This window comes from Atractosteus spatula, chromosome 10, assembly GCF_055471065.1.
Source record: "Atractosteus spatula isolate fAtrSpa1 chromosome 10, fAtrSpa1.hap1, whole genome shotgun sequence".
NCBI lineage: Eukaryota > Metazoa > Chordata > Actinopteri > Semionotiformes > Lepisosteidae > Atractosteus > Atractosteus spatula.
The window spans coordinates 13,774,186-13,846,274 of record NC_142715.1 but is presented as its reverse complement, the minus strand read 5'-3'; the positions used below and the strand labels follow the sequence as shown (position 1 = coordinate 13,846,274).

The 72,089-nt window shown below is 40.3% G+C and overlaps 1 protein-coding gene and 5 non-coding genes across 6 annotated transcripts; 1 reads left to right on the top strand and 5 right to left on the bottom strand.

The window, feature by feature from the left end:
• Positions 1 to 5,531: 5,531 nt before the first annotated feature.
• Positions 5,532 to 7,465, bottom strand: LOC148825318 (zona pellucida sperm-binding protein 3-like). The gene is made up of 7 exons (XM_088926457.1): positions 6,908 to 7,465; positions 6,691 to 6,806; positions 6,508 to 6,614; positions 6,256 to 6,430; positions 6,061 to 6,178; positions 5,751 to 5,851; positions 5,532 to 5,673 (listed from the first exon to the last, which is right to left on the bottom strand). Exons 1-7 carry the CDS (start codon positions 7,463 to 7,465, stop codon positions 5,532 to 5,534), a joined length of 1,317 nt encoding a protein of 438 aa, XP_088782583.1.
• A 17,269-nt stretch (positions 7,466 to 24,734) lies between these two features.
• Positions 24,735 to 24,816, bottom strand: trnas-gcu (transfer RNA serine (anticodon GCU)). The gene has a single exon. It is a non-coding gene; the product is annotated as a tRNA-Ser (tRNA).
• Positions 24,817 to 37,161: 12,345 nt separating this feature from the next.
• Positions 37,162 to 37,233, bottom strand: trnat-cgu (transfer RNA threonine (anticodon CGU)). The gene has a single exon. It is a non-coding gene; the product is annotated as a tRNA-Thr (tRNA).
• A 5,618-nt stretch (positions 37,234 to 42,851) lies between these two features.
• trnas-gcu (transfer RNA serine (anticodon GCU)) lies at positions 42,852 to 42,933 on the bottom strand. Its single transcript has one exon. It is a non-coding gene; the product is annotated as a tRNA-Ser (tRNA).
• Positions 42,934 to 48,612: 5,679 nt separating this feature from the next.
• trnar-ucg (transfer RNA arginine (anticodon UCG)) lies at positions 48,613 to 48,685 on the top strand. The gene has a single exon. It is a non-coding gene; the product is annotated as a tRNA-Arg (tRNA).
• Positions 48,686 to 71,665: 22,980 nt separating this feature from the next.
• On the bottom strand, positions 71,666 to 71,737 carry trnat-cgu (transfer RNA threonine (anticodon CGU)). Its single transcript has one exon. It is a non-coding gene; the product is annotated as a tRNA-Thr (tRNA).
• Positions 71,738 to 72,089: the final 352 nt, after the last annotated feature.

Here is a 72,089-nt window from a genome sequence, read left to right as displayed (position 1 = left end):
CACCAGACGATGCCTATCTCCATGCCTCCTGCACCAGCACAACGGCTCACAACCCATTTCTTTCACTTACATACAGATTACATACAGATGATCCGTCTGAGGGAATCCAGTCCAGGGCCAGTGTCTGCAAGAAAGCTTGTTTCAAAACATCAAAAACGGTTTCTGCTGCAGGGGTCAAGGCAATTTTGTCTTTAGACTGCACTACCCCCCTTAAACCAATATGTCACTAGACAAGCTCGTTCTGAGAAGGCATTCACCCTGGCTTTATCATGTAGTTGGTTTTATACTCCTTTTTTTTCAAGATCCAGTACTTGGAGTAGCCCTTATGGATTCCCTCATTAGGTAAAACAATCACAATATCACATAACTCTATTGAGTTAGTTTACATAAATGCTATTTCATGCAGTAATTCCTTATAAAATGCTGCAGTCTGGGCCTAAAATAGGTCTGGGGTGTCCCCCACCCACATCAGTAGTTGAAACTGTACATATTTTCCCAAGCAGACTGTGACAGCTTTTATTTGCTTTAAACACAACCCTTGCACCCCTTCTCCTGTAGCCTCCTGTTACCCGTTAGAAAACTTTATATCACATTTTTATGCTGTTTTAGTCTAAAAACAGGACAGCTGTGCTCCTGTTTCCCCCAGTTACTGCACACTGTAAGATTATTTCACTTTTATTTCAATCCTGAGATAAATTTAGGAAGGCTACAGAGGGGTTTACTATAAAAAACTGTTAGTTCACGCACGGCTCTCGTTTCAGCTTCTGACATGTTCTTTAATTGTGAAATCAAGCCTCTTTCTTCCAATTTCTCCAAAAAACACCTTTTTTTTAGTAACTGCACACCAGTTTATTAGTAGTTTTGTCTTTGGGGTTTTATATCTCGGTATAACATTAAAGTCGCACAATAATTTCGACAAACTGGCGGCTCCCTTTTCTCCTCCTTGGGAGTCTTTTTACCTCCCATTTGCAGCGCTCGCACTTCTGCATGCATGCTTCGCGAGTTATTAAATCAAATCTGTCTCCGCTCTCCGTAATATCAGGAAAGCATAGTTGTACATTCTTGGCAACATCAGGTTTTAACACATTCAAGTAAATTTGTTTTATTACTGTGGAAGTATCTTCATTCACTTCCTTTTCATCGGCTAACCCCGAGTATACTATCCATAAAGCTATAAACCTTTCTGTAAAATCTGAAAACATCCTCACTTCCTTCTGCTGACATGCTGTTACTTTTCTCTAACCAGTTTTCGGTGGGTAATGCTCTTTCAAAAATCTCCACACTAATTCCCACCCTTCTCCCAGATTCTCTCTCAAGGCGTTCTATTTCTTCTTTTGCTTTTTCTTTTTCTACATATACAACTTCGTTTCGTTCAGCCATTGCTTTTAGCTTTTCCATCAGGGATTTTTCCGTCTCATCTATGATATTCTGTTGAATTCTCAAATATTCCTCTAAATATTTTTATCCAAAGGTTCATACACTTTTCTACATTCCTGTTCAGCCTAAATTCCGTCCGACAGTCAATATTTCTTTTAAGTTTCACTTTGGATTAATCAAACTTTTTTTCCTTCACACCAAACCATTTTCACGTCTCCCACGCGCCCCGCGGAATCCCCCAGTCGAGACAAACTGACGAACTATCACACATCGGGAACACGGACCAGGTTCCAAATCCTGGCTTTAAACACACAGTTGAATCGAGTTACCATTTTCGGCTCTTCTGTGAGTACAGTTCTAGTTACTACCTTCAGCCGTACTGCAGTCGTGTACCAGGATGCAACACCTGGATTTTTTCGCACGGGCAGGGCGAGACGCTATTCCTTCAGCAATCCCTCTTTTTCTACCCCACCTTCACAAAACAGGCATCTAAAACACATACATCATTAACTCATTTTTTCTGTTGTACTTGCTTCAGCTTCAGGAAAACCCTGAACCCACCACAGCAACATGGAGAGGACAAGGGACTTTTTAGAAAAGAGGAGTCCTTACCTCTTTTTAGAAGCGGCCGCCTAACTTTTCCTCTCCATGTCCGTGTGGTTTAATTTAGATGGACACTTCTTCATCATTTGGGTCATGTATCCGCCAATCTGCCTCCTCCTTTTTAGAGGACGTTGTAAACCTTTAGGAACAATATGATCTAGCAACAAGGTTATGTCACTGTAATTAGGCTTAAGACAATCAAGAACAAGGCGCTTGCCTTTCTTCTAAATTCTTTACGATCATCAGGCAATTTAGGAAAAGACTTAACTAATGCAAATAATTCACTAGGAGACCAATGTCAATGTACATATGCTGGAGTTCCTTCTGGACCTGGAAAAGTGCACATTGGCATTTCACAAACAAGTGAAAAGGCTTTGGCTCCGGACCGCTTTCTAATTTCGGTGGAGACTTTTTCTTTTTAGTACGCATGGCCATGACTTTAGCTGCAGCTTGCTGTTCTTTAGTTTCAGGACTAGTCTTTTTTGAAGCTTCCCATTATTTCTGTGATTCCTCTTTCCATTACATAAGTTTTCCAATTCAATTTCTTTCCTTTCTTCTCTTTCTCTTCTAAGTTTCCCCTTCTTCAGGAAACTTCTTTTTCCTAATTCAACTTTCCTCTGTCCATTCTGATTCACTTACAAAGAGCCTTCATAGTTATGGGCCCCTAATTATCATATATAAATTATGTGCAAGTTCCCTTACACCTATTACCCTAGCTTTACAGTTAATGAACATAAATTTCTTTTTTTACTCTAACCCAGGCTATAATTGTTTCTCTGAATTTGTCGTACATGTACTTTTGCTGGACTGCTCGGTCCCATTTTCGTCTCTGAATTTTAATTTCCCATTTTTACCGATCGGTGCCTTACTTAGAACCTTATCACATTAACTACTCCGCAGAGCAAAAACCACACGTCTGTGTTAAGATAAGTTCTTTATATGAGTCCTGGACTCATCAAACCCGCGTGAGAACACCCCTGTGGCTCGCTTCTCAAACTATTAATTTTAAAGGATCACTTACTGACGTCAGACAGCTGCCAATTCTCCAGACGCGTCTCTGGAAGGATAAACAGTTTATCCTCTGAGGTTCGTCCAATTTGCTAAAATTGTCCGGGTCCGGATGGAGTTTCAGCAGCCGTTCGCGTTCAGGTTTGTGATCCCGGACGAGCCCCCAAATTGTCATGGAAATATAACTATCAAGGAAGCCACAAGAGAGAGTTCTCACCTGAGTAAGGTCTTTATTTCAGTATTGGGAGCCCTGCTGCCACTTCGCAAAGTGCAACCAGAGACTCAATTTGTTACAAGCAGTACAGGGTTTTTATAAGACGTTGCGCTGTAAAAAAGTTCAGCACTTGGTCCCTTCTAAAACTTCCCCTTTCTCTAAGAGAAAACAGATTACATCATAGAGCGAGAGAAGAAAAACTAGATTTGTTATTCAAAGCTTATCAGTTACTTTCAGCTAATTCTAATGACCCAGACAGCATATATTGTTTTGGTACATTGTCTTCTAAACTAACCTAAACCGTGTACTTTGTTGACGAACTGTTTTCTAAAATTCCGCACGTACTGTAGCACAGCAGTTACATCCTTGAAATATATTATCTAAAAGTACCAATATATTTTTTTCAAAGCTCTCTACATTTTTAAGAATCAATTTACTTTTTAGATTTCCACTTCACTGATAAAACCCAAATGAACCAAACCTGTATAAATTAGTGGTGGAAAGGAGTCTTTTTACATAGCAAAAGGTCTCTGATCCTTTGGTAAGAACGATGGGGTATATAACCCATTGTCCTCAATATTAGAAATGAATCCTCGAGCACTGGCGTTGTACCACCGTTCCATAAAAGCCTAACATTACCCTTTCTTGCATAAATTGTAGAACATGCCGTCACATTTCAGTTGCACCTCAGTAGCAGTTTGATCTATTATCACCCTATTCCCCACCTCATAACCTTCGCTCTTCTAATTCTGGTCTCCTAACTGTCCCCCAAGCCCGTCTACACTGTATGGGTGACAGGGCCTTCTCCTGTTATGCCCCCAAGCTCTGGAACCCTCTGCCCAAGGATACCAGGGTCACCTTCCCTAAAATCCTTCAAAAAGAGCCTTTACTGAACTGGTTCTATTCTTTACCCCTCTGCTTCTACTTTTCTGAGTACTGCCATCCATGGTCTCCTCGCTCTATTGGAATTTTTTTATCCTGTGTATTCTTATTGTAATTCTGTCAAGTGCTTTGAGAAGCCACCTTCGGAAGCACTATATAAAATAGTTTATTCTAAATCCTTGAAACTTTAATAGGGCACTGCAGTAGGGCTAAAAATTGACAGTGTTAGTGGACCATCATGATTTGTGCAAATTATAGGTAGTCACAAAGGAAGACTAGGATTCACTTGTTATTCATAACTGGGACACTGAAACAGTGGAGAGGCTTTGTGTAGTAAGCGTTCAGTCTCAATCTACACACTCTGTGCCGCTGGTAGAGGTGGTTGTGAACACCTGTCTTCCGGATCAAGTGCTGGGATCTCCAGTCTCAATCCTAATACTTCTCATGACTGTCCACTACCACTGCTGTGAAACCAACACCAGTAAGATAAGACCTCTGTGATTCTACCTGTACCATTATTCATTGATGTTTGCACACCAGTATTGTTCCTCTGCTAAGGAAGGGAAGGCCTACTTCACATCAAGCCCCTGTTGACAATTTCTTCCTTGTGTTTCTTTTAGTCAGTTTGTGCAGCCTGGAATAGGGCACCAGATCTCACTCTTACTGGGCACTACAGTAGTAACTCACACTCCATAAGCACTACCCATCTCGGAAATGGGAGGATTTCCGGTATATTGAACACCTCCGTCTCTCCCACAGTAAAAAAAGTCACACTGCCCTGCCCAAAGAATAGTGCGACCATCTTCCCTCAGTACAATGCTTTATTACTCCAGCCATTTTCAGTCCTCATTGGCAGCAGTACAGGAAGCATTCTTGAAAGTGGAACCCCCACAAATACAGTACTTCAATTTATTAATGGGTCTCACTTCCCTTGCATTCCTCCACCCCATTCAAACCTATAAACCATAAAGAAACAAGGGCAGACAGAAGGGTCTTTCACAGCTTTATTGAGATGTTGCCATTAGAAGGCAAGGGGAGGCAGGAGAGTCACAAGGGGCAGGCTGGAGCCTTCATTCAAGCACCTGGGGAGGAAGAAGGAGAACAATCCAGCTAAACTGCAGGACACCCACCCTTCCAGGAGCTCCTCCTGCCAGACCCTACCTGTCCACTGGCCAACATCTCCAAAGTCCTCTGCTCCCTCCACATCCTCACTGGTGCTCTCAGCATCTTCACTGGAGCTCTGAGGGTCTCCCTCCTCATCCTCAGTCCAGTCAGCTCCCACATCCAGAGGAGCTTCTACTGGTGCCACAGCCACCCGACTGCTGGTCACCAGGCTCCTGGTACCTGTGGACAAGCGGCACCCAGGAGTGAGGGATCTGCTATACCTAGAGACCCACAGTGATGCTACTCATCTAAACAGCCCCTTTGTCCAGCATGGGATCATTCCTCAGTTGTCCAAGCATGGTTGTCTCTTGGGCAGAGATGCATCCACAAGGGATAGAGAACCAGACCCACCTTCATTCCGGCTGCCAGCACACCTGGACTCACAGCAGGCACAGACCTCATGGTCACCATACAGCTCCTCCCACCTGGAGGAGAGGAGGACAGGTGAGGCCTCCACCTGGCATGTCCCAGAGCACCCTCAGCAGGCTCCTTGCAGAAGTACCTCTTAGCCTCCCTGTTGTAGGTACAGGACTTGGTCCCTGGTGTTGCTTTAGCAGGAGCCACAGCCATGACACAGTGCATGTACAGCTCAGTCACTTCATGCTGCAAGAGGGAAGGTCACAGCATTAAGGGATCAAGGCCAATAGAGGGACAGAGAAGGACCTTCTGCCATCAGTGAAGTCAAGCTGGCAGCTCTAGGCACTACAGCTGCCACAGTCTAGTTCACATCTAGATCATATCTAGATCATGGATGTGAAAGCAGACCATGGATCAGTAGAGCAAGAAGGCTGAGCAGCCTTTGAGAGCAGTACCTTCCTGGACAGCTTCTTCTGGAAGAGGAAGGCATCAATTGTGAAGCGGAGCACATCCTTCTGCTTGGAGGGGACAAACCTGGACAGGCAGCCATCTGCCTTGCTGTCCACCATGCATCTGGGGACAAGGACAAAGATGAACCCCTGCAGGCTCTCGGGGCTCCTGCCCACCTCCTCTCCCAGAAGGGGCCGTACCCCAAGTTGTCGATCACGGGGAAACGGGGCTGTGAGTGCTGGTCTGGTTTCTCCGTTACGTAACACGAGTGGATGTACAGCCTCTGCTCCACTGTGGCAAAGTAGGCAGTGGCCTGGAAGTACATGGGCTGACCCAGGAAGTACTCATCCTTAGGCGAGAGCCGGACCCAGCGGGCTGGAGAGAGAGGCAGCATTACACCTGCACACAGCGCCCCCTGCAGGCAGGAGGAGCCACTCGCTCAAGGAGCTTACAGTTGGTGGTGAGCAGCACAAAGCTGTGCTTGTTCTTCAGGTCCTTGAAGAAGGTCCTTCTCCTGGCCCACGTGGGGACATAGCCAACCTTGTAGGAGTAGTGGAACCTGCAGGACAGAGGGGATGAGGGGCTTCTGGACACTTTCCCCAGCAGCTTCTCAGCAGCAGCAGAGCCCTGCCTACCTGTTGTAGGAGCACTTGACCGGCACAGAGAAGGGAATGAAGCGATGCACAGGCGCACTGGAGGAGGGCGGGGCATAGCGGAGAGTGTTGGAGTACACCAGGTGGCCCTGGACAACCTGCAGGGTTACAGAGGAAGGGATATTCCCAGGAAAGGCAACCCCGACACTAGCCCTACAGCTCACATCGATACACTGCCTGTAGATGAAGACCCGCTTACCGATCGCTCGGTGCCGCACTCGTGAAGCCCGTAGATGAAGTAGAAGTAACGGCGTGTGGTTCGGCTGACGCTGCAGTTGCCCAAGGTCACCTCCGATGGCCGACAGCTGAAGCCGAACAGGAGCCGACTGACCCTCACGTACATCCTGCTGGAGTCGCACCACACAGCCACTCCTCGGGTGCCCCCGATAGCCGGGCGAGCCGGCTGCCGCCCTCGCTGGGGAGGAAACAGGACGCTCTTGATGTAGGCGGGTAAGGGCCGGCTGCCGGCTTCGGGCTTCATCTTCTCCTTGTCGAAGTAGGGCGAGTACGCGTCTCTGGACACGGGAAGACGGCGGAAGTCGGGAGCCAAGGGCTGCGAGTCGTTCTCGCTTGCAGACAGGTCTTCGGAGGGCGCATCTGCCAGGTTCAAGTCCTCCGACTGGGCTGCGTCTTCGAGAGCCGGGAAGTCGGCCTGGAGCGCTAATGCCCGAGAGTCCCAGCCAGCTGGCCCGGCGGAGATCAGTGCGGGGAGCCCGGCCGCTGCGCACAGGCACAGCATAAAGAGAAACGAGCGCATCGCCAAATTAACGTCCCACTAAACTGCTACAGAAGTAAGATAAGTAAACCACCAAACTATGTTGAAGCAAAAGAGCATAAAGTGTGAACGCTGTGACTAGGTTTTTATACTGGCAGGACCTGCTACCACACACCTGGTCACACTACCGCTCAATCAACACAATCAGTTACACACAGAGACCCGGATTGTTTCAGCGTCTAATTAGAACCTGCTTCCAGTCTGAGGCGGGACTCCGTGAAGCCGCCTGCACACTTTCCCGTGTGTATCTGACCTCAGCGGAGGAGTTCCACGCAATTTCGACAGAATTAAATCACCCACACGTATAAATTTGCTCAGATTAATTTATTGTTCAATTAGTTTCTAATTTCCGAGGACAGTGTGTTAAACTCGCTGTCAGACAGAGTACGGAACACGCGACACGTCCGTCCACACTTTCCTTTATCGAGGGGGCTGTTCTATCAACATGTACGGCAATGAAAATAATTTTACCATTTTTCATGTGTAATTGCATGTCATATTAAAATGTGTAATATAAGCATTTCTTTGCTTCCCAGTAAAGAAATACTGATCAGCTTTTGACATGATCTGATAATAATTTGTCTGATTTTCCAGAGATTGCTTTTGCTTCGCAGCACTGAGAACCAATGGAAGCCCGTTTCCGCCAGGGAGTAAAAAAAAACGCGCTATGGTATCTCAGAATTGACTTAGAATCTCAGAATTGCGACCTAAAAACTCAGAATTGCGACTTAAAAACTCAGAATTCCGGCTTTATATCTCGTAATTGCGACTTTATCTCTCACATTTGCGTCTTCGAAATAGCCCATATTTCATTGTCTGTCCTTTTGTTATTGTAACGGATTCGGGTTCCAGGGCTTGTGCCCCTCGCCGCTCCCACCCTACTTCGTGTCTCACTGTATTGGCTCGAGCCCAGGCCTTGCTAGCTGAGCTAAAGAAGACCTTCTTTTTTAAGTAAAAAAGGACATACAATGAAAATATGTAAAAAGTATAAGTTTCAGATTTTTTAATTGTGAATTCCTCTGGATGTGAAGTGTCTATTTGTCTATCTTATATCATATTCTGTCTCCGCTTTTGTATTTCTGGTGTTTCAATATTTTTTTTTAAAAAAGCCCACCGTCCACTATTCCATCCGGGTACTATGGAAGCCTCACTGGCGGAAATGGGATTCCATAAAAAAATAATGTAATTAATTTGATTTTTATCGGCTGAAACGTGTTTTCTTTCTTCCTTTTTTCAGCATGGAATAAACCTATTACTTGTTCATCTGCGACATACAATTTGTACAATCTGGTTGCAGTGTGGTGACGGCACCGCCCTCCCCTGCGCATAACAGGGATGCTGGCCGCCGGGGCTAAAGAAAGTGTTCTTTAGCTCAGCTGGCAAGACGTGGGTTCGAGCCAATGCAGTGAGGCACGAACTAGAGTGGGAGTAGCGAGGGTACAAGCCCTAGAACCCGAATCTGGCATAATAACAAAATGACACCCAATTAAATATGGGTTATTTCGAAGTTGCAAATGTGAGATATAAAGTCGGAGTTCTCAGTTACTAAGTTAAAATTCTGAGTTACTTAGTCGGAATTCTGCAATACCATAGCGCGTTTTTTAACTCCCTGCTTTCATACATTTCAATTAGTCTGATCAGTGTAGGACAAGTTAATGTAGAATCATTACTATGTCTGTCTGTCTCTTGTTTGTATAGTAATGAATGTCTTTGACCACTTAATGTTAGTTTTTAATTTAGTTTTACGATGTAGGTCATGCGTTAACATATGCACGAGCATACGAAATGTCTCACTCCTGATTCAGCTCATGCTCCATAGGAGAGAAGAAATTTCTCCTGCTTCTCGTACAATCATATCAGAACAGAAGCCCGTGTCACCCAGCTCTGATTCAAGAGCGACTCGCATCTTCAGCCCTTTTTTTATTCGTGATCCTAATTTTCTTTAGTTATGATCAATATTGAACTTTTTCTAAATAAAACGACAATAACCAAACAGTTAAAAAAAAAGTTTTAGGAGCTGACAGGGTGCCCCTTTGGAATAGTTGTCAGAAAATGTGAGAAAAGGAAAGGTACGTAAGCTCTCACACACAGCATTAGAGATTGGGATCTGATTGAAAAAAAAAACTACCTGTCTCCCCAGCATTTAACGGTGCTGTTGTTTTGATTTTACGTATTGTTAGCATTTTAATGAATTTTTAAAAGATTGATACACAAATCGCTAAATAAGAAAACGTAAAAACCCTAGCTGTAAGCAATTGGCCATTCATATTCCTGAATTTTAAATCCCTGTGTTTATCTGTATCCGAATGCCTGGTGCAGCTATTTTGAAAGCATAGTCTATGATTTACTGTATTGCAGAAGCGTATTGTTGCCACCAAAGAAAAAAAATCCTGAGTTTACAGGAGAGAAAGAGGAAACAAATGCGAACACCGTTTAGAAAAAACACACGTCTCAGGCCTTAACCGTGACAAGGATGGGATTTGAACCTAGACGAGCAGAGCACAATGGATTAGCAATCCAAAAAGTGACTCCTGTTTAATTTTCTTTTTGCTTGCTCGATTTGTAGTACGCTCCTCAATCCTTACAAACGATAAACAAAACGGCTTCATGTGCCACAGCACTCTGCTGCAGGTACGGTTTGCACCGTGTATTAGGCGAACCCGAATTAAATATTTCAAATATGTGAAGAATTTCATGAAACCTGAAAAAAGATCACAGCCAATGTCAGCAATTCGGAGCCTGTAGGCAGCTTCAACAGAACAAAACGATCTGAAGCCGCAATACTTTCATAGAGTGTATTGTGACACTCTAACCACGTTGTTGCTATTACTGCTACTTCTGCTGCCGTTGCTTTAACCTCTACTCAGCGGGCAAGTAAAGTTGTACAAGGAATCTTGAAGACACGCCCTTGAAGAGCAGCTTGTAGAGCTTGTAGAGCAGCCTGTGATGATTTGTACTACAAAAGACCAAGTGCTCAGTGACGTCTGCGTTTACCGTTGAAACTTTTCTTCTCAGGTGCATAAGCAGTTGCCTTAAACATAGCTGAGTGGCACAGCGGAAGCGTGCTAAGCCTATAACCCAGAGGTCGATGGATCAGAGCCATCCTCTGCTATACACATTTTATGCACGATTGATAAGCAAACCATCAGTTTAATGAAGTGCATTGAAACTGATTTCTTCTCTCGTGTGTGCAAACTTCACACTTACGGCGCTCTTTAATCTTTACAAATACGCAGATGCCCAAATGTTTCTTTGGTTGTTCTGAGATCCTTTATAGATTCCTCAAATCCTTCAAATGAACATCCATATCAGCACAATTATGTTTATATATTTTAAAATTAAGGTACATACAACAAAAATATCAATGTACATTTGTACAATGCTCATTTAATAATGATTGTCAAGGATTGTCAAGTTCCCCAACAACTCTGTGTTATAATTTTAAAATATTTTTGCTAAGGATACACAACGGGTGTATAAGGCATTCTCCCTACAGCCAGCTGAAGATAAAATTCCACACGTGAAAATGGTTTAAAACACGCTCATTTCCTGCAAAGTTCAAGAGGGTTTTTAGCGGAGATTATGTTGACATTGAAACAATCCGAAGCGCGTCCCTGAGTGGGCTTGAACCACCAGCCTTTTGTTTAATAGCTATACAGAGACACACTCCCGTTGCTTTTCAATATTCACACGTTTGTAGTTAAAGAAAATAAAATGCTGACATTTTCCTGCCAGCCGGCAGTATTTCTTCGGCACTGACCAAGAATAACCAAGAACTTTATTTCATCTTTCGCAGGCTGTAATTTCCAAAAAAGGAAGTGAATACTTGTATTAAACTAAATCAAGCCGACGGAGATGCACTGCCGTTGTTTTGCTCCACTTTTCATTAAAAGGAGAAAAATTACCTGCTTTTTCTTGCAGTATTTCTTCTGTCCTGATAAGCAAGATTTGTATTTTATCTTTCAGAAGTTGTATGAATTTCTTGAAGTTCAGAAACAACTTGTTCCAGAAAAGAAATGAACACTTGCTTCAAAGTAAATCAAGAAGTATGTCTCTCTCGCTGTGTGTGCTCTTATCTGTCCATCTCTCTCTCCTCTTCTCTCACTCTGGCAGTCTGTGCAGAGTATCTGAAGGGGATGTAACACCACTTGGCAAAGAAGAAGAATTCTCAGAGGCAGAATAAAAAATCATTATTCTCTTCTCAGTCAGATTCACAGCTTAGACTCACACTCAGACTGACACTTAGCTCCATACTGGTCTCCATCCTGACAGTCCAGAACCAGAAGATTTTCAGACAATCAGTGCTGCTACATGAATAATATCAGACAGAACAGCCTGGACTCGGGTCACATCTCCCCCTTTTCTCCTTCCTCACAGCCGCTTAGAGACAGAGAAGAGCTCCTGGTTCTCCTCTCTGTGAACTGGGCTCAGGGGTCACTGATCTGGCAGCTGTGGGCTCTGTTCCAGGGCAGAAGCAAGAAGCTTCTATTAACCCTTTCCAGGACTTCCAACCCTTTAGTATTACTTTCTTTACTGTATATCAGCCTCCAGACATGTTCTATAAATGTTTTATAACACACGTGAGTGTGGAATTATCTTAGTATTTATGTAATTAACACCAGTAGTGACACTCTGATCAGTATATTGAGTATTAGTAGCCAATGGTCTGATGGTTGTGTCTCCAATAGTGACTAGTTGACCAGTCTGTAGCTCTGAGCAGTGGTACTCAGATCACACAGAAGAAGACCTGTCTGTGTGTGATTCCACACCAGCCCTGGGATTCAGCGTCTCCCACACATCTCTCGCAGACAGTCTTATAAATTTACAATTAAATGAAGTCTTGTAACAGTTATACAGTTAATTTCAATCATCAGACTACCTATGAAACTGAGAGCTGGCTGGAAATAAAGCCAGGATACACATTTTAACCTCCAGGATCAGGAGTCTGTTCCTCCTGGCTCCTATACTCTGATGATTCGTTTAAAACATTTAAAAGCGCTTATTACAGGGACTTGTGCTCGTTCTCTACTGCTCCACACGGGTATGCTTTGTAACACATTAATCTGCGAAGTAAACTATTTTTTTTTCCTGTTTAATGATTTTCATTCCTCGGTTTGTCGCTCTCCTTCTCCAGCTGTTATAAATCGCTTCTCTTCACAGCCCGGTGTGTTCTTTTTGGAGATGTTATATCTGTAAGAAAAGCCCCCCGGGCTCCGGACAGGAGTCTCGTCCAGCGGAGACGCGCTCTGCTCTGTCAGAAAGAGCGCTGTGACGTCACAGACACCAGCCAGAGCGCTGGGATCAGAGAACGAGACCGCGGGAGGAGCGCGGAGCGCACGGAGGAGAGTTATTGATCACTTATCTGTCGACAAACAATTAATTCACCTGAAGAACTGTAGAATAATCGATTAAATTCACCGATTGGTGACTACTGATTCTTTTCCCGTTCTTGACCCTGTTTTAAATATCTAGAAAACAGTCAATAAAGATTGTATCGATCAATTACCATAGTTCGTTTAATGTTAATAATGTTCAATCTGAAATTAAACAATGATTATTCATATTATTATTTAGGTAACTGTATCCTAGAGCTAGAAAATTATTTTCCAAGTTGATAAATGTATGTAAGTAACAGTTTACATGCATACCAAGTATGGTAACCACAGCAACAGACGTCAGGTCACTGTGCGCGTCTAGGTGTCTCGCGTTCGTCACAAAGAGTGATGTGACGTCATGGGTAGCAACTAATACTAATACTAGTGTATTCATGTTAATATTAATGAGAGTACAACTGGTAGTTTTAATGCTAGTGTTCATGTGAGTATTAATGATGATAGCGCTACTGATAGTTTTAGTTTTAATGTTCGAATTCATGTTAATATTAATTATAATTATAGTGTTACTGTTAGAGTATTAACAGTAGTAGTAGTGTTAGTTTTAATGATAGCATTACTGTTATTATTTGTAGTTTGTGTCAGTGTTAGTGATAATGATAGTGTATGTCTTAGTGATAGTGTTTCTGTTGTAATATGAGGAGTATTTGTTTTAGTGTTAGTTATTGTGTATCTGTAGATACGTGTGTATGTGGTGTCTGTGCATGTGTCTGTTAAGTGTGTGATATCTGTCTGTTTGTGGGTGTGTGTCTGTGAGTGTGTAGATGTGTGTCTGTGAGCTTGTTGTGTCTGTTAGGGTGTGAATGTGTGGGGTCTCTGAGTGTGTGGTTTCTATAAATGTGTGTCTGTGAGTATGCGTAGTGTCTCTTTGTTTCTGTAAATGCATGCCTGTGAATATGTGTGTTGGTGTGTGTCTGTGAGTGTGTGGTGTCTGTCAGTGTGTAGTTGTTTATTTGTAAGTGTATGTGTGGGTATGTCTGTCAGTGTGTGTAGTGTCTATTTGAGTATTAATGATGATAGTGTTACTGATAGTTTTAGTATTAATGCTAGTATTCATGTTAATATTAGTGATAATTATACTGTTAGAGTCAGAGTAGTCATCATGTTAGTTTTCATGACAGTATTACTGTTATTATAAGTATTATTAGTCTAGTAGTAGTTTGTGTCAGTGTTAGTAACCATGATAGTGTATGTTTTGGTGATAGTGTTACTGTTGCAATATTAGCAGTATCTGCATTAGTGTTAGTTGTAGTGTATCTATACCTAAGAGTGTATGCGGTGTCTATGTGTGTATATAGTGTCTACGTGTGTGTCTGTGAATGTTTGTGAGTGTATATCTTTGAGTGTGTGAGTGTCTGATTGTGTGTATAAATGTGTGTTGTGTCTGTGAGTGTGTGTAGTGTCTGTGAGTATAAATGTGTGTGAGTGTGTAGGTGTATATCTGTCAGTGTGTGTGAATGTGTGTGTAGGTGGGCTTGGGCTCCACTGGTGTGTCTGACAGAAGTGACCCATCAACAGGTGTTGAGGTCCAGAGCCGCTTGCGAATAGAAACACTTTCTAGAGTCCAGACCAACATCCAGAGAGCTGTGAGTGCTCTGTTTTTATCACAATTAGTAGTAATGACAGTAGTAATTCCCACACGAATCATTATTAACCGAAATAATCATCAGAAAATATTGCCTTTGCAATGATGTCATTCCTCTTGACATTGAATTCTTCATGAATTTTCTTTACTGACAGGACATATCTGTGTCTGAGTGCCTGCTGCGATAAGTACGACAAGCCATTGATCTCCAATATTTTCTGGTGTGGTTATTTATTGCATACGAAACATTATTCTCATTAAGAATATTTTACCTGCAAAGTCACAGTGAAACTGCTACGGCAAATGAACTTTTTATGGGTGGAAAACGTTCAAAAGACTTAATGGCTACAGGGGAGGCTTGAACACACAACCTCAGTATAACTCCACTGTGCACAACTGTATATGTACCACACACTGACCAATTGCACCACTTGACCTCTGTAAGCCAGGCTCCTACACAGATTGTAAAATTTCCACAAACGTAGGGTGAAACAGGGTTTTTTGGCTGTGGATACATCTCCACATGGGGGAAAGGGACAGTAAAATAGTAAGAAAAAAACAAGAGAAGAAACTGAAAGATATGTGCTCACTGTAATGTGGGAAGAGGTGGTCAGACAAGCAAAACAGCTTTGCGGATAATGTGAAGTGACATTGTTTTGTGTCAATCAGCTCACGGATTCAGCTTCATGTGTATGGTTGTTGAGCGAGATTGGTTTCTTCACAAGCCCAGTCAATTGCCAGTGGAGAGCTTTCCGACGCACACCTTCATGAATACTCTCGTTAAGATGATCACACCTTTCATTGTCAAGTCACCTCCTTTATATACAATAGTTGCACCAACACTAAGAGAAATGGCTTTTATCAAGCGATTGCAGTGTTTGTTGAGGATCCTTTTTTGCTGAACTGGCCTCTGGAGAAGTGTTGTAGAGGTGCAGTAAAAGAGAATGTTTGTGTCACTCAAGACTGTAATAGAACACTACAATTACAATACTTTTATAAGAGTAAATATTACTGGTGCATCACAGTTCTTATAATGGTGAAAACAGGAGCACCTTCTCAACATTTTTGACTGATGTTCTACTCTGATGAAACAGTGTATAGAATTAGGTGACAATATCGGAATTCATTCAAACGCACAAGATTAATTTTCAGCAACAAAATGCGCTCGAAAATATTTTACAAGAAAGAAACCTTACATTCACCTAAATAAACATTCACCCTCTATGTTAGCAGAGAACAGTAGGACAGATAGTTAGTGTCACTGGACACTGCATCACAGAGGCCAATCTCTTCTCCCTCATTATGCCGGCTTACTCTCTCATAATAAACTGTCCTCCAACGATAGTCAGCTGCCATCACCGACTCAGACATGACGTTCATGTACATATTATACCTTAATATGGCACTGCATTACAATAATTTGATCAAAACAACTGGTGAAAAAATAATAATCAAATATTTCTTTTCTTCTTTTAGTAGATAAAGACTTTGTCCAAAAAAGAAGCATTTATTCCTTTCGTCTCCTACCAGCCTTTACAAGTCACCTAGTTTTCTGTGAGCCAGTGTGAGGTATGAGGCAGTCGAGGCTAATGCAGCCGAGCGCTCTAAAGAGGTGGATTAAAGCTCCAGTCTCTTTGGGGGTGTGAGTTGGAATCCCACTGCTGCCAAATATCTCCAACTATCTCTGTGTTAAGAAGCACTTCTTTTTTTGTTGTTATTTCCCTGCAGTTTAAACCAATTTCAGACCAATTAATTTAAACAACCACGCTGTTCTTATGGCATGGCATTGTCTGGCAAAAAAATAACATGACACTTCCTTTAAAACACACATTTTCTGTGGAGGGAACAGGAGAACTTGTGCCATTCAACCGTATAGCATGATGTCATTTTCTCATGCTCATTTTTAGATGCTTGTCATCGAATCTATGATCCTTATGAGTACAGTCACCCTCCATTCAGGTAGCACAGATATAATGTGCCACGTTTTCAGAGAATCGCATCAAATACAGGTCAGAAGAAGACGACAAAATGTCCACTAGGCAGTTTCCCAGTTGATTTTTTTTTCTTGTTTTGTAAGACAAGGAGACCGGCTGTTCAAAAAGTTACCTCACACTGGAGCCACTCTTTTCTTTCCAAAGGCTCAGAGAGAGATAATACCGCAGGTAACACCAAGTGAGAAACATCATGAGCATTTGTAAAAGCTCTCTACCTGCCCACTCCCCACACTGACATGTGTCAGAGCAGAGCATTTCTAAAACAGGAATTACACATTTCGGAATGTGCCCTCCTTTATACATTAAATAAAAGGTCTGAAGCCTGCTCCAAAGAAGAACTATATTCAGAGCTGCCAAAGAAGTAGAGATTTCACCAAGTGACAGGAAGCATCTCAGAAAACGATGGTACAGTCGTTTCCACACGTCGGACAAGAAGAGCTGAAGCCACCCGGCGTTCTCCGACCAAGTAATGTGAGGATGGAGGGTCTCATCAATGGTAGTGTGGCTGAGTGGTGCGTTTTAGGCTCCAGTCTCTTCAGAGGTGTGGGTTTGAATCCTACCACTACCAGGTCTTTCTGTGTTAAAGCCTTGCTCACTGAGCTAGGTTTTTCACGATTGTCTTTGTAAGCTTAATGTCAAGGCAGAAAAAAGCTTTAGTTTTCTTCTCAACAGAAATGCTCATTGGATTGCTCATTATGCAGGGAACAACTTTTGAGTCCGTGCGAATCGTAGTGTGCCGTCAATTCCATTTAATAGTGCTTTTGTGTGGCTTTTCTGTGGTAGCGTTTTTGTCAGTGAAACTTGAACGCTCTGCTTTTTCACGCTCAATTGTCGGTAGGAGTACAGTTTATTTAATCTTTGCGCACAGTGCTCCATCAGAAATACTTTGTCCAAATTTAGAAGAGATTGGGATTTAGTGCATGTGTTTACAACGCATACCTCAAACAACAACACCATTTAATGGGAAATTGATTCGCTTCTTGCTGTTGTTCCTGTGGTTGCGGTAGTTAGAAAGTTGAACGCTCTTTGATGTTCTGCTATACTACTCACTGGGTCGGCTTTATCAATTGGCTCAGAAAGGTCAACTGTGATTTGGCTCTGTAAAAATCATTAGCAGTGTCGTTATTTTTTTCTGTGTGTATGGGTGTACTTTTAAAGCATGTGAAAACACGAGGTTGTGGATTTCTCCAAATAGCAACGGCAAGTTTTAAACCTGTGATAAACATTCTTCCAGTTGAATAGTTTTACTCCAAGGAAAAGGCAGCGCAAAATAGAGAGTCGATATTCAAAGACTTCAGTGTCTGTACTGGACTGCTTGTATGCGGACATCACTCAAAATCCCTAATATGTTTCTTCCGAATTCAGTTTTGCAGTGCTTTAGTGCTTTACTGTTTTCAGAGGGTCTTTTACTGATGCTGCTGTAGTAGAGAAGTGACAATCTTCTGTCCATTGCAGTTGAGAACGGATTTAATACGGAGCTGCGGAGAAATGTCTGCGGCAAATATCGCTGCAGAACTTGCCTGTGCACAACACCGAAGAGAAAAAGAAATACCACAGGGTTGCCCATAAGAGTGAAAAATAGACATCCATTGTTCAAAGAATTACAACACTCTTCCTCTTACAGTGGTCTCATGTTATTTTTCTTGCAATAAGAACAGTGGGATTGTTCGACTGTGTTGTTCCCCAACTGGTTGAATAATAATAACAATAATAATAGTGGTGGTAGCTGATCATTCTTGTCCGTGGCCGAGTGACCTGTGCAAGTATGTAGGTTGAATTCTAACCATTCGGTGCTTATTTCAACTAATGCCACGTTCCTTTTTCTAGGTCTTCAAATAATTCACAATGTAGAGGTATCTTTAGTAATAAGAAAAAAGGTGCACCTCGGAGATCCATCTCACAAAAGCAAAGACTTCTTAAAGTGCACTTCTGAGCTTTAGAACCCGAAGGAGTTATCTCTCCTAGTTATTAAATGTGCAGATAATGAAATCTGTAATTTCGATTTCCAGCACAGTTCTCTCCAAGGTTCTGCAACCTTCCAGTAAGCGCGGTACTTATACAGCAGTACACGGCGGAGTAATGCCGAGCTTGTGAGTTCAAGACTCACATGGAGCAGTTTTGCCTGTGTTTTCAGCTGCAGAAACTTAACATCCATTGCCCTAAGATTGTCAAAAAGCAATTCCTTCTCTTTCATTTGAAGTCAGATGAAGAGGAGTCCCAACAAAAGCAGCTAGCAGCAGTGGGATTTGAACTCACACCCCAAAACAGACTTATGCCTCGACCCAGTGTCTTAGACCACTCAGCCATGCTACCTGTCATAGTAGGCCTCTTTGTCTCATTACTTGCTCGGAGAAAGCCGGGTGGCTTTTGCTCTTGTCACCCGACTTAGTGGCATTATGACCGTGGAAACGACTGCACCTGCTTTTTTCTGAGATGCTTCCCCTCTCATGGGGAGATCTTGACTTCTTTAACACTTCTGGATAAAGTTCTTCTGTGGAGCAGGCTTCAGACCTCTGCGTACAGCACCTTTGATGCCATTTTATTTTTACAGCAGCCACATCTGAAAAGTTATGTTTTTTAATTTTTATTTGAACAACAAAATTAAATTCAATACAAACAAGAACACATATAACATATTAAGAAAATCGTCAGGGGCACATGCTATAATACAATTACACTTTATGAAAAACGATTACACAAGGTAAATAAAGATAAGGTACGCACAGCTTGTTCTTACATTTCAAAAGAGTCCGTAAATACTCCTTTACGTCTATTTTGAACTGTTCAAACGTAGGACTCTTCCCAGACCATTTCACTTTATACCACATTCCTAAACGAGGATACATCTCCTGTTTTAGAACTATTTTGGGCGATATGGCTTATACAACACACCCACAGTATTCTAATGGTGGACTGCAGATCTGTGCTATAGTTCAGTCGAATTCGAAGGATCCAGCAATCGTACTGGATTTGACTGGGATTCTGAAATGTCTCTTGCAAAGGTATTCGGGTTTGCTTGAACCTTTAATAAAATAGTGATCTGAAACTACCCAGCTTACAATCTCTGAGGTTCTTGTGGCAAAGCACAGTCATACCTGACCTGTCTGGAATGACTACTGAGAGTCTTTATCCAGAAGCGACGGCACCACTCCCAGTAGAATGAGAGAGAAATACAGCATGACATGGGGAGTCATGGGGCTCCCACAGTTTGTTTTTCCTCATGTTACTGATTTTTTCACTAACATTTTGATCTTTTCACAATCAGACCTTTTTTCACATTTAATAAAATCTTTTAACCAGCAAACCGGTTTTATCGGTTTGTGAGGTTTGTGAATGCGTGCAGTAAGTCCTTATTGAACTAGGACAAAATATTCCTGATGGAGTGCTGTGCGCAAACATTGAATAAACTCGACCTTTGCAGATGATTCGGCATGAAGAAGCAGAAGATTAATTTTTCACAGACAAGCAGCACACCAGTACAACCAATATTAAAATTTAATTGACAGCTCACAAACATTTGCACTGACACAAAGGTGATCTCAACTAAATGGAGAGAGGATTCTGTGTTAATTGTGCTTCTCCTGGGAGAGGTCAAGTTGAGAAGTTCATGATAAAAGGGTGGTAAATATCCTGTCCAGGAATATCGGGGCTGTAGGGGGTCAGATCTATAGATGTAGTAAACACATTAGTGGAGACGGTGTGTCTGGTCTCTGTGAGAGAGCCGGGCGGGAAGAATAATCTGTGGTCTGGGAAGAAGAGACCCTCGGAGGCGCTCCACACAGGAGAGAATGAAAAAAATATATATTTTTCAGGGACGCTGATTTTTCTCTTTGAGGGAATTAAAAGCATGTATAGCGAGTGACTTCGTGGCGCAACGATAGTGCGTCTGACTCCAGCTCAGAAGATTGCGTGTTCAAATCACGTCAAGGTCAGCTGATGGGTTTGCAGGTGCTGCTGGTGCCCAACCCGGAAATTACACCACGCTGTTCAGTTTTATCTGTACACCACATAGGTAATCTGAACGAAATAACAGAACAGTACAGAACACGCAGTCAGGAGCTTATGCAGCGTTTCATCTTGAACACGACAAGAGAAAAGGCACACTGCACGTCTGCGAAACATCACGTCTGACTTTAGAGAAAGTGACATCAGAGAATGGAAGTTTCAGACCGCTTTTTTGTTACAGGTTCAAGCAAACCTGAAAGTTAGGGAGTGTTTGGTCACTTTTGTATGAAAAAGTGTCTGAAGCCTGTAATTATAATTTGCCCTTTTTTAATTGTGGTTGAAATCCACTCCCATGTACCAAGACCTTACAGTATATTCATGTTTACTTAAATGACTAACTATTGGACATTAGTTGGTGTTTTTTTTGTAACGATTTGCTATTTCATGCAGGAAAGAAAGGAACCCAGACCCAACGTTTGCTTTCAGGTGCGGTTCATTTACATAACGGACATATATTTCTGAGGAGCCTGATTTAAATCACACAACCCCGGTAGAAGTCGAATCGACAATCTTATAAACCGAAATCAGACGCGTTATCCATTAAACCACTAGCCCGTCACGTAACTCAATTGCACCATGGTGAGTTCAGCGCCGCTACTAGTAATACCCCACCCCCATCTTAAATTTCTACGTGAGAAACGTGTTTTCTACATTTTTATCAGTTTTAAAAAATCATCACTTTTAAGCAGACAAAGCCTTTATGTGTCGCTCTGAATTTCTAATTGATTTAGAATTCCAAGAAAAAAGAGTTTTGTTCCACAACGGCGTGAAATGATCACGTCTTTCACTCTATTTCTCTCTAGTAGTAAAGCAGATCTTGCTAGGTGAGCATTTGCTCCGGTAAATTAGGTCACTTTTCATGTTAACTCACTTCTTCTAAACACAACATTTCCTGGTGCATGTTTTCTCCATGAAAAAATACATTTTCCCTTACATGATTTCTCGTTTTGTTTCATCAAAGAGTACAGAAAGAAGAAAGAAAGAAAGGAAAAGTGTCGTAAATGAACTCTGTCGCCCTTGGGAGATGTCAAGCGCATTGGACATGAAAAGTGCACAATAAAAGCCATTTCTCTTCGTGTCGGGACTCCTATTGAATGTAAAGGAGGGAACGTGCTCAGCCAGCCGACTCAGCGCTTACTGAACGCAGGTGTCTCAGAGCGGTGTGTCCAAGTGGCAGTAAAAGAGGAGAATTCTGACGGCGCCGTGGCTTAGTTGGTTAAAGTACCTGTCTAGCTAACGGGAAATCCTGGCTCCAAATCCTAGCAGTCCATCGCCTGTGTTGCACTGGACACCCTGTAGATCATCAAAAGCATATTGAGCTCCTTGGTAATGAAATTGCCGGATAAAAGCCATTTCACATCCTTTCTCAACATGCTCAGCGAGAAGGCTCACCGCACACCGAACGAAGATGTGACAGAGCAGTGTGTGCAATTGGCTGTAAAAGGGTACTGCTTCGCCCTCGTTGTGGCTTAGTTGGTTAAAGCTCCTGTCTAATAAACAGGAAATCCTGGGTTCAAATCCCAGCGGTGCCTTTCTTCCTGTCTTCTCGCACCGTTTATTGATATAGACAACATGCTTCTGCATTATGTTTAAAAGAAGTGTTCATTTCCTTTTTGGCACAGCTTATTTTTCAAGAAATCCACACATTGCGAAAGATAAAGTGCTCATCTTTCTTATCAATGCAAAAGAATTACTGCCAGCTGGCAAGAAAATGACAACGATTTGTTTTTACTTTAGCCAAAAATCTGTGAATGTAGAAAAAATACGACATGTGTTAGTTTCTATGCCACACTCAGGGTGTCCTTCAGTTAAACACAACGTTGGTAGATCAAAGGCACGCAGAGACACACTTCGAATTAATCCGATCTAAACATTACCTTCTCTAAATGTGATTGAGTTTCTTTCCACGTCCTTAGCCATCTTGATGTTTGCAGAGATTTTCAACTTTTGACACGAGTCAAACTACGAGTAAATAGTTGAGTACCTAAGTCAATATCACCGGGAATGTGAAAATAAATGTAAACATCAATATTTCTGCTGTCTCCTGAGAAACACAAGTATAGAGTCAAAACACAATAAATAATGCTAAAAAAATATTCAGTTACATCCCCTTTAAATATGTATTTCCTTAATATCAGTTCTCTTCCCTCCCCAGGACACTTGCAAATTCACTATAGCATATTAAAAGCTGTGTGTAAGTCTTACATGTGTTCTGTCACATCTGGGTGTTAAATTAATAGATGTGTTGTGTTATTTAATATGATTTGACTCCACGCTTGTGTTTCTCGGGAGACAGCAGAAATATTGGGGATTTGCGGCTACAGAAAATAATGTGAACTTTACAGGCTAAAGTAAGGTTACGTTAAAGAAACAAAAACTTATTGTCACCCTTTTTAACGTGATTTTTTAAGACATTTGTTCGGAATAGTATATCTTCTCGTGTCTTTGGCTGTTATCCTACAATAACGGTGGTGAAATAGCAGGAATGTGCGGAAAGAATCGGAGATTGAACAGAAGACTCATCCAGTCGATAGTAAGGTTGTGTAGGACCGCACACACTACGATGTCAGTGTTGAGTAGCGTGGTTTAAAAGCTTCTTCACGAACCAGGAAGGAGTAGAAACCTAAAGTCTTCTGATCCGTAATCAGACACGTTATCCAGTGTGCCATTGGCGTTTGCATCGCGTTCCCATACAGCACCACATTCAGTTCAGAGCCGCTACTATTCATGTGTTTTGTACGTGTGTCTAGTTACTACGTCTTTCATTATGTCTGGTTTAAAATAATGTATCTTTAAAACAGACAAAGAGTTTATGAGTCTCCCTGAAATTCACACACGAAGAATAAAAGATATCGCGTTTAAAAAGAATACAGAGATGCCGGCGATAGAAAACGGAGCGTCTTAAGTGCGCGCTATCACTGAACTAAACTCCCGATCGGTAAGTTTGTCGGCGGCTTTTTAATTGTGTTAGGAAGAGCAAACAGTCCACAGTGTACATTTTAAAGGTCTAAGCAAAACAGTCAGACGTGAGGATTATTCAGAACAGGAGCCTCTACTTCTTTGTATACTGAGCTTTCGGGTGAACATCAAAGTGAAAGACAAATTCGCAATTTTCACTTTTTGATTAAGGAACAAGAAAACACCATCCTTCGAGCTGGATTCAAACCAGGGACATAAGAAATGCCCACTGTTTTTGTTTACAGTCTTAAGATCTAGTAACTGAGCTATCGAGAGGTCGAACAGCAAATGCTTTGTCACACGTGTAGCCCAATGTAGTTTAGTGTTCCTCTTTATTTAAATCCCAGTTCGACATCAAAATACTCACTCCCATAGTCTCGTTCAGAAGAAGAAATGGACCAGGCTTCCACTGTATAAACGTCCAGAGTTCTTAACGTAAAACGTTTGAAGGGACATCAGTGCTGGCGGAAATTGACCCTTTTTCTAGTGGGATCAGGATCATATAAAACCATTCTTTTGGCTTGAGAAGAGGATCATGGAGACACTCAAAACATCCCTGTCTTTGCTTCTTTCAAGGACGAATGGAGTATTGAGCTGCAAGCATCGGTTCAAATCAAAACTCTCTGCTACTGCAGTTGCTTGTCTGAGAGTTTCTTCAAATCTTTCAACTGAACGTTGATATCAAGGGATATTGACGGTAATATCATACGGATTTTGGTTTTCTTTTGATCGAAAATTGTATTAAAATACAAGCCTCTTTCACATTTGTATAATACTTTCCCTTGCATCCTCAGATAAAAATTCTAAATACCACAAAGTTACAATATATGGAATAGCATTTATTTTAAAATGTATTTTAAAATTTGCATTTAATTAGAGCTATATTTAGAGCTTAGTAAAGATAACATTGCTAATATTGATGGAGTAGAAATGTAAGATGAATTGATAGCTTTTTCTGAGCTAAAAAGTCCTACAACGCCTCCTGTAACAGGTAAGGACTCATAGCAAGACATTGCTATTGCATTGCGCATTTTGCAGATACGACCAGTTTCTGCTTCTGGTGAGTGCATTTTTTCCAAACTGAAATTAACAAGAACATGTTCAAGATGCGCCATGTCCCTAAATCGTTCATCAGGACTACTATTAATATCAGGTGAAAGCAGTACAAAGCATAAATTTAACCTATTAAGAGACTATATCTGTCAGCTACTGCTGTAAGCCATGTTCAGCCAACGCTAGAAATATTACTGCTCTACTACAGTAGCTAAAGAAAGCAAGTCAGACTTAGAAACGGATCACAAGTCGAAGACCTAAACCGACGAGAATGGGATTCGAACCCACGCGTGCAGAGCACAATGGATTAGCAGTCCATCGCCTTAACCACTCGGCCACCTCGTCACGAAAGCTATCTACCCTTGGGCATGATTTTGGTCGGCGACCAGGCTCAGCGCACATCGACCTCAGATGTCTCAGAGCGGTGTGTCCAAGCGGCTGTATAAGAATAGGTAATAGGTTTATTCCATGCTGGAAAAAAGAAGAAAGAGACAACAACGTTTCGGCCGTGGAGCCTTCTTCAGGTGTGAGAGAGACAGGGCAGTAGGCAAAGGTAAAGTAGCGGGAGAACAAAGGTTTGAGGGTGGGTACCCACCTGTATAAGAATAGTGTTCTGCCGGCGCTGTGGTAAAGCTGGTGAAAGCACTTATTTCATAAAGAGGAGATCCTGGATCCGAATTCCAGCGGTACCTTTTTTCCTGTCTTGTTTTACAGAACATGTAATTTGGGACACTCAAAGAGGTCTTGATTTGGTTTAATGCGTTTATTCATTTCCTTTGCAGAACAACTTGCTTTTTTTAAAATCATATAGCTTGCGAAAGATGAAATGCGAGAGAATTTTTTTGTTCACCAAAAGTATGTAAATGAAAAAAAGCAAGGTGTAAGCATTTCTGTGGTGCAACCTGTTAGCGTGTTTGGCTATTAACTCCAAGGTGGGTTTTTTGATCCCACCCAGGGACGCACTTCTTCCTATAGTAAACATCATCGCCGCAAAAATTTAATTGTTCCGCAAAACCTGAACTATTTTGATATTTGCAGTAGTAAACAATTGAGTACCAGAGTCAACATTACCGGGAATTTCCAATAATTACGGACATTGGCAATTTCCAAGCAGTTAGTATTCACCCATGGAATTATAGGTTCCAGTGGGTGGCGGGAGAATTCACTTATGCTCCCGTTGCATCTTCAGCTAAAGTAATTTAAAATACATAGCAAAATTGTTTGAGAACTTGACAAGCAAAAACGACAGATCGCCGAAGTTGTATTTTAATATTTTCGTATATTTACTTTAATTTGAATATAAATGTTAACATAAACGCTGTTCAATATAATGTAATTTTGTTGTACTTTTAAAATATTTTAGCTGAGGATGCGAGGGGGGCTATTACACCTTGCCAAATATCTAAATAACTGTAAAATAGGCTGGCATTTTAATAAAACAGGCGATCAAAAGAAAGCTACAAATAGTACGGTATTATGCTCAATATCCCTCGATATTGAAGGTCAGATGAAGAACTTGAAGAAACTCTCAAAGAATCAACGGCAATAGCAGAGGATGTTGATTTTGAACCAACGTTTGCACCTCAATTATCCAGCAGTCTTTGCTTGACAGACTTCCTCAAGATATTCGGTGTTCTATACAGAAAATCGAAAATTAAAAGTGCTAATGTGCCAAGAGGGGTGGCCCGAGGCAAAGACTGCGGTAGAGCAAGAATAAGCTCCGCACGATAACGCGTGTCTAATACTCGGCCTCTGAAAGGCATCATATTCGTTGAACTGCCTCCCAGCTGTGACTCTTACACGAATTTCGCGGTACGTGTGTACGAGCTTATAATTCAGGAATATCAATGGTCAGACGTTTATGGTGGGTTTGTGTTTTGTATTATTTAGTGAATGGAAAAAAACATTTTCAAAAAAAGCTCGAATGAAATAATAAAAAAAGTTTATTTGCCTGTTTGTTGTAACAGCTGTGCCAAAAATATTCATCTACATCAGAATAGTACCTGAACGTGACTGGACCTTGTTGGATTTTAGGAAATTTATTTTTGCACATCTTCGCCTACGATCAGGAATACCTTCCTGTTTTCAGCGTATTTATTGTTTCTACCTGTGATCTCGGAAAGGAAGACCCACTACCTGTGAAATAGGTAAAACCGAAATATTCTGGGAATTTGCTGTGGTTTGAGAGGAGTGTATGAAGGTATTAAAGGAGAGAAGAGACGCGCATTCCGCAGGGGGAGCACAAAACCATGAACCCCGCCTGTGTCTTTTCTTATATAACCGCTGAGCCCGGACACAGCGTCTCCAGCCAGTGAAATACAGGATAAACCGCAAGGAAAACAATGTTTCTTTTAATAAGTCTTCTTCTGGTTTTCTATTTCGGTCTTTCACATTTGAATGCATACTTTGCAGTTAATCTTTCCTCGATTACAGGCAGCCCAAACAGTTCTTAAGGCAGACATCGAAGCCTATTTGACTTTCTGCTAATCACATAAGTGTTCAAGAAGTACTTCCCTGACCATCATGTGCCCCCAAGCCGGTTTCTCCGTTTTCCTCTTCCTGTCGTTGTCAGCAAGCACAAGAAGACAGGAAAAACGCAAGGCAGGGAAAAGACGGTAGCTGTCAGAAGTGGGATTTGAACCCACGCCTCTATTCAGAGACCAAAACACCCAAGCAATGGAAAAACATGAGCCCTTAAAACTGGCGCATCAGACCACTCGGCCATCCAGACAAGCTACAGAAGTTGGTGTGCTGGAAGCACAAGTCATTCACAAAACTGAGAAATGGTTTGCTGGAGAAGCGCCAAGTTGCCTGTTGTAGCCTAAACGGATCGAGGAAATCAAATTTTCGGATCGATTCAGAGTGTGCTTTACAGCCATTGTGTTATATTTTGATCTGCTAGGGTGCAGTCGTCTTCACAATCTGGATTATCTCATAAAGAGCGACGTCAGTGTAAAACAGCTATCATTTTTAAGAACAGACGTTGTATTGCATATTAATAATTGATTTATTTTCCTGATTACAATACAGTATACTTTCCTGATTGCAATGTATTGTGAAGCATAAAAGCCAGCTGCATCAATCTCTATTACGCGTCATTTATGAAGGCGTTTCAAATAGCAGCCAGTGCAGTACTTTTGGAGCATGTATTACATTGTAAATAGTCTTATTTAAATTCACACACTGTTATTTAGACAGCGCAAACCAGTCTGACCTCCTTCAACTTTCTGTGCTCGCTGAGTAGATCTTAAAGCAGCTGCAGCCAGAGTAGCCGTAATGGCAACACAGTGCTTGAAGTTCGGCTACTCTTATTTCTTCTGCAGAACCACCGGCATCGGAATATACTGATCCGCATAAGAAGCGCTTTCGGTTTCTGATCGTTTTTATTGAGCGCTGCTCTAAACTTGCTCGTACTTGTTTTTCCCATGAAAAAAGACATTTTTCTCATTACATGATTTCACTTTTTTTCTTTTCAACAAGTAGAAAGAAATAAAATATAATTCCGTATAAGAGACACAGGTTGGATGGTTGGTGGTCTAAGGCGTTGCGTTTAGGTTGCAGCTTTTCCTGGAGACTTTTGTTTAAACCCCACTTCTGACAACGTAGAAACGATAAAACCCCTAGGTAGAAAGCATCTCGCATTTCACGTGTTCAATGTTAATTGTCTCAGTGGTTGCCTCAGTGAATGATGGACCTTCTCTCTTGCAGGGTGACGGAAACTTCTTCAGAGAGGGAGTCTCTGGAGTTTACAGCCAGTGCAGTTTCTCCTGGAGACGTATGTTCAAATCACACTTCTGATGAAAAGCTTTTCTCGTTAGAGTAGAAACGATAGAAGCCTTAAGTGGGAAAAAAAATCACGGCACGGCTTTTCTTCATCAAGAGCCGAGACAACAGAAACAGACTTCAAACTGACATGAATTACTTCATGAGCGTTTATGACCGTCTTTAAAAAGCTGAGAGCAGGCGAAAACGTCATTGGAAATGAGGAAATGTCTGCTGACTGTAAACAGAGCTCACGCTCAGCTGCGAATAAGCGCTCCTCTTTAGTACAGTGCTGAGTGCCTACGTTTGCTGCGGGGGAGACCGGGGTACTTTTCTGTGACAGGGCGCTGGTTTAATTTTTTAACAACCTGACTCCACTTAAAAGTGTGTACTGTGTACTAACTTTCGAACTACTTAGTGCGGTAGAATATGGAGATCATCTCTAGCTCTGAGCTCAACTGCAACAAGAAGTCGTGCTGAACAAAGTCAGAGTCCAGCTGAACGTGTGCTCAGTGTGGTGCTCAGGACACGGGAGCATTGTTGTGGTTCTAATTAGCACGAACTGCAGGGGCTCTGAATCAGAACGTTTCAATTTATCTGTTCAGTAAATTAAAATGCAGGACACGTTAAAATCGGATTATGACTATATAACCGAATGTCCCTCACAGTTTAAAAGATACCAGTAAGGACACACAATTACTAATGCGATACTTATTGGAAATAGTCCCAAAACAAGCACGTATCGCAGCTGGTAGACCCCTGTAATAATTTTGCAGTGACAGAACACTTTGAAGATTTGCAATCTATTTAAATATGAATTTTCTAAATTTCAGTTCTCTTCACTCCCTGGCATAACTGAACTCTCACCTTCACATACTAAAGGCATTACATGCATTAGCTGTGATAATGCTTCTAAGAAGCACAGAATGACATTTAGTTTTGTTCCTCATTTCCCCCAAGAAAAAAAAAGGAGTCAATTTCCGCCTGGAATGATTGATGCCCCATCAAACATGTTTTAATATCCCCGGAAGTTTATACGGTAGAATCCTGGTTTGTGGCTTAAATTCAAGGTAAAAAAGACTAAGGAAACGAGTTGGAAACAATGTCGATCTGGGATTTTACTCATCTGGAACATTTCACTACATTGGGCAGTATGTGTCAGAGTGCAGCTCCTGGTATCCCTTCGATAGCTCAGTTGGTAGAGTAGGGAACTGTAATGGAAACACTTGGGAATCCTTAGGTCGTTGGTTTGACTCCAGCTTGAAGGAAGGTGCCTTTTGTGTATTTTAATCAAAGAGTTAAAATAGTGAATCTGTTTAATTCAGTCGTTGATCAAAAGCTCAATAAACGACGAAGCAGAGGCTCCTGTTCCAAATTCAGCTCCCATCTGATTGTCTTGTTTTGGCCAAGATCTGATCTATGAATTAAGGGACTTCTCTGTCTGCTTTGTAATTCAAAAATACATTTTGTAATGCAAATGTCAAGTTTTTTGTAGATATAAAGGTGTTCTCTGTTTTCAAAGGATAGCTACTTAATTGGCTTTATGATTTGGTATTGATTTTGTATCATTGTATTATTAACTTTGTGCTTTCTGTGTTTTTATCATTCTCACTCCCTGTGCTGAAAACAGAATTATCTCTTCCCCGAACATCGTCTACAGATCACTTGTGTGCTTTTAACCTTCTCCCAGCTACAGGCGAGACTGAAGCTGGAGATGTGAAGGCACCCGCTGGTGCATCTTCTCCAAATTTCACAATTGCAACAGACTTCTCTTTTTTTTTAAAAAGTAGATATAGCCCTGAAAAAAGCATTAGCTTTATCAGTTTTTACATTAATCGATTTTGAAACAAATATTCTATTTTTATTGCAATTTACATAATAATAATTATTATTATTATTATCGCTTAAACTTATATAGCGCTTTTCTGGACACTCCACTCAAAGCGCTTTACAGGTAATGGGGAATCCCACTACCCCCACCAATGTGCAGCCCCACCTGGATGATGCAACAGCAGCCATACTGTGCCAAAATGCTCACCACACATCAACAATCAGTGGGGAGGAGAGCAGAGTAATGAAGCCAGTTCATAGATGGGGATTATTAGGAGGTCATGACTGGTAAGGGCCAATGGAAAATTGGGCCAGGATGCCGGGGTTACACCCCTACTCTTTCAAGAGACGACCTGGGATTTTTAAAGGCCAGAGAGAGTCAGGACCTCAGTTTTACTTCTCAGCCAATGGACGGCACCTGTTTACAGTTTAGTGTCCCCGTCATTATACTGGGGCATGAGGACCCACATGGACCGCAGGGTGAGCGCCCAGCGACAGAAACCAGATGGTACCGTGTGTCGGGCTCGGCTGCGAGCAGGACAATGACGTCACGGGGACAAAGTAGAAAAAATCAAAACAGTTCTGTAAAAGACCTGTGTCAGCTGTCGGTTAGCAGTCTGGACTCTAAATCCATCGATCTGATTTCAAATCTCTCTAACACCTGAGCTGCGGCTTCTTTTGAGTAGTTATTCAGGAGAACACTATGTTGATTGTATAGATGAAACGTTTAATATATTCAGGTGGGTAGCTACTTCAGCATGCATATCTGCAAAGAAACAAGTAATGTTTGTATATAAATGAATGTCTCTGACAACTTAATGTTAGTTTTTAATTTAGTTTTAGTTTTACGATGTAGGTCAGGCGTTGACATATGCACAAACACACGAAATGTCTCACTCCTGATTCAGCTCATGCTTCATACGAGTGAAGTGATTCCTCCTGCTTCTCGTACAACCATATCAGAACAGAAGCCCGTGTCACCCAGCTCTGATTCAAGAGCGACTCACATCTTGACAGGGTGCCCCTTTGGTCAGAAAAAATAGTTGTCAGAAAATGTGAGAAAAGGAAAGTTATGTACAGTAAGCTTTCACACACAGCTCTCACACACAGCATTAGAGATTGGAATCTGATTGTAAAAAAAAAAACTGCCCGTCTCCCCGGCATTTAACGGTGCTGTTGCTTTTATTTTACATATTGTTAGCATTTTAATGAATTTTTAAAAGATTTATACACAAATCGCTAAATACGAAACGTAAAAAAACCAACTGTAAGCAATTGACCATTCATATTCCTGAATTTTAAATCCCTGTGTTTATCTGTGTCCAAGTGCCTGGTGCAGCTATTTTGAAAGCATACCTCAAGGAGGGCTTTACACGCAGTCTGGGGTATTTTCTCCTTTTACATTTTTGTGATTTTATATCGAACCTGGTATACTCCCAAAAGTGCACAGTAGCTTGTACTGTGTGCCCTGTTTGCCTTTGTAAGCGTTTGTTTAAAAAATAACTTCACAATACGATAAAAACAGAGAAAGCACAAACTTAATAATATAACGATTCAAAATCAAAACCAAATCATAAAGTCAATTAAGTACCTAACTTTTGAAAACAGACAACACATTATCTATAAAAAACTTGACATTTGTATCTATTTTTGAATTACAAAGCAGACAGAGCAGTCCCTGAACTTAAAGACCAGATTTGTTAAAATCCCTTGTACCAATTTAGATTGATCTTGATCAGAACACGACCATCAGACGTGAGGGGAATTCGGAACAGGAGCCTCTGCTTCGTCATTTATTGAGCTTCTGATCAACGTCTGAGTGAAAGTTATTTATTGTCTTTGATTAAAGTACGCAAAAGGCACCTGCGTACACCTTTTAGCTCATAAATTCATCGTACATTTATATCCCATCAATATAAACAATGTTATCTTTACCTAGCACTAAATGTAGCTCTAAATAAATGCAAATTTTAAAAAACATTTAAAAATAATTGCTATTCCATATATTGTAACTTTGTGGTATTTAGAATTTTTATCTGAGGATGCAGGGGAAAGTATTATACAACTGTGAAAGAGGCTCGAATTTTAATACAATTTCGATCAAAAGAAAACCAAAATCCGTAAGATTTTACCGTCAATATCCCTCGATATTGACGTTCAGTTGAAAGATTTGAAGAAACTCTCAAAGAAGCAACTGCAGTTGGAGAGATTGGATTTGAACCGATGTTCGCAGCTCAATAATCCATTCGTCCTCGAAAGAAGCAAAGGTTAGTATGTTTTGAGTGTCACCATGATCCTCTTCTCAATCCAAACGAAAGGTTTTATGTGATCCTGATCCCACTAGAAAAAGAGTTAATTTCCTGCTGCACTGATATCCCTTCAAATGTTTTATAAGAACTCTGGAAGTTTATACAGTAGAAGCCTGGTCCATTTCTTCTACTAAACGAGACTATGGGAGTGAGTATTTTGATGTCGAACTGGGATTTAAATAAAGAGGAACACTACACTACACTACACTTGGGCTACGCGTGTGACAAAACGTTTATTTTCTGACCCCTCGATAGCTCAGTTGCTAGCTCTTAAGACTGTAGAAAAAGCAGCGAGTATTTCTTATGTCCCAGGTCTGAATCCAGTTTGAAGGATGGTGTTTTCTTGTTCCTTATTCAAAAAGGGAAAATTGCGAATTTGTCTTTCACTTTGACATTCACCCGAAAACTCAGTATACAAAGAAGTAGAGGCTCCTGTTCTGAATAATCCTCACGTCTGATTGTTTTGCTTAGACCTTTAAAATGTACACTGTGGACTGTTTGCTCTTCCTAACACAATTAAAAAGCCGCCGACAAACTTACCGATCGGGAGTTTAGTTCAGTGATAGCGCGCACTTAAGACGCTCCGTTTTCTATCGCCGGCATCTCTGTATTCTTTTTAAACGCGATATCTTTTATTCTTCGTGTGTGAATTTCAGGGAGACTCATAAACCCTTTGTCTGTTTTAAAGATACATTATTTTAAACCAGACGTAATGAAAGACGTAGTAATAAGATACACGTACAAAACACATGAATAGTAGCGGCTCTGAACTGAATGTGGTGCTGTATGGGAACGCGATGCAAACGCCAATGGCACAATGGATAACGTGTCTGATTACAGATCAGAAGACTTTAGGTTTCTACTCCTTTCTGGTTCGTGAAGAAGATTTAAACCACACTACTCAACACTGACATCGACGTGTGTGAGGTCCTACACAACCTTACTATCGACTAGATGAGTCTTCTGTTCTATCTCCGATTCTTTCTGCACATTCCTGCTATTTCACCACCGTTATTGTAGGACAACAGCCACAGACACGAGAAGATATACTATTCCGAACAAATGTCTTAAATAATCAAGTTGAAAAGGGTGACAATAAGTTTTTGTTTCTTTAACGTAACCTTACTTTTGCCTGTAAAGTTCACATTATTTTCTGTAGCCGCAAATCCTCAATATTTCTGCTGTCTCCCGAGAAACACAAGCGTGGAGTCAGATCATATTACAGTACACAGCTGATAGTAATTTAAGTAGGGAGCTGCGTCACATAAAATTGCAGTAAAGCGCTTTAAATATGACTCTGAAGTACTGGGAAAGATGATTATTTTGAGCGTGCCTCCCAGGGTCTGCTACGAGGCTGAAGTTGGCTTCTTATTCGCCAGCTTCTTCGCGTTTTTCGTTCCACCTTAAATGCTGCTGCTGTGATGTTATGTCGCCTTTCGCCTGTAGATGGCTCTCTTCGATCAGTACTAATACGGCTGGAATACTGCAGACATCCTCAGTGAAAGGAAATATCCAAATAAATAGCGACTGTTCAAATCATATTTTTGTATGCAATATATTTCAGAAAATCGCAAACCAATTTTGAAAACTCACCATAACACGGACTTACACTGGGAAAAGGTGATTGTACTTTCTGCTTATTGCTACGGCCTTCCCCCCCAATTATGAAAATGTCTCACAGTTCTGACACCGACGTGTGAAAGACAATGTAACAGACTATCAAAATCCTGAAGTACAAAACATTTTAATGCACCAGTTTTTTTAAATATGACCCTCTGATCTTGGCATGTCAGAATACATTGGGAAAAAGTATGGCACGAATTGCACGAATTGCAATGGCACACATTGTTGAGAATATCACTGACCTTGCCGATATTTGCAGGGGATACGAATATTTTGTACATGTTGAACTACAACACGTAAAAATTGAGCTCCTTAGTCAATATCACCGGGAATGTCCAATAATGACGAACGTCAGTAGCTCCAAGGAAACTTAGAATCGCACATGGAGTTTTATCTTTGAATGGAGGGTGGGAGAATTCATTTATACTCTCGTTGCTCATTAGCTAAATTATTTTAAAAATATGAAACAGATTTGTTCGAGAAACTTGTAATCGCCTTAAAGAGAATCTTCTTGAAGATGTGCACCAGCTAGCTCTCCACTGTCAATTGACAGGACTTTAGAAGAAACTGTTCTCATACAACCAACATACAAATTACACATCTTAAGTCACATGAAGAGAAATCCTTGTACTAAATAACATAAAACTGTCGCTGTAAATTATCACCAAGCTGTTTTATGTGTCTGACCACCTCTTTCCTACTTTGCAGAGAGCACAATTCTTTCTGTTTCTTCATCGCTATTTTACTGTCTCTTTCCCCCACGTGGAGATGGATCCACAGCAGAAACTTTTGGTCCGTTCCTGTTACTCTGTCCGATTGAAAGAGCTGTATTAAAGGCACTCCCATCTCTGCAGGAAAGTTATTGCTGCTCTCAACACAATATACTGCAGCCAAATGTGATAGCGATACTGTCACTGCCTGTGGGCCACGTGTTACTGTTGTCAGCCTATTATGTCATGTCCATCCACACCCAGAAACATTACTGCTGTAGCACAAGAGTTATACAGGCGCAGTCAATAGAGCATGAATCTCTTAATCTCAGAACTGTGGGTTCAGCCCCCACATTGGGTCCCTCTGTGTCAATTTGATCCCCCCAATCCTCCTAGCAGGACCTGATGGCGTAACAGTGATACCCAGTGCCTTATATGACCTTTACGTAATTCAGCTTTCTTTCCACTTGATTCAGATTTTGATCTGAAATCATCGGCCAAACAAGAGTTTGTCTAAATCGAGGGAGATCTGCTCACAAGCAAGTATTAAACACTTCAGCATTTACTGTTCGAATACCACATTTTGTCAAAACACTGCCGCTTCTTTAGCTAATAAGTAATGGTTTTTGAGCACGCATTGTATTGTTAATGCTTATATTAAAAAAGCATAAATTCACATAATGGAATTTGGACTGAACAAAGTAGTCCAGCCCCTTTACAACATTACATACCCACTGATTAAAGCTTAAAACTACAGCAGCAGGAGTAACAATAATGGCAACAACATGTTTGGAGTTCGGCATTTCATTTATTCTGCGGAAACATCGTATCGGAATGAACTGCCCGAGATAAAAGAGTAATTGCGGCTTCAGATCGTTTTTACAGAGCATTGCGTTGTTCTGTTCATGCTGACTACACGCTTTAAATTTGTCGTTTACTGCAAGAGTTGTTTTTTCTGAAATTCCTCGCATTTGAGCCAGCACTAAAATATTTCATTCCCGTCGCTGAATACATCGTGGAAACGGTATTTGCAACAGAATGCTGTCACACATGAAACCTTTTTGTTATTCGGTTCTGAAGTTTGAAAATGAAAATAAAACGGGGATCACTTCATAGACTTGAAAGAAGTCCAAGCAGCATAAAAACCCGCGAATTCTCACAAAGGCTGCACCTTTCTTCTGCTGCTTTTATAAATCAGCCTTAAACATTTGAATGCATACCTTACTGCTGCTAATCACATTCACGTGTTTACGAAGCTTTTTTCTGTCCGTTATGTTTTTTCTAAGTAGTTTCTCCGTTTTCCTCGTACTGTGATTGTCAGCGAGCACAACAAGACTGAAACAGTGTAAAGGCAGGTAAAAAAGACAGGGTAAAACGCCTGACTGTCGGGAGTGGGATTTGAACCCGTGCCTCTATTTGGAGAGCGAAACACAAAGCTTAAAAGACACGAATCTGTGAATTTGCTGTTTTAAAACGCTCGACTATCCTGAAGAAATGGGTGCTGATTGCACCAGTTGCATCCGATTTTCCGTAACTTTAGGACGATTGATACGACTGGACGAACAAAATTTGTGGCGTTTAGCATGACATGGAAAACGGTACCGGAGCATTCGGGTCCGGACTACCAGACTCAGAAACAGTTTTTACCCCCGCACTATCAAACTATTAAACTCCTAGCCTCTCTCACTCTCACCTATGATCTGAACCTCACAGTGCCTTCTTTCTTACCAAAAACCCAAACACACATTGAAAATCTACCTCTACCATACATGTCAAAAGCTCACTCCCCATAATTTCTATCCCTTTATTTCATTCTTTTGATGCATGTTTTTGCACATAACCTGTTACCTTTTTGTTGTTTTGCACACTGCCTGTTGTTGTTTTTTGCACATCGGCTGTTGTCTCTGTCTTTCTTTTGTAATACAATTGTATTGTTGTTGTGTTGTTGTGTTTTTTTCTTTGTACTACTTATGTCCGAGAGCTAGCTAAATAGCATTTCGTTATACCATATACCTGTGTATAAGTATAATGACAATAAACTTGAACTTGAACTTGACATAGTCTTGCAGGCAGTATATACGCATGCTGACGCAGCTACCCACCTGAACTATTATTTTATCGTTTACTCGTTTAAAAAAACACGGTCTTCTCGTTCCTAAGTCAGATTTTTAGTGCTTTCGAACGTTACTTCCAACCTGGACTGACAGCTCACCCGATCTGTTTGTGATCAGACCATGGAGTGGGGGGCTGTACCAAGCGCACGTTCCTTCCCAATGCTGAGGTGATCATTCGGAAGATGGGTGTGAAGAGAAACAAGCTTTGTCGACTAAAAAACAAGGCAGGATATGCAAGAATACTAATCACTGGCGACAGTTACGCTCTCTTACTATTCAGACTCCTACATTGCGAGTTTTTTGAAGACTTTGAAACTAAAGGAAAGCAGTGACAAATGAAACAGGCACAGGTGGGGTTTGAACCCACGATTTTCGGTTTACGAGACCGACGCCTTACCACTTGGCCACCGCGCCTTCAAACAACATAGGAATAATGTTGTTCAAATTATTTTTTTTCTGAATCTGGTTTACATCGCCTGGAGGCAGCAACAACAATAAAAGGGATACTTAACAAGGAGATACGCTGTAGCAGTGCGACTCCAACAGATGCTCCTGAAGAGACTGGAGGTTTAAGCCAGCTCCTTAGAGCGCTTGGCCGCGTTACTCTCAACAGCGGCTCTTCAGCTCTTGTTGTTTGACCTAGTGGTTTTATAACGCGTGGAAACGACCGCAACTTCTTTTTCTGAGATGCTTTCTCTCACGTGGTGAAATCTCGACCTCTTTGGCATCTCTGGCTATAGTTCTTCAGTAGAGCAGGCTTTCACACCTCTGCTTATAGTACCCTTGAAGTCATTTTATTTTTACAGGAAGACGCATTCCCTAACGATCTCTCCTGTTTTAGAAATGCTTCATAAGGCGTGTTTGATTCAACGGACAAACAGTATACTAATTGTACAATGCAGATCTATGGGGCATTCGTACTGGATTTGACTGGGATTCTGAAATACTTCTTGCAAAGGTATTCAGACTTTCTTGAACCTAGAATAAAAACACAGACCTGAAACTCCTTAGCTTCCAATCTCTGATGTTGCTCTCCTTAAACTCGGACGTGATGTTCTGCAGACGTGTGCATAATGTCCTGTTTTCTTACAGTGTAGACATTTTGCTGTTCACGCTCCGCATTCATCTGCTTTGTGCGTTGTCAACATGTAATGTCAGCCGTCCCCTGTTCTTCTATATCTCTAGCATGACTGCGTCCTGCTGCTCGGCTTTTGTTTGTAAAGTTTGAGCGAGCACCCCGTTCAGTGTCACTTTGTCACTGTGGTCAGAAAGCATTCTTGATTCTGCTTGAGCTGCTTCATGAATTCTAGCGACTTTAAGAGCTCTTTCTAAAGTCAGCCCTTCCTCCTGCAGCTCCGAGGTTCAGTAGAAGCGGTGGAAAAAGATGGGCATAAGCAAAGCTTCTCGGCGCGGCTGCCATACCCAGTGGGCATTGATTCGTCGAATATACGTATATTTACGGCGAAAATACGGCTATACGTATATATACGTCGCCTCGACGTATAATCAACGTCGAATTGCAACCGTAAAATCGACGACATGAATAAACGCATATATAACGTCGAAAACACATCTAACACAGTGCCTGAGGCTTTTTACTGTATGTATCGTGTGTGCCGCAACTAAGAGTATACGGCACTCTGCACAGTGTACGAAGTAAATTATTTTCGCAGTAATTAATTTATTATATTTACTATATTTATTATACACGTGTAAATTAATTACTGCGACACGATACATACAGTAAAAAGCCTCAGGCACTGTGTTAGATGTGTTTTCGACGTTATATATGCGTTTATTCATGTCGTCGATTTTACAGTTGCAATTCGACGTTGATTATACGTCGAGGCGACGTATATATACGTATAGCCGTATTTTCGCCGTAAATATACGTATATTCGACGAATCAATGCCCACAGCTTGGCATACAAGGGTTTTGCTGAGGGGGTCTTGCCACCTGCCCGAAAAAAAACAGTAAAATGTTTGAGTGCCTATAGAGTTTCTATTTTTATTTTCTTGAGAAAAGTTGATACCATTTCCTGGACACCCCGTCCCCCATCAGTGCGCGGTGCCCGGGGAAAAATCTGTAGGGGGGCGTCTGAAATTCTGAGGGGGGGTGATATTTCGGTTGAAACGGAGCTGTACGGTGCAGCTACCCAAATGAAATCTCGTAGCTATGCCATTGGTTAGTGCTTCATGATAGAAGATAACGACTAGCAATCTGGTATTTGCGATGAAGTTCAGTTTCACATTTTTCGTCACTCTCACGGTTTGTATTGCCTGGAGCGAAAAGTACCATAAGCGTTCATTTTTGCAGCTACATGGACGTTCTGAATCGTTAAGAAAAAAATGTTGTAAAACCAACAGAAAGCACAGACTGCTATAACTAGTCCTAGTTATATAACGATTTTAAGTATAATGATAAACTACTGCAAGGAATCGGTCCACATGAGCAAACAGGATCGTAATGTTGACACTCAATAACAACACTGATATGTGCAGTTCCTGGACGGATAGCCCTCCTGCCCATCAAACAGACTGAGTGACTGTTCGTGTCATTTAGTGTCGTCTGACCATTGACAAAGTACAACTATTTTTTTAGGACGCAAATTAAGTTAGGTAAATCTTTTTGCCCAAAACTGAAGGGGCGACATTCCTCCCTCCCCCCGTGACGCCAGGCCTGTCCCAATCCTATTCCATAATGTCATTATATATAATACCATACAACAGTGACCGATCCTTACTAACTGCATGCGTTAAAATTGCACATCAGCTCATAGCAGGGGGCACATAGCCGCGATGTATTATCAATGTTAAATTTCAACCATAATATCGACAACATTAATAAACGCATACGTTGAGAAAATATCGAACCCAGCATATTTTCCGGTTATATACCACAATGCTTTGCTAATATTCGTTGGTCACCATTTTGGACACGTTTTTCAAACGTAGAAGTATATCCGCAAATATCTCAGCAATCCTCTTTTGACGAGTAAGTATGAACAATAATAATAGTATCTGAATACATACAGATCTTTCTTAATATTATTTTGATTAAAATAGTACGTGAATAAGCAAAAAATGGCACATAAAAATAGTGTGAATGGGGAAGATGACACAAAATCGTTTTGCCGTTTCTCTATTCTTATTCTATGTTGTACTTTCAAACTTTGGGTACTCTTTAATTAGGACAGACTTTATTGCTCAACTGCTATGATGCAAGCCAAATTTTATACATTTATTTCAGCTTTGAGCTTAGTAAACCGTTCATTTTTTAGATTATACTAAAGAAGATATTAATCATCATTTATTTGGGAAGTAATATTATAGAATTTTCTCCTAGCTGCGGTGCTGAAGTCCCACCCTACATCGACAGAAAAAGAAATAAAGGAGCACGCAATGTGTTACTTGAAAAATGCATATGCAAGGCAGGGGGCCAGGAGATCTGGACACTGAAAATAATAGGTTTTTGGTTCTAACTGTTAGGACAATTAGACAGGGTTTGCAAATACATTGCAAATATTTGTAATATTTGCATTGCATTGTAATATTTTTTTTCTTGGAAATATAGAAGTTGTACATTTTAAAATGTATATTTGAATCAAAATGTGGTTTTGAGTTAGTGTGTTAATGTAATTAGTTTGTGTTTGTCATTACTATACTGTATATTGCCATGTTACCAGAATTTGTAGCTGAAGTTTAAGACTAGTTGTGTTTTTTATGATTATTGCCCATATGTTGATTGTTGATTGATTGTATACAATGTATAATTTGAAATACATATGTTTCAGGTGTGAATGTGTATTTTCAGAATACATTTCTAAACCTAATCATTGGCTTGGTTTACTAGTTTCTACACCTATAAAACCTATCTTTGATGTATAATAGACCTCTACCTATATACGTATAATAGACCTCTAATGTTATCCGTATAATAGACCTCTTACCATATACGTATAATAGACGTCTAAAGTTATCCGTATAATAGACCTCTAACCATATACGTATAATAGACGTCTAAAGTTATCCGTATAATAGACCTCTAACCATATACGTATAATAGTCCTCTAAAGTTATCCGGAACTCCAACCATATATGTATAATAGTCCTCTAAATTTATCCGTATAATAGAACTCCAACCATTTATGTATAATGAACGTCTAAACATAGACGTATAATTGACGTATAACTTTAGACGTATATTAGAATTTCATTCTAGACGAATTGCAGACCACATTTAGACGTCTAAGGTATGCGTTTAATAGACGTATATTATACGTCTTTTGCCCACTGGGAAGGTTGTGTAGGACCGCACACACTACGATGTCAGTGTTGAATAGCGTGGTTTAAAAGCTTTTTCACTAACCAGTAAGGAGTAGAAACCTAAAGTCTTCTGATCCGTAATCAGACACGTTATCCATTGTGCCATTGGCGTTTGTATTGCATTCCCATCCAGCACCACATTGAGTTCAGAGCCGCTACTATTCATGTGTTTTGTACATGTGTCTAGTTACTACGTCTTTCATTATGTCTGGTTTAAAATAATGTATCTTTAAAACAGACAAAGGGTTTATGAGTCTCCCTGAAATTCACACACGAAGAATAAAAGATATCGCGATGAAAGAGAATACAAAAATGCCGGCGATAGAAAACGGAGCGTCTTAAGTGCGCGCTATCACTGAACTAAGCTCCCGATCGGTAAGTTTGTCGGCGGGTTTTTAATTGTGTTAGGAAGCGCAAACAGTCAACAGTGTACATTTTAAAGGTCTAAGCAAAACAATCAGACTTGAGGATTATTCAGAACAGGAGCCTCTACTTCTTTGTATACTGAGCTTTCGGGTGAACATCAAAGTGAAAGAGAAATTCGCAATTTTCCCTTTTTGATTAAGGAACAAGAAAACACCATCCTTTGAATTGGATTCAAACCAGGGACATAAGAAATACTCGCTGCTTTTTCAACAATCTTAAGAGCTAGCAACTGAGCTATCGAGAGGTCAGAAAATAAACGTTTTGTCACACGCGTTGCCCAATGTAGTGTAGTGTTCCTCTTTATTTAAATCCCAGTTCGACATCAAAATACCCACTCCCATAGTCTCGTTTAGTAGAAGAAATGGACCAGGCTTCTACTCTATAAACGTCCAGAGTTCTTATAAAACATTTAAAGGGATATCAGTGCTGGCGGAAATTGACTCTTTTTCTAGTGGGATCAGGATCACATAAAACCTTTCGTTTGGATTGAGAAGAGGATCATGTTGACACTCAAAACATACTAACCTTTGCTTCTTTCGAGGACGAATGGATTATTGAGCTGCGAACATCAGTTCAAATCAAATCTCTCCAACTGCAGTTGCTTCTTTGAGAGTTTCTTCAAATCTTTCAACTGAACGTCAATATCGAGGGATATTGATGGTAATATCATACGGATTTTGGTTTTCTTTTGATCGAAAATTGTATTAAAATACAAGCCTCTTTCACATTTGTATAATACTTTCCGTTGCATCCTCAGATAAAAATTCTAAATACCACAAAGTTACAATATATGGAATAGCATTTATTTTAAAATGTATTTTAAAATTTGCATTTATTTAGAGCTATATTTAGAGCTTAGTAAAGATAACATTGCTAATATTGATGGAGTAGAAATGTAAGATGAATTGATAGCTTTTTCTGAGCTAAAAAAGTCCTACAACGCCTCCTGTAACAGGTAAGGACTCATAGCAAGACAGTGCTATTGCATTGCGCATTTTGCAGATACGACCAGTTTCTGCTTCTGGTGAGTGCATTTTTTCCAAACTGAAATTAACAAGAACATTTTCAAGATGCGCCATGTCCCTAAATCGTTCATCAGGACTACTATTAATGTCAGGTGAAAGCAGTACAAAGCATAAATTTAACCTATTAAGAGACTATATCTGTCAGCTACTGCTGTAAGCCATATTCAGCCAACGCTAGAAATATTACTACTCTACTACAGTAGATAAAGATAGCAAGTCCAACTTAGAAACGGATCACAAGTCGAAGACATAAACCGACGAGGGTGGGATTTGAACCCACGCGTGCAAAGCACAATGGATTAGCAGTCCATCGCCTTAACCACTCGGCCACCTCGTCTCGCATACCACTTCCCCTTGGGCATGATTTTGCTCGGCGACCAGGCTCAGCGCACATCGACCTCAGATGTCTCAGAGCGGTGTGTCCAAGCGGCTGTATAAGAATAGGTAATAGGTTTATTCCATGCTGAAAAAAAGAAGAAAGAGAACACAATGTTTCGGCCGTGGAGTCTTCTTCATGTGTGAGAGAGACAGGACAGTAGGCAAAGGTAAAGTAGCGGGAGAACAAAGGTTTGAGGGTGGGTACCCACCTGTATAAGAATAGTGTTCTGCCGGTGCTGTGGTAAAGCTGGTTAAAACACCTGTTTCATAAAGAGGAGATCCTGGATCCGAATGCCAGCGGTACCTTTTTTCCTGTCTTGTTTTACAGAACATGTAATTTGGGACACTCAAAGAGGTCTTGATTTGGTTTTATGCGTTTATTAATTTCCTTTGCAGAACAACTTGTTTTTTTTAAATCATATAGCTTGCGAAAGATGAAATGCAAGCAAATTTTTTTGTTCACCAAAAGTATGTACAAGTATGTTGATTGTTGATTGATTGTATACAATGTATAATTTGAAATACATATTTTTCAGGTGTGAATGTGTATTTTCAGAATAAATTTCTAAACCAAATCATTGGGTTGATTTACTAGTTTCTACACCTGTAAAACCTATCTTTGATGTATAATAGACCTCTAAAGTTATCCGTATAATAGACCTCTAAAGTTATCCGGAACTCCTACCATATATGTATAATTGTCTTCTAAATTTATCCGTATAATAGAACTCTAACCATTTACGTATAATGAACATCTAATCATAGACGTATAATTGACGTATAACAATAGACGTATATTAGAATTTCATTCTAGACGAATTGCGGACCACATTTAGACGTTTAAGGTATGCGTTTAATAGACGTATATTATACGTCTTTTGCCCACTGGGTACAACGAAAAAAACACAACAACAATACAATTGTATAACAAAAGAAAGACAGAGACAACAGCCGATGTGCAAAAAACAACAATAGGCAGTGTGCAAAATAACAAAAAGGTAACAGGTTATGTGCAAAAACATGCATCAAAAGAATGAAATAAAGGGATAGAAATGATGGGGAGTGAGCTTTTGACATGTATGGTAGAGGCAGATTTTCAATGTGTGTTTGGGTTTTTGGTAAGAAAGAAGGCACTGTGAGGTTCAGATCATAGGTGAGAGGTGAGGAGAGAGTGAGAGAGGCTGGGAGTTTAATAGTTTGATAGTGCGGGGGTAAAAACTGTTTCTGAGTCTGGTAGTCCGGACCCGAATGCTCCGGTACCGTTTTCCATGTCATGCTAAACGCCACAAATTGTGTTAGTCCAGTAGTATCAATCGTCCTAAAGTTACGGAAAATCGAATGCGACTGGTGTAATCAGCACACATTTTTTCAGAATAGTCGAGCTGTTTAAAACAGCAAATTCACAGCTTCGTGTCTTTTAAGCTTTGTGTTTCACTCTCCAAATAGAGGCACGGGTTCAAATCCCACTCCCGACAATCAGGCGTTTTACCCTCTTTGTGAGTTCGAGCCTCACCTGGAGCAGTATAGCCTGTCTTTAGCTACTGAAAGCAACTGTCGAGTTTAGATACTCTTAGGTATTTGACGGAGATAAATTAACATCAAACGAACAAGGAAAGGTAAAGGTTTACTTCGAGTCACAATCAAAGAAGGCTCCACAGCTGAAACATTGTGTTTCCTTCTCTTTTCAGCATGGAATAAACCTACAGTACCTTATCAGGATGGCCGAGTGGTCTAAGGCGCCAGACTCAAGGACTCCTGTCTTTTCATCGCTTGGGTGTTCTGGGGTGAGTTTCCCGAAAACGATGAATCTTAGAGACGAACGAGCAACTTTACGATGTACGTAGGTAACATACAAGCTACTTTTTCGTGGGTTTCCCAAAACCCCTCTTAATCGATCATTTAACGAGCGAGTATAAAGTACTTCTTTGTTAACCCCGCCCCTGAAGTCGCTTAGCAAAAAGCATCACAAGTCGATTGACAAACAATTGATTGACAATACTTTCATTATATGGTGTAATAAAATAAATGACTGACATGCTGTAAAAGAAAACCAAGTTTAACTGTGTGAACAGTGTATGCGTCCTGCACGACGTCTTTGATTTAAAGCAATATTTTTTGTCACGCTGCCATCGTTAGGAATCACAGTGTTTCAAGAGAAAATACTGTTGTTATTTAAAGTTGTTGGGTGTGTTGGAACTCCTTTTTAATTGGTCTTATTAACATGACATCTGGAAAAATTAACTACTAAGCTTGGCACGTGTCACTCAACAAATACAGGACCTATAATCAAATTTAAAAACAAGTAGGTCTAAGCTTTACCGTCAACAATCAAGACAGAACATAAAACGGCATTCGAACTTAAAATATTGTATGGACCGCGGGTTTCGGTACGGAATGGAACAGGCGTAGGACTCAGGGAATGGGGTTGAACAACACATTTAATAACTCGAATCGGGAAAGGTACACACACAGGGACAGGGGTTACAGCGCTGCACCTACACTAACATACACACACACGAAGGGAAGAGACTGTATCTCAGCCTCCGTCCCACTATATACAGTCCGGTAGTCCCCAGGTGCTGTTCTCAGCCCGCCCTGCGTGGCGCTACATTGTAATACATGTTACATGTTTCACGTTCTTTATGGAATTTAAATACAATTTAAACCCCACCCCAAAAGTACTAAAAGAGGGAGTATTATTAAAACATTTGATTTATGAATATGAAATTTACCCAAGATGACTAATAAATTCATAACTGTATAAATAAATGTTCTTTTTTCGAATTTCCTCTTACATAGTACAACAAAATATCAAAATCCTTAATATAAAATCTTAGTATTCTATATTTCCAGAGAATTCCCATGATGTGAATTGAATGTGCTCTGTCTGGCGATCTCTGTCGCTAAGGTTGGCGCAAGAGGTAGCCAGTTTAAGAAGCACTTAGTGATTAACGAGTGGGTCGGGGAGCACGTAGATTACGAAGGATTATAACGTTCTACTTTAGTTACGATAGGTTTTAGGAAACACTCGTAAATCAACGATCGATCTTAAGAGCGAGTTTACGATGTTCTTAGCGCTACGATGCTTTCGGGAAACTCACCCCCTGGTCTCTGAATAGAAGCGTGGGTTCAAATCTCACTCTTGACAGCCGCTCCCTTTTCCCTCTCTTGCATTTGTCCCGTCTTCTTGTGCTCGCTAACAACGACAGGAAGAGGAAAACGGAGAAACCGATTTGTGGGCACCCGATGTGCAGGGAAATGCTTCGTGAACACTTACACGTTATTAGCAGAAAATCAAATGGGGTTCGATTTCTGCCTTAAAAACTGTTTGGGGTGCCTGTAATCGAGTAAAGATTTACGGCAAGGTATGCATTTAAAGGAGAAAGACCGAAATATAAATCCAGAAGAAGATTTCTTAAAACATATTGCTGTCCGTGCGGTTTCTCCTGTATTTAATTAATTGTGGCATTGTGAAATCAACCTGTAGCCCTACGGAATGCAGAGTGACAACGACAGGAGCAGAGAGGATTATATCAGAGCTCGAACAGAGAGTTCGAAAATATAGGCAGATCGAGTTACAGTATAGAACATTTGATTTAAACTTTCCTATCTGCTCGGCCTTACTGAAGTATTTGTAGCTGTATTTCATCTTCTGTCTATTTCTATACTTTACAGTAGATAGTGTTTAGCCAGAGAAGAGAGATACAAGCGCTATACCCCCACAGCAGCCGCCGATTCCGATAACCTTAACTAAAGCAGGAAGATCAGTTTCTGCTCGAGACAGTCGTTTTCTGAACTGTAAATCTCCAACACGGGCTGGAAACGCTGTGTGTCCGGACTCAGTGGTTATATAAGAAAAGACTCAGCGAGCTGCAGGCGCGGCTCATTGCTCTGCGCTCCCCGTGCTGAATGCGCGTGTCCTCCCTCATTCATTACCTTCATACACTCCTCTCAAACCACAGCAAACTCCCGGAATATTTCGGTGAACACATACTTTATTTCCGAGATCACAGGCAGAAACAATAAACACGATGAAAACAGGAAGGTATTATGATCGTAGGGAGAAATGCACACAAATAAATTTCCTAATATCCAATAAAATCTAGTCACGTTCTGATGCTATTCTGATTTATCTGAATAGTTTTGGCAGAGTTGTTACAGCAAAGAGACACATAAACTTTTTTTTATTTCATTCGAGCTGTAGTTTTGATTCAATTTGGAAAAACTGCACTCACCAGAAGCTGAAATGGGTCGTGTTTACATAATGCATAATGTAATAGCAACGTTTGGAGTTTAATCTTGCTACGAGTCCTTTCCTGTTATAGGAGGCGTTTTAGGACTTTTTTAGCTCAGATAAAGCTATCAATTCATCTTACATTTCTACTACATCAGTATTAGCAACGTTATCTTTACCTAGCACTAAATGTAGCTTTAAATAAGAGTACATTTTAAAACATATGTAAAAATAAATGCTATTCCATATATTGTAACTTTGTGGTATTTAGAATGTTTATCTGAGGATGCAAGGGAAAGTATTATACCTTGCGAAACATCCAAGACAAAGGTAAAAGAGGCTCATATTTTAATAAAATTTTCGATCAAAAGAAAACCACAATCTGTATTATATCATCGTCAATATCCCAAGACGTTCAGTTGAAAGATTTGAAGAAACTCTCCAAGAAGCAACTGCAGTAGCAGAGTTTTGTTTTGAACCGATGTTTGCAGCTCAAAAGTCCTCGTAAGAAGCAAAGACAGGGATGTTTTGAGTGTCACCATGATCCTCTTCTCAATCCAAAAGAAAGGTTTTATATGGTACTGATCCCACTAGAAAAAGAGTCAATTTCCACCTGCACTGATGTCCCTCCAAACGTTTTGTAAGACCTCTGGAAGATTATACAGTAGAATCCTGGTCCATTTCTTCTACTAAACGAGACTGTTAGTGAGTATTTTGATGTCGAACTGCGATTTATATAAACAGGAACTCTACACTACATTGGGCTACGCGTATGACAAAACGTGTGCGGTTGGAGTCGACCTTTCGATAGCTCAGTTGCTAGAGCGTAAAACTGTTTAAAAAAGCAGCGGACGATTGTTATGTAGCTGTTTTGAATCCGGCTCGAAGGATGGTGTTTTCTTGTTCCTTAATTAAAAAGTGAAAATAGCGAATTTGTCTTTCACTTTGACGTTCACCGAAAGCTCAGTAAACAGAGAAGCAGAATTCTCTTCACATCTAATTGTCTTGCTTTGGCCTTTAAAATGCGCTCTGTTGACTGTTCACATTTCCTAACACAATTAACCTGCGGAAAAAGTTCACTATCAGGAGTTTAGTTCAGTGGTAGTGCGCTCGTACTATATGAAGCTTCGTTTTCATTCGCCGGCGTCTCCACTCTGGATTCTCTTTAAACGCGATATCTTTCCTTCCTCGTGTGACTTCCTTCGTGTGTGAATTTCAGGGAGACACATAAACCCTTTGTCTGTTTTCAAGAGACATTTTTATAAAACCAGACAAAATGAAAGACGTAGTAATTAGACACACGTAAAAAACACGTGAATCTAATTGAGAAAATGCGGATCTGGACAATGTATTACTAGTAGCGGCTCTGAGCTCACTGTAGTGCAGTTGAGTAAGATGATAGTGGGGCCAGTGGCGCAATGGATAACGCGTCTGACTTCGGATCAAAAGATTGCAGGTTCGATTCCTGTCTGGCTCGTGAAGGTTTTACACCCGCTACTCAACACTCTTCCTAGTGTGTGCGGTCCTACACAACCTTACTATAGACTGGGTGAGTCTCCTGTTCCATCTCCAGTTCTTTCCGCACATAACGTCTGTTTCATCACCGTTATTGTAGGACCACAGCCACAGATATGAGAAGACATACTGTTCCGAACAACTGTCTTAAATAATCACGTTGAAAATAAGTTTTTTTTTTCTTAAACATAACCTTACATTTGCCTGTAAAGTTCAAACTATTTTCTGTAGCCACAAATCCCCAATATTTCTGCCGTCTCCTGAGAAACACAAGTATAGAGTTAAAACACAATAAATAATGCCACAAATCTATTCAGTTAACACCCAGATGTGACAGAGGTGACTTGCACCCCCTTTAAATATGTATTTCCTAAATTTCAGTTCTCTTCCCTCCCCAAGATACCTGCAAATTCACTATCGCATATTAAAGGCTGTACATGCATTACCTGTAATACAGCTACTAATAAAAATATACATTAAAGTTAATTATTAATAAATAATACTATTATTCATAAAGACGTATTCATAAGATTCATCGTGAATAGTTGCGGTGTCTGGAAAGCAACTGTAGTTAAATATAGAAAAAAGAGTTGTAGTTATTGAGGCAATTTCAGGTAGAATGTAAGAACTAAAGTTAACTAGTCCCACAGTAATGCGGGGGGTCCTATCAATAGAAAAAAAAAATTGTAACACGAAAACACAACAACCACAAAACGAGAAGTCTTCAGGGAACCTAGGTAAATCCCTGTAGAGGACTAACAACTATAAAAACAAACAAACAAATGAAACAACTTCAAAAAATAAAGAAAAAGAACATTAAAAACATATCTGGGAAACAACAAAAACACAGAATCTAACTGCGAGAGCTTTTTCAAGTTTTCGGTACTCCATCGTGCTCCTCTCATCTAAGTAGATATCACTCAGGTCAGTTGGAGGTCCACAGCTGATGGTAACTTAAGTAAGTAGCTGTGTCAGCATGCATGGGCTGCAAAGGAATGAGGAAAGGTTTATTCCATGCTGAAATGAGAAGAAAACATAATGTTTTGGCTGTGGAGCCTTCTTTGGAATAAACCTTTACTTGTTTATTTAGACCAAATCTCCAGCAAATACCTAAAAGCACCTAAGCTCGTCAGTTGCTTTCGGTAGCTTAAGACACAGGCTACACTGCTTCAGGTGAGGTTCGAACTCAAACCCTCGGCATGACTCTGCTGTAGAAGTACCGCACGCTGACCGATTGCACAACTGGAGCTGTGTAACTCCTTCTCCTCATACAGACTTGAGCTGCAGAAACACAGGGCGAAAACTGGGTTTCGGTTGCAGATCCATCTCCACTTGGGGGAAAGGGACAGTAAAATAGCAAGGAAAATACAAGAGAAGAAACTGAAAGAATTGTGCTCACTGCAAACTAGGAAGGAAAGAGGTGGCTGGATACATAAAACAGCTCGGCGGATAATTTGTAACAACATTCTTTGGTGAATGGATTTCTCTTCAAGTTCCGCCGTGCAGTTTGAACGTTTGTTCTCCCAGATCAGTTGGTTATATGAGATCAGCTGATATAAATTAGGACTAATCAGAATCAATACAATTGATGTCTGGCAAAGGCAAATAACCTTTGTACATGATCTGGAATGTGACTGGTTAAATTTCAGCATAGTTACAACTTCCTTTATAAAGGGTGTGCACACTTATACAACCAAGGCATGGAAAGATTTTTTTTTAATTATTGTTCAAAAAAATGTTCCATTTTTTTTTCTTAAATGTTGTTGTTTAAAAGATCTTATTAAATGTGAAAAAATCGGACTGTGAAAAGGTCAAAATGTTAGTGAAAAAATCAGTCATGTGAGGAAAGATGGATTGTGGGAGACCCTTGACTCTCCATGTCATGCTGTATTTCTCTCTCATTCTACTGGGAATGATGGTGCTGTCGCTTCTGGATAAAGTCTGTCAGTGGTCATTCCAGATGGGTCAGGTATGACTGCGCTTTGGCACAAGAAGAGACATGTGACTTGTGAGGACCCTGAGAGTGTCTTTTCTTCTAGAGCTCGGATAGCTCAGTCGGTAGAGCATCAGACTTTTAATCTGAGGGTCCAGGATTCAAGTCGTGCTTTTCTTAAATCTATTGTGAATGTCATTATAAATCGTCTTTTATCTTTCACTTTTCTAGCTGTACTGTGGTTATTTTAAATGTTCATCACTTGTATTTTCTCTAGTGTTTCCTTTCACAAACCGAAATTGTTCAAGGTGATCTTGTCACTCTACTCCAAGTAGATAATCTAAATCAGTGGTTCTCAAACTGTGGTACACGTACGGCAGTGGTACGTGGCGTGCCGCCTGGTGGTACGCCAAATGACCCTGGAACTGTGTTGTGTGCGCTGAAAAATCGGGACGGGTTTTCATATTTTGTATTTTAATACGTGTCGAATACGCAGCCTATGTACTACGATACATTGCGTGCTAATACTTCAGTGGACACAAGAGATACTCTGTAATTCTATACCACTCTATAGGAATGCGTGCTACGGATGCAAGTGACCAATTGTATTTAAAAAAAGCTACTGTATCTCCAGCAAATAGGGAGAAAGGAGAATGTGTGTGATTTTGGAACAATGCCAACGTTGTAAACACAGGAATGCATAGAAATACGTGCTACGAACGCAGGTAATCTTGTGAGCACACGAAAGCGTGATACCAGAAAAATATTTAATAACTGTTCTAATTTGAGAAAAATACACCGAGCGTCTCTGTGTTTTGCTCCCATGCGCATGAAATAAAAACTTTAAATAAATACGGAAATAAAAACGGAAACGCGGAAAAATGCAAGCTTGCAGATTGCTAAAGCAGGTAAGCTACACTATTTTGAAGAACCTTATTTACCGTTGGCAAAAGAGCTGACACGTATTAAGTGTGGAGAAAAAGCTGCTAAACAGCTCGACCTGCTGCCCCCCTCCCCGTGAAAGACACAGTCATTCATAGAATTATTGAAATGAAGGATTATATCAAACGTACACTGATAGAGCGCGTTAAGATGAGCAGATGTTTTTCACTGCAATTAGATGAGTCTGTAGTCGATTTGGTCAATTTGCTCGTTTACGTTAGATACGAGTTTGAGGGTACGTCCCATGAAGACTTTCTGTTCTGTAAACCGCTACCAACAGGAACTACAGGAGAGCACATATTTCAGCTTCTGAATAAATTTATCGAACAGAATGGCCTCGACTGGATAAAATGCGTCTGAGTTTGTACAGACGGTGCTAGAGCAATGACAAGCCGACATAACGGTGTAGTTGCACGAATTAGAGAGGTTGCTCCAGAAAATAATGTACGCATTACAACATCCACCGCGAGACCTTTGCCGTCAAGAAAATGCCTGACGATTTAATATCTGTTAGACTCGAAAAATTGTATCAAGGCTCGAAAAATTAATTCACCTCTGCTTTGCTCAACTAAACAGGCTCACCCCTCTCACTGAAATGGTGCTTTTTTATTAGTTGTTGTTAATGTTTTTTTTTCCTGTAAAACACTTTGAGAAGCCACCTTTAAAGGCGCTATATCAAATAAAGTTTATTATTATAATATTTATTATATGTGTGTGTGTGTGATTGTGTGCGCACACACACGCTCATGTTGGTCATTGAGAATTTCTGGGGTTCCTATGAGATGATGACTTGTAGGTGGTACTTGGATGCTTTGGTTGGATTAGGGGTGGTATTTGGTCCAAAAAGTTTGAGAACCACTGATCTAAATGAAATCACTGTAGAGTACAGGGCACGCAGTGAGGAGGTCATGCAGTGAGTACTCTTGAATGCAACAAGAGGAAAGGCACACTGCACATCTGCGGAGTATCACGTCCGAGTTTACAGTGACATCAGAGATTGGAAACGATGTAGCTTTTTTATTAAAGGTTCAAGGAAACCTGAATATGTTTGCTAAGGTATTTCAGAATTACAGTCAAATCGAGTAAGATTGCTGCACAGATCTGCAGTCTGCAATTAGAATACTATTTGTGCGTTGTATAAAATATGCCGTTGTAGAATACTATTCGTGCGTTGTATAAAAAACTTTTTTAAAACAGGAGAGATACATTTAGGAATGCGTCTTCCTGTAAAAATAAAATCACTTCAAGGGCACTATAAGCACCGTCTGAAGCCTGCTTCACAAAGGAACTATTTTCAAAGGACCAAAGAAGAAAATATTTCACCAAGTAAGAGGAAGCATCTCAGAAAAAGGAGGTGGGGTTGCTTCTACATACTGTAACACCATAAGGTCAGACTACAAATGCCACTGTACAGAGTAATTTGCCAAGTGGTCTAAGGAGCTGGATGAAAGCTCCAGCCCCTTTGAGGGCATGAGTTGGAATCCCACTGCTGCCAAATATCTCCTTGTTAAGAATCACAGTTTTGTTGTTGTTGCCCCCATGTAATTGAATCAGTTTCAATAGAATTAATTTGAAAAGTAATAATCATATTTGTTCTGTTCCTCTTCTCATTGCAATTTGTACCGAAATATTTATTTCATTTTATTTTAAAAACGTGTTAGCCTTGATTGGAAGGAGGTGGCATTGCAGGCAAGGTAGCCAAATGTTAAGGCTTTTGTCTCGTAAACAGAAAGTCGGAGTTTCAAACCCTGTCCGTGCTTGTTTCACTTATCATGACGTTCCTTTATCTAAGTCTTTAAATGTCTTGCACTGTACGAATCTCTATAATAAGAAGAAAATAACTTCATAATCCTTCTGTTGTCCTACCATAATCTGCACTGCTTTTGAATTGACAATGTTTGTCTCTCTTCACACCCAATTTATAAATGATCGTCTCAGTGTAAAAAGGAACGTGTGTTTGGTACAGCCCCCACTCCATGGTGTGATCACAAACAGATCAGGTGAGCTGTTAGTATAGGTTAGAAGTATCATTCGATGCCCTGAAAAACTGACTTAGGGACGCACAGACTGTGTTTTTTGAACAAGTACACAATAAAATATTTATTGGAACAAATCATTGCCTGCCTTCAAGACTGTCATGCTAAACGCCACGTGTTCATCCGGGTGTCAGTTGTCCTAAAGCTTCAGAAAATTGGACACAATGGGTGCATTCAGCACAGTGCTTTCTAGTACTCGTCAGGATGGCTGAGTCTTGTCTTTCCATGTTGCTTATGTGCCCTGGTCTCTAAGTGGAGGTGGGGGTTCAAATATCACTCCCAATAGCTAGGGTTTTTTTCCCTGTCTTGCACTGTTCCAGTCTACTTGTACTCACTGACAATCACAATAGGAGGAAAATGTAGAAACTGCTTAGCAAGAACATAAAGGACAGGAAAATGCTTCCCAAACACATAAATGTCTTTAGCAGAAAGGAAAATTAGATAGGCTTCGATTTCTGCATTTATATAATCCAATATATAAGCAAACAGCACAAGGGGACTCTTCAGTCTACTCCTGTCCTACAGTAACACTGATTCAAACCAAGGTTGTTGCAGCTTCAAAGCAAAGCTCTTACCATTCTTACCAGCAAGATTTGTTTTTTCAAGGAAGGAAACACTAATGTAAAATATACTGTAAATAGACAGGAAGTATTCTTAAGTTAAAATTATAATAATAATTGTTAAAATAATCATTTTGTTCTCTCTTGCAGTAACTGATTATAATATTTGTTTGTGGTTTGGTGATTATTGAAAGCAGAACAATTGTCAGTAACGTTTGAAACATACAGGCACGTGTCTCCTGCAGTTACTGAAGAATTTTCAATGTATTTCTCTGTGTCCGCGTGCCTGGTGCATCTTTATTGGACAAAGTCTTTTTCCACTAAAAGAAGGAAAGAAAAATTTGATTATTATTAGTTCATCAGTTGTTTTGATCAAATTATTATAATGCAGTGCCAGGTACAATTAAGGTATATTATGTACATGAACGTCATGTCTGAGACAGTGATGCCAGCTGACTATCGCTGGAGGACAGTTCATCATGAGTGTGTAAGTAAGCATAATGAAGGAGAAGAGATCGGCCTCTGTGATGGAGTGTCCAGTGACACTAACTATCTGTCCTACTGTTCTCTCCTAATGTAGTGGGTGAATGTAAGGTTTCTTTCTTGTAAAATATAATCAAGTGCATTTTTGCTGCTGAAAATGAATCTTGTGCATTTCAATTCTGTGTTCATCTTCCGATATTGTCACCTAATTCTGTATGTCATTTCATCAGACTGCTACATTTGTAGGAGCTCAATTGCATTAGATTGCATAGTGATAGTATTTCTTGCTTTTTAAATACTTCAGTCAAAAATGTTGAGAAAGTGCTCCTGTTTTCACCATTCTAAGAACTGTGATGCAACAGAAATATTTACTCTCATAAAAGAAGTTGAGTTCTGTTACAGTCTTGAGTGACACAAACCTTCTCTTTTACTGCACTACACTTCTCCAGAGGCCAGTTCAGCACACAAGGATCCTCAGGCAAACAAATGCTATGATCGCTTGATAAAAGCCATTTCTCATCCTTTCTTTTAGTGTCAGTGCTACTATTGTATGCAAAGGAGGCAACTTGAAACTGAAAGATGTAATCGCCTTACAGAGAGTCTTCATGAAGTCGTGCGTCGGGTAGCGTTCCACTGTCAATTGACTGGGCTTGTGAAGAAACCAATCTCATTCAACGACCATACAAATTGCACACCTTAAGACACATGAAGATAAATGTGTGTGCTGATTGACACAAAAAATGTCACTTCACATTATCCGCAAAGCTGTTTTACTTGTCCAACCTCCTCTTCCTACTTTGCAGTAAGCACAATTCTTTCAGTTTCTTCTCTTGTATTTTCCTTGCTATTTTACTGTCCCTTTCCCCCATGTGGAGATGGATTCACATCCGAAACCTAGTTTCACTCTGCGTTTGTGCCACTTTTACAATCTGTGTAGGAGCTTTTCTAGGGAAGTCCAGTGGTGCAATCAGTCAGTGTGTGGTACTTGCACAGCTGTGCACAGTGGAGTCATGGTGAGGTGGTGAGTTCAAGCCTTCTCTGGAGCCATTAAACCTTTTGAATGTTTTCCATCCATAAAAAGTTCATTTGCCCTAGCAGTTTCACTGTGACTTTGCAGGTAAAATATTAATAAGGAGAATAATGTTTCGTATGTGATAAAAATAACCACACCAGAAAATATTGAAGAGAAATGGCTTGTTGCACTATTCGCAGCAGGCACTCAGACACAAAAACTTTCCTGTCACTAAAGTAAATTCATGAAGAAGAGGAGTGACATCATTGCAAAGGCGATATTTTCTGATGGCTGTTTCGGTTAACAATTATTCGTGTTAGAATTACTACTGTCATTACTACTAATAGTGATAAAAACAGAGGACTCACAGCTCTCTGGGTGTTGGTCTGGACTCTAGAAAGTGTTTCTATTTGTAAGTGGCTCTGGACCTCAACACCTGTTGATGGGCCACTTTTGTTAGACACACCAGTGGAGCCCAAGCCCACCTACACACACATTCACACACACTGACAGATATACACCCACACACTCACACACATGTATTCTCACAGACACTACACACACTCACAGACACAACACAAATTTATACATTCAATCAGACACTCACGCACTCACAGATATACACTCACACACATTCACAGACACACACATAGACACCGTATACATACATAGACACGGCATACACTCTTAGGTACAGATACACTATAACTAACACTAGTGCAGATACTGCTAATATTGCAACAGTAACACTATCACCAAAACATACACTATTCTATCATTGTTACTAACACTGACACAAACTACTTATAATAACACTAATGCTATCATTAAAACTAACACTACTACTACTATAACACTATAATTATAATTAATATTAACATGAATATGAACACTAAAACTAAAACTATCGGTAGCGCTATCATCATTAATACTCACATGAACACTAGCATTAAAACTAACAGTTGTACTCTCATTAATATTAACATGAATACACTAGTATTAGTATTAGTTGCTACCCATGACGTCACATCGCTCTTTGTGACGAAGGCGAGACACCTAGACGCGCACAGTGACGTGACGCCTGTCGCCGTGTTTACCATACTTATGATTTATAAACACTGGAAAAAATGCATTTAAACTGTTACTTACATACATGTGTCAACTTGGAATATAATTTTCTAGCTCTAGGATAGAGTTACCTAAATAATAATATGAATAATCATTGTTTAATTTTGGATTGAACATTATTAACACTAAACGCAGTATGGTAATTGATCGATACAGTCTTTATTGACTGTTTACTAGATATTTAAAACAGGGTCAAGAATGGGAAATGAATCAGTACTCACCAATCGGTGAAGTTAATCGTTTATCCTACGGTTCTTCAGAGATCAATAACTCTCCTCCGTGCACTCAGCGCGCGTGTCTGTGACATCACAGCGCTCTTTCTAACAGAGCAGAGCGCGTCTCCGCGGGAGGAGACTCCTGTCCGGAGCCCGGGGGGCTTTTCTTACAGATAAAACATCTCCCAAAAAAAAATACATACTGGGCTGTGAAGAGAAGCGAATCATAACAGTTGGAGAAGGAGAGCGGCAAACCAAGAAATGCAATTAATTAAACAGGGAAAAAAAATTTGTTTACTTCGCAGATTAATGTGTTACAAAGCGTACCCGTGTGGAGCAGTAGAGAACGAGCACGAGTCCCTGAAATAAGAGCTTTTAACAGTTTTACACGAATCTTCAGAGTATAGAAGCCAGGAGGATCAGACTCCTGATCCTAGAGGATAAAATGTGTATCCTGGTTTTATTTCCACCCAGTTCTCAGTTCCATAGGTAGTCTGATGATTTAAATGAACTGTATAACTGTTACAAGACTTCATCTAATTGTAAATTCATAAGACTGTCTGTGAGACACTTGTGAGAGCAGCTGAATCCCAGGGCTGGTGTGGATCACACACAGACAGGTCTTCTGTGTGATCTGAGTCCCACTGCTCAGAGCTACAGACTGGTCAACTGGTCACTATAGTAGTCACAACCATCGGACCATCAGCTACTAATAATCAATATGATGATCAGAGTGTCAATACTGGTGTTTATAAAATAAATACTAAAATCATTCCACACTCACTTGCATTATAAAACACTTAGAAACATGTTTGGGGGCTGACATACAGTAAAGAAAGTAATACAGAAGGGCTGGAGGTCCTGGAAAGGGTTAATAGAAGCTTCTTGCTTCTGACCTGGAACAGAGCCAACAGCTGCCAGATCAGTGACCCCTGAGCCCAGTTCACAGAGTGGAGAATTGGGAGCTCTTCTGTGTTTCTGAGAGGCTGGGAGGAAGGAGAAAAGGGGGAGATGTGACCTGAGTTCAGGCTGTTCTGTCTGATATTATTCATGTAGCAGCACTGATTGTCTGAATGTCTTCTGGATCTGGACTGTCAGGACAAAGAACAGTATGGAGTTGAGCTTAGATAGATAGATAATACTTTATTAAACCCCGTAGGGAAATTGATGTGTTACAGCAGTCCAGCCCAAGACAAGCAAAACAGACATCAGAATAGTTATAAAACAAAAGACAACAAAATAAATAAAAATAAATAAATAAGTACATACAGTAGGTGTGTGCAAAATGTGCTGATCATAGTCACTGTAAAAACAATAAAATATGTGCAAAATGTGCATAGGTTTATACAGACTGATTGTCCAAAAAGTACAATGGAGTAAACATGCTGTCCATAGAGGAGCAAATGAAGGGCTAACAGTCCTAGCCTAGGGCAGCGTTATACACCCTGACCGCCGCCGGGAGGAAAGACCTGCGGAAACGTTCCCTTGAACACCGTAGCTGGAGCAGCCTGTTGCTAAAAGTGCTCCACTGCCCAGTAACAGTCCCATGAAGCGGATGAGAGGTGTTGTTCATGATGGCTGTGAGCTTGGTCAGCATTCTCCTCTCAGCCACCACCTCCAGGGGGTCAAGGCTCATTCCCAACACAGTGCCAGCCTTCTTTATAAGTTTATTGAGCCTATTTGCATCTTTTGTCATGATGCTGCTGCCCCAGCACACAACAGCGTAGAAGATGGCCGCCGCCACCACTGATTCATAAAAAATGTGTAGCAGTGTTCCACACACACCAAAGGACCTGAGTCTCCTAAGAAAATAGAGTTGGCTCTGACCTTTCTTGTACAGGGCGTCAGTGTTACCAGACCACTCCAGCTTATCATCCAGGTGTACCCCTAAGTACTTGTAGGAATGTACGCCCTCTATGTCCTCACCTTGGATGGAAACAGGGTTCAGCGGAGACTTATTCCTTTGAAAGTTGAAGATCATTTCTTTGGTCTTGCTGGTGTTAAGCTGGAGATGGTTAAGATGACACCACTCCAGAAAATTGGTAATCAAATTTTGCTTCTGTCTGAGTGTGAGTCTGAGCTGTGAATCTGACTGAGAAGAGAATAATGATTTGTTATTCTGCCTCTGAGGATTTTTCTTCTTTGCCAAGTGGTGTTACATCCCCTTCAGATACTCTGCACAGACTGCCAGAGAGAGATGGACAGATACGAGCACACGCAGCGAGAGAGATATACTTCTTCATTAACTTTGAAGCAAGTGTTCATTTCTTTTCTGGAACAAGTTGTTTCTGAATTTCAAGAAAGTCATACAACTTCTGAAAGATAAAATACAAATCTTGCTTATCCGGACAGAAGAAATATTGCAAAAAAAAAACAACAAATGCCAGTGATTTTTTCTCCTTTTAAAGAAAAGTGGAGAAAAACAACAGCAGTTCATCTCCGTCGGCTTGATTTAGCTTAATACAAGTATTCACTTCTTTTTTTCTGAAAATTACAGCCTGCGAAAGATTAAATACAGTTCTTGGTTATTCTTCGTCAGTGCAGAAGAAATACTGCGGGCTGGCAGGAAAATGCCAGTATTTTATTTCCTTTAACTACAAACGTGAATGGTGAAAAGCAACGGGGGTGTCTCTCTGTGCAGCTGTTAAACAAAGAGCTGGCGATTCAAGCCCACTCAGGGATGCGCTTCAGATTGTTCTGATGTAAACATAATCTCCGTTAACAATTAATGGGATTTCTTCGCAACACGTTAACCCTCTTGAACTTTGCAGGAAATGTGTGTGTTTTACTCGTGTGGAACTACAAGTAAAAAATTAAGTACCTAAGTCAATGTCCAAGAAAACCATTTTCACGTGAGGAATTGTAGCTTTAACTGGCTGTCGGGAGAATTCATTTATACTACGCAAAAATATTTTAAAACTAGATCACAGATTTGTTGGAGAATTTGACAATCCTTGACAATCTGGGTTATGTACTCAGTATGCTTCCGCTGCGCCACTCTGCTGATTCAACACGACTGCTCTTTCTTTGCTTTCTAAAAGTGCGCCCGAGATGAAATGTCTCAACGGTAAACGCGGACGTCACTTTGAGCACTTGGTCTTTTGTAGTACAAATCATCACACGCTGCTCTACATGGGCGTGTCTTCAAGATCGTTGTGAACCAAAGCTTCCGCTTTCCGAGGCTACTGATTCTTTCGTCGTTAATTCCCAAATCTTCAATGAGAATCAGTGAAACGAAAACCAAACACATGCACACACTCGCGTCCTAGCGTGAAAGAAAAATGATGGAAGCATTTGAGAAATAGCAAGTGATTGCTACCTCTACACAGTTTATAAGGCTGAAAATGATGCAGGAAGGACAGCAAAGTTCTAAAAGCATCGGTTGAAAAGCATCTACATAAGATGACAATTTCTCATAAGTAAAATCTTCAGCTTTAAAAGATTGTCATCCATATTTTTTTGTTTTACTCTTTTTCACATAAAACGCTTTCGATAAATAAACTGTTTTGTAATGAAGGCTGCATTAGAATATGCGTATCTAGCTTTGTTCAATTAAATCGGGACATGTGCCAGTCTCAAATTGATCACTCTTTGCAGGAACACTACGGAAACCTGCAGATGTTCGTTGGGAGAAGTGACTCCTGCAAAAAGTGTAAATCGTTGAGAAAAGGACTCCTCTCGCGAATATATTTCCAATTTCTAAAGAGCCGATTTTCTCGATTTTCGCCATTTTTTATTTTTTTCCGGTTCAGATATTGATCACGTTCGAAAGATGATTTTCAAAATGGACGTGTTACCTGCAAAGTCACCGTGAAACTGTTAATGGCGAAAAGATTCATAGTATTTATTTTCTTAGAATAGCATTCTTTCAAACAATTTCTTTATAGCTAAAATAACAAATTCATTCCATTCCATCTTATATGTGTTTAATATAGTCTAAAATATTTTCATTTGTATGAAATCAAACTGAAACGTTGCCACTCTGTGGTCAACATAAGATACATATTTCCCCAGATTCTCCTCATTTGTATCTTCCTAGACACAATTCCCCAGACACACACAATTATACAGCCACACATACAATTGATGACGACTTGCCTTCATATGTGTCAAGACTGTACTAAATGTGTTACACTTTTTTGCATATAAGTAATGATATTAAAATATTTTTAGTCTGAATAATGGACAGTTTATTTACAAACCTTTTTTTCTTGGTTTCCTACAACCTATTGAGATATAGTGTGAGACAGATAGCTGTATCTACGGAAGAGTAAGCTTTTCATTTTAGAGGATGAAATAGTTTGACGTAGTTAGGAGTAATTAAAGGAATTAAAATATAGAATCTAACCACATTCACAAGAAGTAAGAAGTAGAAGAAGAAAATGGCAGTTTGTTGAAATTAATTTACTAGGTGAAACACATACTGTAAGTAATTACTAAAATACTGTTTTCTTGTTCCCAGGAAAACTCCTCTGTGATGAGCTGCAGTCTGAATATGATGATGTGGAGAACAATGAGAATGATCCCATCTCAGGTGAGGGCTGTGGAAGCCAGGGGAGCTCACAGTGGGCGTGGGAGGTTCAGCAGGTCTTCAGATAGTTCACAGGGAACCATTCCAAAGTCAACTAGACCCAGGACCAGACCTTAACTGTGGTTCAGCTGCAGGGGGTCTTCAGGGTTTAATCCCAGCACATTGAGAAAGAGGGTTTCTTACAGTGGGTCTGACTCAGTCTCTGGAGTCCCATCTGGAATCCCTGCTGAGAAACAATACATTTCTGAATAAACATCTATTATTCTATTAGTGTTTCCTATTCATATATTCTGTTTTCTATAGAGTTTATAACAGAAGTTTGGAAGAAAGATTTTATCCTAATCTCACTTGCTGTTCTTCTAAATTTAAATGTACCTACTGGGATGTTTTCACAATTAAACAATTACACAAATACAGCAGGGAATACCTGAGCATTTGAAAACCCTGGTAGGCATGTGTAACAGTACTTATACTCATCCGAAATAGGGGATTAAACACAACAAATGTGTCATCATGGATAAAGTCAGAGAGCTCTCTGAAGAGTGCATATGAGGTTATTCACCAATCTCCCCTCAGAAGTGCCAGATGCTAACAGTCTATTATAGGAGGTGTTCCGTAAGTGTAATCCCTGACAAGGGAGGATTTACAAAATATTACATGGATGTAAATAAATATGATTTCTACTGGACTTTATGTACAGTACTATAGAAATTACATTATAACATTTTTAGATGTTTTTAAGCGAGACACATGATCTAAGACATACATCTGTTTTTGATGATTCTGTTTCTGTTTCATGGGGGATATGAAAAAATCTGGAGGGCACATATTCTGTATTTTTTAATTTTCTATTCTTGCCATGACATACTTCTGGGACTTTTTACATTAAGGGCTACTAGGTCTGAAGCAATGTACCCAGATATCAGAAGCTAGTTACTAGTGATTTTTTGGAATAAACTTTTGTATTCCAAAATGTGTACACTCTAAACAAAAGGCGAACATAGCTATAATTTCCTATATATCCTTTCAGTAAATAATTAATAATTATTAAATTCTAGTATTGACTTCTTTCACTAACATTTTCACATAATGGCAAGAATGCCCATTGCAAGTTTCTCAGTGTTGATTGTGCCACATGTATTTTGTCTCTTGACAGATGCTTCACACAATTTATATCTTTTCCACAACCTTGTTTCTTTGAGTAATGAGATCTTGAGGGTCTGTTTCTGTATGAAATACTCTGTTTTCTGTACCCTATTCACCTCTTCTGCTGACTGTGTGTCTCTGGCAGGTGTCTCTGCCATTTCTCCTGAAGTGCAGAGTCTCCTGGCCACACAGTCCATTGAAGATGGATGTGACTATGATGATGTCGGAGTCTCCTGACCACACTACCCTCTGAAAAAGGATCTTAGTATGATTATGTCAGAGCACTGTGCAGCTTTGTAGAGGATTCGTCCTGAAGTCAGATTAGAGTTTTTAACTGAGCAATACCATTATGATATGCCTTGTGTTTCTGAGTCATCCCTGTTAAAATACTGTTATATTTCCCTTAATGTATGTAGTTCTGTAGGTTATGAGGTGTTTGATTTCAGATTATCCAGTAACTGTACAGCTGAAAACCTGTACAGTACCCACACAGTCACTGTCCTAGTGAGACCTTGTTACTGTGTCTCCTGCTGTGTCTCTCAGGCTGTAAGACTGACCTGCACTTTTATACCTTTACATTGAGAGACACTGCACTACAACAGAAGGTCTATATGTCCTGCAATTCTGAGATAAGAACTGAATTGTGATTGTTGTTTCCCTTTGTCTACTGATTACAGATGTGTGTCATTATCAGAACAAGTAGATACAACATTAATTAATGATCAGTTAATCTGGCCTGATTTCATGTCACTGCCACTTACAGAGTGCTACATATGGAAAATAATCTGCATACATTATAATTGCATCTGTATATTTAGATGCATAAAAGCATCTCACACACAGAAAAATGAAGAAAATAACTCTTACCACCATTCAACCCAGGACACAGCAGCGAGGCTCAAATTTTAGACTTTTCAATCTGAACTGATGACCCTTCCTTTCTAATGAGCTTTTCAAAGACTGAATGTAACCTACTGTATATGTTGTTGTTTTTTGTGCTGAATGATTTTTTTTTTAAATCTTAATTACTCGGATAAGACAATAAGACTAGTGTTGATAAGATGATTGTTGAGCAGGCATCTGAACACACAGAATGAAAGTCTCATTCCTGCTCAGTGGCTTTTCTGGTTCTCCTTTTAGTTTAATTTAACTTTTTATATTTGCAGAGGAAATGCTTAATATGTTGTTAATCTGATTTATTTACTACACATTGAATGTACTGTATCACTTTGAATTAACCTTTTAAATAAAGCTTTACTTTTCATTGATCTGGTAAAAGTCATTTTCCTGGTCAGTAATAAAATAGTGAAAATGACAGTAGAATCTTGCACAACAATGTATCAAGCTAAGATTGTTTTCCTCTCTAGCAATTTAGAATTATGTTTTAGAGTAGTACAGCTGTGAGCTTTTGAAAGGACGTACATTGTGTTTCCACATCATACTTCCTGATACAAATAATGTTTCCATGATGATAGAACTTCACAGATCCAGCAGCTTGGTAAATAAGTATAATAATACTGTAGCCAGATGATGAATATCAAGGTATTGAGTGCTCAGTGTGTAACGAACAGTTCTTTCCGGACCCTATGCGGACGACACAATCTGAAGAAGTGGGGGAACACTAGGGAAACGTCATGCAGGAATACGGGGCTGAAGACAGGGGGGCGTGTCCAAGGTGCGCTGGTGCACGGGGGAGGTGTGGCCGAGGCGAACAATCCAAAAGAGTAGTCCTTAGGGAATATCCAAAACACAAGGGTAAGTCCAAAACCAGGAGATCCATCAGAACAAAGAATTAAAAACCACGAAGGCCGGGTCGGAACTGGCGGACGGGGAACAGGAACGGGAACAGAGGTTAAAACCTTAATGGGACCAGGCGCTTCCAGGTCCCGGACTCGCACGATATGGAAATCAGATGCAGAGCCCGGATGAGCGTCAGCGCCTGGCTTTTAAGGTGGGCTGGGAATGGGAAACAGGTGCAGAGAATAAAGTCTTGAGTGAAAGGGCTGGAGCACCCTTAAGGAGGGGGGACTATAATCGTGACACAGTGCTTCGGGTTTAACTTCCCTGGCTGAGGAAAGCATAGTGCTGGTAAGAGATCAGTGTCTTCACATCCCCTCCCCAGGGAGAAAATCCTGCAGCAGTGGTGTTGCAGTGGAGGGAGGGGATAGAAAAGAGGTGCCCAGCACCCTCTGTAGCCAGAGAGCTGTTATTAGCAGGGAAGCAGAAGTACGAGGTTAGAATTTGACCTCCACCTAAACTTATCTGAATAACATTATATACAGATGCAGCCACTCAGAACACACAGTATTTCTTCCAGTAAAAGTTGTGCGGTGCCTTATGCAATTCACTGGCCAAAGACGATCAATAGGTTGCACTTAAATGTTAGTGAAACATTTACTTCATTTATTCTGTTTCTCTACTGTGCATGTTTGAATCTACTTAATATTGAATATTAATATGGAATTTTACAACTAAGGCTAAATTTTGGTAGCTGAAAATAAAAACAGAAGTACTATTTAGCACAATTTTGTTTTGATTTGAACCAATGTTTGCATCTCAATAATCCATTCATCCTTGAAAGAAGCAAAGACAGATGTGTTTTGAATCTCACAATGATCCTGTTCTCCATCCAAAAGAAAGGTTTAATGTGATCCCACTAGAAAAAAAGTCAATTTCCATCTGAAATGATGTCCCTTCAAACAATTTGTAATATCTCTAGAAGTTTATACAGTAGAAGCCTGGTTAATTGCTTAAATTTAAACTAATCAGGACTATGGGAATGAGATTTGATTTTGAACTGGGATTTAAATAAATAGGAACACTGCACTCCATTGTGCTTTTTGTATGACAAAAGGTGGGATTCCTGTGTTTTTGATAACTCAGTTGTTAGAGCGGAGGAATATAGTGGGAACAGTGAGGAATCCTTCGGTCTCTGGTTTGAATCTGGCTGGAAGAAAGGTGTTTTTTATTTTCTTTAATCAAAAAGTGAAAATTTGTCATTCACTTAGACGTCCAACGAAAGCTGAGTGAAAGGTGAAGAGCCTCCTGTTCTGAATTCTCCTCACGTTTTCTGGGCTTGTAGACTCCTCACTCTTCCTAAAAGTGCTGCAGATAAAGGTAGTTGTCGGGAGTTCAGTTCAGTGGTAGAGCACATGCCACTCATGTATGAGGCTGTTTCCATTCAGCGGGGTCATCATCCTAGATTTCTTCCTAAACGCGATATCTTTCCTTACTCGTGTGGCTTCCCTCGTGTGTGAATTTCAGCGCGACACATACACATTTATCTGTTTTATAGAGATTCTATTTTAAATCAGTTAAAACGAAAGAAGCACTAATTAAATACATGTAGAAAACACATCTATCTAATTGACAAAAAGGGGCGATGTATTAGTAGTAGTGGAGCTGAGCTCTCAGTAGTGCAGTTGATGTTGTTAAATCACTTATTATGTTTTTAAACCACTATACTAAGCACTGGCATGGTGGTGTGTGCAATCCTACCCAACCTTTCTATCGACTGTATGAGTCTCCTGTTCCATCTCCAAATCTTTCCACACATTTTGCCTGTTTCACCACCGTTATCATTAGACTATAGCCACTAATACGAGAATACTGTTCTGAAAGACTGTCTTAAATAATAATGTTGAAAAGGGTAATGATAACAGTTTCTTCATTAAGGTAACCATACATTTGCCTGTATAGTACAACTTATTATCTGTATCTGCAAATCCCCAATATTTTCTCATGAGAAACAGAAGTGTAGAGTCAAATCAAATTAAATAATACAACAAATCTATTCAATTAACACCCAGATGTAACAGAACTAATTTAAGACTTACACCCCTTTAAATATGTATTTCCTTAATTTCAGTTCTCTCCACCGGGATACCTGGAAATTCACAAAAGCATAATACAGCTACTAAAGTACTAATGTTAAAGATAACATTAAACTTTATTATTTAGATATCACACTTTTATTAATAAAATATGTATTGATAAAATTCCTTGTGAATAATTGTAGTGTCTGGAAAGCAATTTTAGTTAAATATAAAAATAATTTTCAAACAAGTGGTGCATCAGTTCATTACTTAATGACGATATTATTTCCACTACATTCAGGACAGTTCTAATGTAATCTATTGTTCCGCTTAGTCTGCTACTTCAGTAACATCTAATGGGCAGCTGCTGTTATTTTAGGTTTGTTGCAATTGAGAACAGGTTCAGTACAGAGCTGCTGACAAATTTCAGAGGCCAAGTTTGTTGCAACTGACCCGTTGTAGCTACCAATCAGCAACAAGGAGAAACAAACATCAGTTTTGCCTTTTTTTTAAAAAAAAGGGAAACAGAGTAGTAGTTATTGAGGTCATTTCAGGTACAATGTAAGAACTAAAGTTAACTAGTCCCAGAGTAATGCGTGGGGTCCTATTAACAGAAAAAAAATAGTTGTAACCCAAAAACACAACAAACACAAAATGAGAAGTCTTCCGGGAACCTAGGTAAATCCCTGTAGTTGTCTAACAACTATAAAAAACAACCAAACGCAACAACTTCAAAAGAAAAAGAACATTTAAAAACAAATCTGGGGAACAACAAAAACAGAATCTAATGCAAGAGCTTTATTAAGTCTTCAGTGCTCCACTCACCTCAGTAGACCTCTCTCATATATTTGTGTGCAGGTCAACTGGAGGTACACATTCCATGCTGAAAAGAGAAGGAAACAATGTTTCAGCTGTGGAGCCTTCTTTGATTGTGACTCGAAATAAACCTTCACCTTTACTTGTTCGTTTGATGTTAATTTATCTCCATCAAATACCTAAGAGTATCTAAACTCGACAGTTGCTTTCAGTAGCTGAAGATACTGCGCCAGGTGAGGCTTGAACTCACAACCTCAACATGACTCCGCTGTGCACTGCTGTATAAGTACCACGCGCTGACCGATTGCGCCACTGGAGCTGTGTGAGTTGTGCTCCTCATACAGACTGACGCTGCAGAAACAAAGGGTGAAAACGGTTTCGGTTGTGGATCCATCTCCTCATGGGGAAAAGCAACAGTAAAATAGCAAGGAAAATACAAGAAAAGAAACTGAAAGAATTGTGCTAACAGCAAAGAGGGACGGAGGGAGGTGGTCGGACAAGTAAATCAACCCGGCGGATTATTTGTAGGGACATTTTTGAGTCAATCAGCACACGGATCTCTTCATGTGCCTTAAGCTGTGCAGTTTGTATTTTCGATGTCGATAGGTTTCTTCAGAAGTCCAGTAAATTGACAATAATGGAGAACTAGCTGATGCACCCCGTCGTGAAGACCCTCTATAAGGTGATTGCATGTTTCATTTTCAAGTCGCCTCCTTTACACGCAATTGCAGCCCCGAAACTGAGAGAAAGCATGAGAAATGGCTTCAATTTCAATGTGAATCGCAGTACAGGCTCGATGGCTTCACATCTTCCATCGATCACATAAAATTGCAGTAAAGCGCTCTAAATACGACTTTAAAGTACTGGGAAAGATGATTATTTTGAGCGTGCCTCCCAGGGTCTGCTACGAGGCTGAAGTTGGCTTCTTATTCGCCAGCTTCTTCTTCGCGTTTTTCGTTCAACCTTAAATGCTGCTGCTGTGATGTTATATCGCCTTTCGCCTGTAGATGGATCTCTTCGATCAGTACTAATCCGGCTGGAATACTGTAGACATCCTCAGTGAAAGGGAATATCCAAATAAATAGCGACTGTCCAAATTATATTTTTGTATGGAATATATTTCAGAAAATCGCAAACCAATTTTGAAAACTCACCATAACACGGACTTACACTGGGAAAAGGTGATTGTACTTTCTGCTTATTGCTACGGCCTTCCCCCCCAATTATGAAAATGTCTCACAGTTCTGACACCGACGTGTGAAAGACAATGTAACAGACTATCAAAATCCTGAAGTACAAAACATTTTAATGCACCAGTTTTTTTAAATATGACCCTCTGATCTTGGCATGTCAGAATACATTGGGAAAAAGTATGGCACGAATTGCACGAATTGCAATAGCACACATTGTTGAGAATATCACTGACCTTGCCGATATTTGCAGGGGTTACGAATATTTTGTACATGTTGAACTACAACACGTAAAATTTGAGCTCCTTAGTCAATATCACCGGGAATGTCCAATAATGACGAACATCAGTAGCTCCAAGGAAACTTAGACTCGCACATGGAGTTTTATCTTTGAATGGAGGGTGGGAGAATTCATTTATACTCTCGTTGCTCATTAGCTAAATTATTTTAAAAATATGACACAGATTTGTTCAAGAAACTTGTAATCGCCTTAAAGAGAGTCTTCTTGAAGATGTGCACCAGCTAGCTCTCCACTGTCAATTGACAGGACTTTAGAAGAAACTGTTCTCATACAACCAACATACAAATTACACATCTTAAGTCACATGAAGAGAAATCCTTGTACTAAATAACATAAAACTGTTGCTGCAAATTATCACCAAGCTGTTTTATGTGTCTGACCACCTCTCTCCTACTTTGCAGAGAGCACAATTCTTTCTGTTTCTTCATCGCTATTTTACTGTCTCTTTCCCCCACGTGGAGATGGATCCACAGCAGAAACTTTTGGTCCGTTCCTGTTACTCTGTCCGATTGAAAGAGCTGTATTAAAGGCACTCCCATCTCTGCAGGAAAGTTATTGCTGCTCTCAACACAATATACTGCAGCCAAATGTGATAGCGATACTGTCACTGCCTGTGGGCCACGTATTCCTGCTGTCAGCCTATTATGTCATGTCCATCCACACCCAGAAACATTACTGCTGTAGCACAAGAGTTATACAGGCGCAGTCAATAGAGCATGAATCTCTTAATCTCAGAACTGTGGGTTCAGCCCCCACATTGGGTCCCTCTGTGTCAATTTGATCCCCCCAATCCTCCTAGCAGGACCTGATGGCGTAACAGTGATACCCAGTACCTTATATGACCTTTGCGTAATTCAGCTTTCTTTCCACTTGATTCAGATTTTGATCTGAAATCATCGGCCAAACAAGAGTTTGTCTAAACAGAGGGAGATCTGCTCACAAGCAAGTATTAAACACTTCAGCATTTACTGTTCGAATACCACACTTTCTCAAAACACTGCCGCTTCTTAAGCTAATAAGTAATGGTTTTTGAGCACGCATTGTATTGTTAATGCTTATATTAAAAAAGCATACATTCACATAATGGAATTTGGACTGAACAAAGTAGTCCAGCCCCTTTACAACATTACATACCCACTGATTAAAGCTTAAAACTACAGCAGCAGGAGTAACAATAATGGCAACAACATGTTTGGAGATCGGCATTTCATTTATTCTTCGGATATATCGTATCGGAATGAACTGCCCGAGATAAAAGAGCAATTGCGGCTTCAGATCGTTTTTACAGAGCATTACGTTGTTCTGTTCATACTGACTATACGCTTTAAATTTGTCATTTACTGCAAGCGTTGCTTTTCCAGGCTTTTCGGAAATTCCTCGCATTTGAGCCAGCACTAAAATATTTCATTCCCGTCGCTGAATACATCGTGGAAACGGTATTTGCAACGGAATGCTGTCACACATGAAACCTTTTTGTTATTCGGTTCTGAAGTTTGAAAATGAAAATAAAACGGGGGTCACTTCATAGGCTTGAAAGAAGTCCAAGCAGCATAAAAACCCGCGAATTCTCACAAAGGCTGCACCTTTCTTCTGCTGCTTTTATAAATCAGCCTTAAACATTTGAATGCATACCTTACTGCTGCTAATCACATTCACGTGTTTACGAAGCTTTTTTCTGTCAGTTATGTTTTTGCTAAGTAGTTTCTCCGTTTTCCTCGTACTGTGATTGTCAGCGAGCACAACAAGACTGAAACAGTGTAAAGGCAGGTAAAAAAGACAGGGTAAAACGCCTGACTGTCGGGAGTGGGATTTGAACCCGTGCCTCTATTTGGAGAGCGAAACACAAAGCTTAAAAGACACGAATCTGTGAATTTGCTGTTTTAAAACGCTCGACTATCCTGAAGAAATGGGTGCTGATTGCACCAGTTGCATCCGATTTTCCGTAACTTTAGGACGATTGATACGACTGGACGAACAAAATTTGTGGCGTTTAGCATGACATGGAAAACGGTACCGGAGCATTCGGGTCCGGACTACCAGACTCAGAAACAGTTTTTACCCCCGCACTATCAAACTATTAAACTCCCAGCCTCTCTCACTCTCACCTATGATCTGAACCTCACAGTGCCTTCTTTCTTACCAAAAACCCAAACACACATTGAAAATCTACCTCTACCATACATCTCAAAAGCTCACTCCCCATAATTTCTATCCCTTTATTTCATTCTTTTGATACATGTTTTTGCACATAACCTGTTACCTTTTTGTTGTTTTGCACACTGCCTGTTGTTGTTTTTTGCACATCGGCTGTTGTCTCTGTCTTTCTTTTGTAATACAATTGTATTGTTGTTGTGTTGTTGTGTTTTTTTCTTTGTACTACTTATGTCCGAGAGCTAGCTAAATAGCATTTCGTTATACCATATACCTGTGTATAAGTATAATGACAATAAACTTGAACTTGAACTTGACATAGTCTTGCAGGCAGTATATTATTTTATCGTTTACTCGTTTAAAAAAACACGGTCTTCTCGTTCCTAAGTCAGATTTTTAGTGCTTTCGAACGTTACTTCCAACCTGGACTGACAGCTCACCCGATCTGTTTGTGATCAGACCATGGAGTGGGGGGCTGTACCAAGCGCACGTTCCTTCCCAATAATGAGGTGATCATTCGGAAGATGGGTGTGAAGAGAAACAAGCTTTGTCGACTAAAAAACAAGGCAGGATATGCAAGAATACTAATCACTGGCGACAGTTATGCTCTCTTACTATTGAGACTCCTACATTGCGAGTTTTTGAAGACTTTGAAACTAAAGGAAAGCAGTGACAAGTGAAACAGGCACAGGTGGGGTTTGAGCCCACGATCTTCGGTTTACGAGACCGACGCCTTACCACTTGGCCACCGCGCCTTCAAACAACATAGGAATAATGTTGTTCAAATTATTTTTTTTCTGAATCTGGTTTACATCGCCTGGAGGCAGCAACAACAATAAAAGGGATACTTAACAAGGAGATACGCAGTAGCAGTGCGACTCCAACAGATGCTCCTGAAGAGACTGGAGGTTTAAGCCAGCTCCTTAGAGCGCTCGGCCGCGTTACTCTCAACAGCGGCTCTTCAGCTCTTGTTGTTTGACCTAGTGGTTTTATAACGCGTGGAAACGACCGCAACTTCGTTTTCTGAGATGCTTTCTCTCACGTGGTGAAATCTCGACCTCTTTGGCATCTCTGGCTATAGTTCTTCAGTAGAGCAGGCTTTCACAC

Bases quoted from the DNA above. Each gene is read 5' to 3' on its own strand.
- LOC148825318 (XM_088926457.1), bottom strand. From the start codon at position 7,465: ATGCGCTCGTTTCTCTTTATGCTGTGCCTGTGCGCAGCGGCCGGGCTC. The intron at 5,852-6,060 runs GTACTGCTCTCA...TCCCTCTTGCAG, and splicing joins AGAAGAAGCTGTCCAGGAAG to CATGAAGTGACTGAGCTGTA. The intron at 5,674-5,750 runs GTACTTCTGCAA...CCTCTCCTCCAG, and splicing joins TACAACAGGGAGGCTAAGAG to GTGGGAGGAGCTGTATGGTG.